The sequence below is a fragment of the Copadichromis virginalis genome, unplaced genomic scaffold, assembly GCF_057382275.1.
Source record: "Copadichromis virginalis isolate Kocher_CV1m ecotype Utaka unplaced genomic scaffold, C_Virginalis_male_GT1.1 unmapped_scaffold_1, whole genome shotgun sequence".
NCBI lineage: Eukaryota > Metazoa > Chordata > Actinopteri > Cichliformes > Cichlidae > Copadichromis > Copadichromis virginalis.
Genome location: NW_028188589.1, coordinates 8,740,561 through 8,812,649, shown reverse-complemented (window position 1 = coordinate 8,812,649; position 72,089 = coordinate 8,740,561). Strand labels below are relative to the sequence as shown.

General features: G+C 42.9%; 2 protein-coding genes across 2 annotated transcripts; both read right to left on the bottom strand.

Moving 5' to 3' along the window:
• Window positions 1-14,074: 14,074 nt before the first annotated feature.
• On the bottom strand, window positions 14,075-16,434 carry LOC146679767 (stonustoxin subunit beta-like; the record flags this gene model as incomplete). The annotated part of the gene is made up of 2 exons (XM_085450163.1): window positions 14,075-16,213; window positions 16,362-16,434. Coding segments are annotated over 2 exons (612 nt in total), but the record flags the coding sequence as incomplete, so codon positions are not given.
• Window positions 16,435-31,982: 15,548 nt separating this feature from the next.
• LOC146679766 (protein NLRC3-like) lies at window positions 31,983-55,554 on the bottom strand. Its single transcript, XM_085450174.1, has 8 exons — window positions 55,495-55,554; window positions 54,540-54,665; window positions 54,357-54,455; window positions 54,174-54,287; window positions 51,863-51,941; window positions 49,677-49,881; window positions 47,731-49,525; window positions 31,983-32,160 (listed from the first exon to the last, which is right to left on the bottom strand). Exons 2-8 carry the CDS (start codon window positions 54,626-54,628, stop codon window positions 31,983-31,985), a joined length of 2,559 nt encoding a protein of 852 aa, XP_085306300.1. The 5' UTR covers window positions 54,629-54,665; window positions 55,495-55,554.
• Window positions 55,555-72,089: the final 16,535 nt, after the last annotated feature.

The following is a 72,089-nucleotide window of genomic DNA, read 5'->3' as shown; positions in this document are numbered from 1 at the left end:
TGAACTCATTCACACGAGCACTTTCTGCTCGAGTGCTTCCTCTGTTCACAGCCACACTCACGGATGCGCTGGAGAACAGCTCGGGTAAGAAGTGTGAACAACATGCTGGCATTTCATTCTACCTGCAGTGGTCAAATCAAGGCAGTGGTCAAATCTAGCTTCTTTCAGCTCAGGCAGCTGCAAAAACAAAGCCAATTCTTTCACGGCAGCACTTTGATCCAGGCCTTTGTCAGCACTCGGCTGCATTACTGTGATGACCTTCATGTTGGGGTCAGCCATCATATATTAGTCAAAATGCTGCAGCTCGTCTTTTAACTGGCACTCGAAAGTTTGAGCACATTTCCCCTGTTTTAGCTTCACGTCACTGGCTGCCCATTTCTTTTAGGATTCATTTTAAAATTCTTTTATTTACTTTTAAAGCTCTCCATGGCCTCGCCCCATCTCATCTCTCTGAGCTGCGACAGCCTCATACAGGCCAGCTGATCAGCTGCTCCTGCATGTACCCAGGACTGGGCGTAAACTTAGAGGAGATCCTGCTTTTGCTGTAGCAGCTGCAAACTGTGGAGCGAGCTTCCTTTGGAGATCAGACAGGCCTCTTCTTTACCTGTTTTTAAGTCTTGAAAACCCGCCTCTTTACCCTGAGCTTTGACACCACGTGAGATGTTGGTTTTTATTTCAGTTGTTTTTAGGTGATTCGATGCTGTTTTATCTTGTTTTGTTTTCATTTGATGTTTTATGTGTTTTATTTATTTATTTTGCTGTTTTCTGTTGTTCTATTGTTTTAACTTATTTTCCGTGCAGCACTTTGTTCCTGTGCTGGCTATTTTAAAGTGCTTTATAAATAAGATTGGATTGGATTGGACTGCCACCAACAGCTCTGTAACACACTGTGCACACAATGCTATCATTGTCTTTTCTTTTTAGCTGCTTTTACATTTTAGTTGCTGACTTCTGATAAACTGAATAAAACAGGAGAACACACAACCTGGAAATCTTCAACCACACACAAAATACATACGTTTCCCTGGTAAAGTACACAACCTCTGCAGTACCGCTGAGTTTTCTACAAGCGCACAAAGCTGCTACCAGCTCTGCTGCTGTGACCTGTGTTACCTGTGTTAGGCTCTTACATCCATACGATGGTTGAAGGACCGGCCGTGTCCCGTCTTCCTTCTGTGCATAATCGTGGCCCCTGCTGAAAGCTGACCCCGTTCTCCCACAGTGTTGCTGAAATGGTGAAACTGGAGCACGAATCGATCTGGGAGCTTTGATGAGAGATCAGCTGAAGTTTGACTGCAGCCTGATTCACTTTAGGACAACCAGTTTGCTTTTAATGTTTTTCTGCCTGATTCATTCTGATACACAAACACAGGCTGAACGGTGTCTGTGCTCCCACATCCTCAGTGTCCGTCTCAACACCTCTGCATCCTTCACTCACTTCTTAGCATGCAGGACGTGTGTGTGTGTGTGTGTGTGTGTGTGTGTGTGTGTGTGTGTGTGTGGGGCACAGGGGAATGCAAGGTGTGCAGTAACAGGTCTGAACAAACCAGCAGCAAATAACTTCCAGTCTCCACAGGTTCAGTGCAGCTGGTGTAACAAACGTTTGGTTACAACATATTAATGTTCGCACACTGCTGTAAAAACAGTTTTATTAAAATGAACGTGCACTTTTGTAGAAGCTCGTGGTGAACGCTCCACTGCCTTTGTTTTATTGTTACTATTATGTTGTGATGGGTTGAACAGGATGACTTGAGACGTGTGCGATGTGACAGAATAGACAGATGGAAGCCTTCATGTTGGATCAGAACGACGTCGGGCTTGTTGGTCTGCTGTGGTTTGATCAGAAGACTTCCTCAGATCAGCACCGTGGCCCTCCTCTTCCTCTCCCCCATCTGCTTCTTCTAGCAGCTTCCAACACACTGAGGTCTCTGACAGTGAGAGTGACTCCAGTGTTCCTGTAACTTTGAAGCAGAGGTTCAAGACAGATTTGATCTTTCCTTCTGTTTGGGATTGAAGTGATGTAATATCAGGGGGGGCAGGGGGGGCTATGATGTCCTGTCATTCTCATGTAAATCTGTGTTGGGAACATTAATGTTTAATCTGTGTGGGTCTGTGTGGATCTGTGTGGGTCTGTGTGTGTCTGTGTGGGTCTGTGTGGGTCCGTGAAATCATCCTGATTTCTTTAGCTCATGAACACAGTGTGGGGTCAGTGTTAACAACATGGTGCAGAAAGGAAACACAAGCGTGGAGTCGGTGGGATTGTGCAAACGGTGGCTCGTGCATCAATCAGCTCCAGCTGTGATGCATCTCTTTGATTAGTGGGAGCAGCAAACTCCATCCAGACAGCTTCCTTTGTTTTTTTCACTTGACTGATCAATCAGCGCACAGCTCCGTTTAGCACACACGCCATCTTTAACGACGGCGTGGAGTCTGTGCCCTGTTCCTCCCACACACGAGTGTTCGTTCATGTTCGGCCTTGTGTCTGAGCGTTTCCTCTCGGTGTGTCTGTAACGAGGAAGCCACGGGCAGGTCGCACACAAACGTGTGGCTGCCGAGTGTGCGAGTGTGGCAACGTGTGGCAACTATTCTGGTTTGCCAGCGACGTTTCCAGATAAACACTGGTGGCAGCTGCTGCCATGGCAACACCATTGTGCTCCCTCCCTCCCTCGCTCGTCTCCCCTCCCTCTCCCCAACCACTCCTCTCTCTCATGCTCCGCCGGCTCAGAGAGCGAGGACCAGAGAGGAGAGAGGTCAGCTCGATTCAGAGGACAGAAAGAAGAGAGGAATAACCCGGCGTGGACGGGGACAGGATGAGCGAGGACAGCCACTCCCACTACAGGCTGGACCCCAGCGATCGCCTCAACGGGCTGGGACAGAGGAGGAAGAGACCCAAGAAGGTAAACGAATAGATGGAGAGCCACGTGGTGCAAAGTGTGTAAGGATGGAGCACCCCACCCTGCAAAAAGAGAAAGGAGGTGGGGTTAGGTGAGGTTTGTTTATGTGCAGACGAGCGTCCACATGATGTTAGGAGCACCGAACCATCCGAACTCTCACCCCGTCGTCTCCTGTGGAGTGTGTGGCTGCTCCCCCACAGCAGTTGTATCCTCTCTCGTATCCTCCGTCTCCTGGTGTTGTGTTGCTCCACAGTGAGTCGTAGTAGGAGGCTCACATGCTGTCAGGGTGGGTCCCTGCTCGCTCTTTGTGTGCCTGTCGTTGGGGGTTTTGGTGTTTGCAGCTATCAGGAGGTTTGTGTTGTAGCCTGATGTGAGAAGTGTTGTTATTATCATCATTTTTAACATTTCTGCACCGCTACAATAAACAGACACACACCCATCAGCCTGTTTACAGATCTATACGCCCATAAAGACGTGAAACACACATTGCACAAATCTACTATAACGTGTTCATATGTGTTATAAAATAAAGAGGTAAAGTATTAGCTGTTCAGGTTGATTCATAAATATGACCTCAGCACGTGAAATCCTTCTGCTGACATCCCTAAAAGCTCGTCAGACCAACGAAGCCGTACAACACAAATAACCAGACCAAACCAGGGTTGTGCGTCTGTTGTTGAGAACATTGTCAGTAAACCACAGTGACGTCCTACAGAGGACTCGTGTTGTCATTATTTTTGTGTATGTCGTGTGAGCTGAGAGCTGTAACCAAAGGTAGTGAGCGCGTCGGCCTTTAACGTCGCGGCTGGTTGTGCGATCGCGTCGCCGCTGAACTCGTGAGAGTTTGTCTCAGGGATCTTTACATTTGAAGTCAGGTGAACATCCAGTGAACTAACAGAACATTCAGGAGCATTTACTCTCATGAATGTCAGACAAACTGAGGTTTGTGTGTCAGTTAGATTCTTTAAGTCATTAAAGTGTCTCTGTTAGGAAAAGCATCTGTTTCCTCCACTTCTGCAGAACTGCGTGACCCGTAGCATCATTGCAGGAAGTATCCTGTGACAATGAGTGACTGCACATCATCATTATCAACACATAAACCTGTGGTCTGGACCTGCAGTTCTTATTTTTACTGTCTGGTTTTGTGTAAAGCAGCACTTCAGTAAGCACCTGTGAAGCACACAGTCATAGTCGAGTAAGGAAGCGATCCATATGTGAAACATATTCCACGTCTACAGGATAGTGGAGGTTACATGGGTCAACCTGGCAAACTGTACCAGCACATGTGATCACACTGATAGCAGAACACAGGTATGTGAGTCTCTACGACGAGGTCAGAAACCAGTAACAAATGTTTCATGTGATTCGTTTTTCTCCAGTTTGTCTGCAGTGAACCTTAAATACTCACTGAACCAGCTGTTTCCTGATGTGGTGACGTGTGTCGGTGATGAAGCCAACACTCTGTCCAGTGTTGGGCAAGTTACTTGAAAACAGTAATCAGTAACTAATTACTTCCCAAAAAAAGTAATCCCGTTACTTTACTGATTACTTATTTTCAAAAGTAATTAATTACTTAGTTACTTTTTAAAAACACGATTTCCAACCTGAAGAGGTGATAAAGCGATAGATCTTTCAGCCCAATTCTACTTTTTCTGCATAATCCATCATACAAAATGTAATCAAATGGAAAAGTCTCTTTTTAAAACTTGTTTTATTAGATTTAATCTTTTAACTTTATGCATCGAGCAAACATTTAATTATATGCAACATTCTCTGACTTGAATAAATTAGTTTAACATTTAAACCTATTTTCTGCACATTCCAGCACATAAAATAAAATATTTTTTGTGTTTACACTCAGTCTTTCAAATAGATGCAAGTAAAACACAGCAGAAAATAAATAAAGTCAAAGACTCAGCGGTCCTGTTGCTCTATTTTCACCTGTAAAGCAGGAGTGGGGCAGGCGGAGGTTTACTCTGGTGCAGGTGTGCCGCGGTCAGTGGAAGAATCCGCGAGTTTCTCTGTGAGTTTCCCATTACGTCGTAGCTACTCGGTGCTTGTTGGAAGTTTAGGGGTTTTTTCTCTGTAAAAAGAAGTTTTCTTCCCACGCACAGCGGACACTAATGTTTTTGTCACTTTTTATGGAATCAAACTCAAAGTAAGGTCAGTACTTCCACGCTTTAAACGCTGCACGCTCATACTCTCTCTGCACTCGATATGTGATCCATTGTTGATCTGCACACAGCTGTTGTCACTAACGTCGCACTCGCTTACGTCACTGTCGTGAGACATTCTCGCAAAAAAATCACGGTTTTAGTAACGCAGTAACGCAGCGTTCCTACGGGAAAGTAACGGTAATCTAATTACTGTTTTTGCAATAGTAATCTCTTACTTTACTCGTTACTTCAAAAAAGTAATGGGATTACGCGTTACTGGAGCGTTGTTCTCCTCTGTAACAAAGCAGTGATAAAGGAATAGATGCTGATTTTATTAACTTGTGTCTTTGTGCTGCTGGATTCAGTCTGAAGCAGGCAGCAGTGCTGAACCTACCAGTGTAAATGTGATGGTGGAAGCAGAGGCCAGCACTTGGCAGTGCTAAACACAATAAAAGACTCACAAGTTCCTGCTCAAAGGTCAGCTGCCTTCAGATCAATCATTAACCTGCAGCAGGTTGTGGCCTGATGTGTTTGTAAGAGTTTCACTTTCAGGAGGAGAAGATTTAAACGAGTCACACAAATGTGAACTACAAAGTCTGTGACACACAATTTATGCAAACTGCATGAAATCTGACCTGAAGAAATCCAGTCTTCTGCCTGTTGTGGTTGTGACAGCTGCTCGTAGGAGAGTTTGTTTGTAGGAGGTGGAGATGTTCTCAGATCAAGTGCGTAATCGTCTCTTTGTGTAGACGCTAAAAGCTGTGAGCCAAAACTCTCTGCTCTGAAACTCTTCACTCAGTCCTCACGCTGAGAGTTTAGAGGCTGAACTTCTTGTTCCTCCATAACACTTTTCATGAAACAGCAGAAATGAGCTTGTGTTTCTCAGCAGTGCGCACACAGAGAACCGATCCTCTCTGCTCAGTCTGAACAAATCAAAGTGAAACGTCAGTGAAAACACAGCTGCTGATCAAACTGTGTCAGATTAATGTCTCAATGTTTCACTGTGAGGTTAAAAAATACATAAAAATGATTTAAAGAAGTAGGAGGCAGATTTTCACAATAAGAGCACTTTGTTTTTAATTCAGTTAATGTCAAACTGTCATCAACACCTCTGTGTTGTCTCCGTCTCTGAGCAGATTCAGGCATTACTCAAATAATAAAGGCTTTTTTTCACTATTATACTTTTCATTAGTCTCCAGGTTGATGATTATAAACAGAATTATTAAAGTTTTTATCATTTCAGGCTGAAAATCAACATGAATTTGGTTCTAATCAAAGAAGCTCCTTTAATGTGTGTCATTAAAATCCTCACACAGACTTAAAAAGGCGACATTAACATTAAAATAAATGAAAGAAGCTTCAGCTGAGAGCTTCATGCAGTCATCAGCAGCAGCTCATAGCAGTCACAGCTCTTTATTACGCAGCTTTGCAGGAATTAAAGTGGCTGAAGTGTCAGAGTTTGTGTGAGAAGCTGCTTCATGGACAGCTGTACACACGTCTTTATTATTTCTTCATAAATCAAACACACAGGTTTGTCTGCAGATGATTTAAAGTGTGTCGTTGTGCAGTTAAAGCTGTTTGTGTGACGCCCTGACCTCCTGGGAATGAAACAGCCAATCAGATCCATCAGAGAGAGAGCAGGAAGTGTTGTGTGTTTGTGACAGAACAAGGAAACAGTGATGATGATGAACATAAAGGTCCTCTGATGTTTCCTGTTACAGTAACGCTTGTTCATCTGTTGCTCTCCTACACTTTCCTATAAATAAAGGAGAAAAAGTCCGTTTAGTTTCATTTCCTACAGCTCAGAGTTACACTTCACATTCCTGCTGTCACATCAAAAAGCTTCACTTTGGTCCAACATCTACATGTTAACATGAAACACAGACAGACTCAGAACATCTGGAACATCTGCACTTTGACCCAAACTGTTATAGCAGGATATTTTCTGCATATTTCTTATGTTGGACCTGTTTGAACTGTAAACGACCTGTAATCATCTGTAAATGGTGTGAGACACACTGAGGCCACCTACAGGGCAGCTGGGGAACAGCAGGGATCTGAAATCATACGAGATGTTAGTGAGTGAGAAGAACAAACGGACTTAAGATGGCTCGAAGTGATCAAAGTTGATCTAAAACAGAAGATAAATCCACTGATTCTTTGTAAAGTTCATCTGCTGCTCACATGAATCCATGAAAGATTTATTTCACTGAATGTTTCTTCAAAGCTCATTTCAACCTGTTGAAGTCATGAATGAAAGTGCAGACTGAGAGTGGATCACATGATGTTTGAGGTGTGTCATGTGACATGTTCAGTATTGTCACACATGTCTAGATTGTCCCTGATATCATAACTGCTCAAACACTGATGATTATATTTGAAGAATTATTCCTGATGGCAGCAAAGTTTGAATGGAGCTCTCTGTCTGTGCTGATTTGTCGCCCTCTGGAGGTCAAAGCACAAACCTACAGGGCAGCTGGGGAACAGCAGGGATCTGAAATCATACGAGATGTTAGTGAGAAGTTAGAACAAACGGACTTAAGATGGCTCGAAGTGATCAAAGTTGATCTAAAACAGAAGATAAATCCAAAGCAGCATCAGATGAATGTTACCATTTCCAGTTACGGCGCCCTTCATCTAATATGGAAATGTGTTGTTGTTTTTTTGCCGTGTTGTTGTTCTTCCTATTGTGTTTAGGCCAGAGATGCTCTTCAAACAGCGGACAGACATGACCACATTACAAGAACATGGTGTGAGTCCGATTTGATATTCCAGTCAACGCTGAGAGACCTTAACCAGGAAGTCAGAGGTCAGCTGATGGTGCGAGCAGGAAGCGAACCAAGGGAAAGGTCCACTCTACTCAATCTCAAAGAAAATATGCTGGTATTTGTTGATGTTGATGGTACAATAAAAATATATAATATAATAAATAATAAAATATCATGTGATGATGAGATGTGTTGTTGGTGTTTGTATTTTCTGTAAATGTCTTTTTAATGTAAATGCTTTGTTCCAGACGGACAGGGAATCAGTTGCTGTACGATGACATCATCTTGATGTTGACGAGGAGGGCGAGAAAAACTAGTTTAGTCCTGCAGATGGCGATCTTGCACCGTGTTCAGAGAGCCGACACTTTGATGGTGCTGCTCTACTCAGCTTACTTTAGCCTGGGTTGGACTCTATATGAGCAGCTTCCACTCTGGTTTCACTCTTAAACACACTTGTTTGATTTCACTTGTAAAAGTTGAAGAATAAATATTTTATTACAAAATTATTTGTTGATGCATTTTTTTAGGGTCAAATATCTTGTTTGATTTGAGGAATGAACTGTTAGGGTGGAAAAAGTGAATCAGGTTAAAATAGTGGTGCTTTATATCAGTGAAGATGTATAATGTAATTTAAAATGTTGATGATGGGTTGTAGTGGGCTTGTACTTACAAAACTGCCTCATTTTATTGGAACGATCCACAGTTGCATCCATTCACGGATGACATCTGACATCATTTGACATCTGGTCTGAACACGTTTGTACACAAGATGCCTCAGTTCTGGATGTTCCCACAGACTCCTCTGTGCACCTAAAGAAAAGGTCAAGGGTCAGCAGCACATGTAGTTGGGACAATTCTTCAGTCGCACAAACTACACAATCATTTTCCTCCAATGACGACTTTTCACTTGCAGAAATGGTCCTGTGTGATTTCCAGGCTGTGATATAAAAACTAGTTCCTAATGGCAGCGACTCACTCAGTAAACATGTGTTTCCTTCACCAACCTCACACACAGATCCAATAAGATCAGGAAGTGGGCAGTATAGTACAATATGTGTTATTCTGTGCTGCACTGCCCAAACTAAAGATCTGCTGAAGTGTTGGAAATGATCCAGATGTTTATTTTGGACGATACAGCAGAAGATCAGACATGAAAGTGGAGATAACACAGAAGACCTGCAGCAAAGGTCAGAGGTCAGACTGGCCCCTGGATTCAACAATGAGCCAATGATCATCAAGCAGTGACTAAAGCAGAGCCCTGACGTTCTGACATTCATCACACAGTCAGAACAAATGTCTGCTGATGACTTCATCTCATGAAACGACTGATAGATGTCAGTTCATTGATCAGCTGAGCTGCTGATCTTCATCGTCACAGAAACATTCAGCTTGTTTCAATCAGTAAATAACTCCCACTACTCCCAGTTTGAACTGTTCCCACTCAAAATGCTGTGAGAACAATGATCATTGTAGAACTTCACAAACATCACGTGTTGTTTTCCACATGTAAGATCAGCAAACACACAGAAACTTCCTGTTGCCACACACGGCCTCTAAAATCTCTTCCACGCTTTCTGTCTGAAGTCCACTCTCTGTGTCGGATCCACAGGAAACAACAAGATCTTATTAACATGGTTTTCAATGTGTCTCCTTCCAAAAAGTCCAACCAATGAACAAATGTGTGTATTTGTGGAGGCCGAACAAAAGCATGACACATTTCTCTGTTTCTATAAACTGGAGTCAAACACAAACATGAAGAGTTTCACTGACAGACTCCAAAATGCCCCCACAGTGGATCAAAGGGAAATCCTACAGTGTGGCCAGAGACTCTTAATGGCTCCAACATCAACACATCCACAATGTTGGATCCAGTTCTGCCTCACAGAGTTACTAAGACACACCCTCTGCCAGCATCACAACAGCTCCACCTGCTTCACCTGCCTCCTCAGCATCTGTACACCTGAAGAGAAAAGAAAGGCTCCAACAGCTCAAATCTACAAAGGATTCATGAAGTTTCATCCAACAATAACATGTTTGCCTTCCACAGTGTGCTGTTAGACACCACTGTACCTCTGCCATTTCAAAAAGAGCAGCTTGGGAACATTTTGGCTCCAAACACTTTGTGTTTAAGTTCTTTGTTTTCTTTGTGAAGCCGACAACATCTGGAGCTTTGTGACTCATAGAAACATCATTTTGTTCTTTAGATGACAGCAGATTGGGACTGACTAATCAATCACTATCAAACCAATAAAGACAAACATGCTGATTTTACAGGAACTTTGTTGGAGAAGCTGCAAAGACATCAAACTGGTGGAGATCCCAAACCAGTTGATAGTGCTGGTTATTCCAAATAAAGCTGTTTCCCTTTGAGATGAAATGACTTTGTGTCCTGATATATAATAAAGATGTTGTTGTTTTTGAGCCCCTGTATTAAAAGTAGTTTAAAGTCAGCTTGAGTTTGATGTCTTTATGTCAAAGCTGCTCATGATGTTGAGCTGCTGATGGAATAAAAACAATATAAAAGCATGTAGTCCAGACTTAAATGTAGCCTGTTGTTAGCTGAGGTCCACACACAGTGTTTGACAGTGTAAAGTGTGTGAAAGGGCTGCTGGTGGAGCTCACTAGGATGAGCAGGTGACCACGAGGTGGAGAGCAGCTGGCCTGGCTTTGACCCGGGCCACGCCCCCTTTCTCTCTGCTTTGCTGTCACTTATCTTCACTGCTCTGTCCAATAAAGCTGAAAAAGGCCCCGAATCAAAGAAATCTGCTGCAGCCTCTGAAATGTCTTCTGTTTCCTTCCCGACGGCTTTTTCACCGTCAGCCCATCAGACGGTCCAGCAGCATTTATGATGATGTCATGATGTTGAAGAGGCTGCTACGGTGGCCTCCCATGACCCCCAGCCTCATCACAGCTGAGATGCAGACATTTGAAAACATTCAGCAGACAACTGAATAACAGTCCAACACAACAGTCTGTGTGCAGACACACACTGACCTTTCATAGAGTCAAACACAGCTGGTTGAGTCATTTCTCTGTGAGTCTAAAGTGAATCTAGTATTTGAAAGTCCACTTCCTGTATTTGTTGTTGAAGACTTCTTCAGCTTCTTCTCAAGGACATCAGCTGCTTGTTTGGCAGCAGAGGCAGTTAAGAAGCTTCCTGAAAAACACTGAACAGTGAGTTCACTGTGGCATATGACAGATTCAGCTTTCTGTGTGCAAATGTGTCTGTGTCGACCTTTCAAATGCTGTTGAATCCAAAACATCAGCGGCTCCTCGGCTGCTCACTTCATGCACTTCTGTCTGTGTGACAGTCCAATGACATCACAGCTGTTTCCAGCCCCAGTGTCTCAGGACTGGACACCTTTAAACATGTCGAGGATCAAACAGCGTCCAGCTAAACACACATGAAACTATCAGAGCTGACAATCATTCCAATAACATCTAATGGTTCATGTATGTAGACACAGGACTACAAGGAAATGGCTCTCAGCATCTGGCTGTGGGAACACATGAGTCCCTGTTTGTGTTCAGATTGTGTGCATGTTTTAGACGTGTGTCACATGTAGAAACACAACAATCCCACAATGACACACAGATGTGTTTGACACAGCTGTGCAGCTGTAAGTTGTTTCTAATGATTCATTGAAGCTCTTCTAACATTCTGGAGACGATCAGTACATGAATCTGTTCAACACGACAACAATTTGACTTCAGTGTGAACGTTTGCATTAAATAACCTTCTTCATCCAGCTGACAGCATCTTCATCCTATGATGTGAACAGTTCCTCCTGTTGATGACAAACCTCTGACAGGATCTGCTTGAGGAGCTTTTTCATGTGCAGCTCTCTGAGCTCAGGGCTGAGCTGCTGTTTCATCTTTAAGAGCTGCTGCCTCCTCGCCGGACTTGTTCTCCTCTTCTTCTCCTAATGACACCATTTCTGCTTCATATAAAATTCAATAAAGATGCTGACATGTATCTGTAGCAGCAACATCATTGAATCTAGAACAACTGGAGCCAAACCAGTGGCTCTGCTGGGATCACTGGTGAGCCAACACTTCCTTGTTGATGCAGATTTCAGGGCTTCCTTTTGCTCCTCCGTTATAACTGTTCTCTCTTCTCAACACATGATGACACAAAGGAATCAGCAGTGACAAAGATGATGCTGAAGAGAAGCACACACTTCACACATATAACAGACCAGTGCAGTTACACACACCTCTGCTCGACATCAGGCCTCAAACAAAGACACAAAACACTAACTTGACTCTAAACAGAAGAAACGAGCAGCTGTTTCTGTTCTGTGCTTATTTATATTTGACACACATGCTTCTCTTTGTGCAAACACACATCGCACTATAAGGGTAACCTCGCACACAATGATTGGACAGCACAGTGATGATGCTGGGAGATCCTATACGCAGCAACACAGAAACACTGAGAACTTTAAACAATGATGGAAAGTGTTATAAATGACTTGTTGGCCTCTGATCTGTCACAAACAGCTGAAACGTGTCTCTCATGAGTCACATGAAGGTTTTTGACAGAAAGGACAAAAAGTAGCTGCAGTCAGTTTGTGTCATTTTTATATTTATTCATCTGGGAGAAAAATCTGAGGGACATTAAAATGTGTTTTCAACAGAGACAAGAACATGAATATAACAGAACAGGTAAATGAACATGTTTCAAGTAAACAGCTGGACTGATCAGGTCCAAACACAGAGTGATAAACTTGTCAAACAGCTGTCATATCTTTATATAGAAGCTCTTTATAAATGCTGCTCACTGCAGTCTGTTTACTAATAATGTCAAAGTGTTAGAAACACAGAAACATCAGAATGGTCTTTGTTCACAGAAACCTGTCTGGGATCCTTTGTTGTTCTTTTGATGCAGAGTTACATTATAAATATAAAGAGTTATTTCAGAGTCTCATCAGTTTTCCTGCATGTCTTTATTTAACACATCAGCAGGGCTGAAGCTCTCATGTTAAACACACACTGATCTATGGACACGTTCATGTGTTTCTAACAGAACCAGGCTGTTATCAGCCTGCACTAACATTATGTCACACACACTGAATGTAACAGTGACAGTTTACATCATCACACAATCAGCTGTGATTGTTTCACTGTCATCAAACGAGTCAACAGGAAGTAGAATCAATAGAAACCAATCATTTACTGACAGCATGTCTGATGGAAATAAGTGCAGATTATGTATGAAGTCTAACTGCACACAGTAACTGTGTTACAATAAGGACTTAACAGCGCCCTCTGCTGGAGTGTTTCAGTACTGCGTTAACTAGAATACACCACCTCCTCCTCACACCACCTGCTACAGCTCTACTCTTCTATGACTACAGTCATCCACAGCACTGATGTGAGGTCACATGGTTCATATGTAAGGAGCACAGCTGACCTCAGGTCAGTTTAATGACTGTGAGCAGCAGCTGTGTTATTGTCACTGTGACAGGGAGACACTCTCAGACACAGCGCTCATGTCAGCTTGTTCTCATGCAGGAGGATCAGGAGCTCCATGTTTGTCTTTCTGTTTGAATCATGATGTGTTTGTGCCATCAGAGTCTGTCATGAGTACTCAGGGTTTCACAGCAGCTCTTCTGGATGCTGACGAGGACTCCAACCTCATGTTTCACCTCTCTGAGCTTCTGATGTCTGTGAACACTCGTGTTTCTTCTCTGGGCTCATCTGGACAAAAACACCTTTCTGTGTTTGGCTGCAGCCTCATTCTGACTGACAGGAAGTGTGTTATCCATGAGCTGCACTTCTGTGAGGAAGTTTCCTGCTGTGTTTCCTGTCTGTGGACAAACACGAGTGTTCCAGCTGAGGACTTGGTTCCTTCCACCTGTCCATACAGGACATCACGCTGTCTGCAGCTCTGTAAATGCAGCTCCAGGTCCTTCCACGTGCTGCTCTGTATTTGTGCAGTTTGTAGTGTGTCCTGGGAAACGTAGCACACATGGTGTTCTTCTGCTGTTTCCTCCTTTCACTGAGTGTGAAACACTGACGCTGTGCTGTTGTTCACAGAGGGGAGCTGATTCTAGCTGCAGCTGGACTCTGTCATCTAACTGAATGTGTTGGTGCTGATCACGGGGCTCTGAGGGGGGAGCAGCAGGAGGACTCTGGATGCTGACGTCAGTGTATCTGTGGAAGCTCCCACAGCGTGTCTGTCATTCAATATTGTGCTGTATATTGTATCTATGCAAAGATGAACAGACTGTGTGTTCACTGGTCTCTGTGCTGCAGCTCTGATGTCATCATCACTCCCTCCTCCACCCTCAGCAGTCCCAGCATGCTGCTGTGGTGCACCCCACCCTCACTCTACACCTGAGCCACAGACCACACCCTCCACCTCAATATACACCACAGTTTTCTCTGCTGTGGAAATGAGATCAGGAGGAAATCATCATTATTATTATTTAATAAACGCTCACATTAATGTGGGCTTATTTGTTTCATATTAGAAACATTAGTTGAGTGTTTTTAGTATAAAATGGTCAAAGTCCCTCTTTTTGCTCCTCCCCTCACCTGTGGATGGACGGTGCTGTTACCGTGGTGACAGCTTGGATGTGTTTCAGTCCTGCCTGGTTATCACTGCAGGAATCTTTCACATTTATTACAGGTAATAACTCTGATTTTTCTGTGTATTATGAGCCAAATGTATCCTGATACACACAGAGATGGATGAGCAGAGGTTGTTTTTGCAGTTTATGTAGTTACTATGGACTTAATGCATACATATTATTAAAATTAGGGCTATAACAGTTGTATTGATGTATAGCAACTTGAAATGCTCCCACAAATGGCTCCACAGCATGTAAAAATATAACAAAAGCTCTGGCGGACTTGGTTCTGTGGTCAGTCTTAAAGGGTGAAGTTAAACTCTGTAATCTTCACTGTGTCACAGAGTTCAGTGAGTCCCGTTATTCACAGTATCAATCAGATCATCAGAGAACAGCTGATCAGCAATCAGTGGTGCCAACAGCGCCTCCTGTGGTGAGAGGATGCAATAATGCAATGTAGCATTTTTCCACTCAACACTTGCAGTCATGGAAACTGTCTGTTGGATCTGTGTGACGTTGCTTTCTTGGTTAGAGTTCCTCACAAATGTCCAGATGATTCTTCTAATGAGGTGTCGACCATGTTTGCAGCTCTTTGGAAGAAAACGTCGCCCTTTGCCATCCTTACTTTTCTTTGACTTCTTCAAATGCAGCTGAACTCCAGCTGGTATTTTCTTGGACTTTGCAGCTGTTTCTGGTCATCAGTTCATTCCTGCAAACCTCTGAAGCTGAACAACAATGATGCTGCATTGCTGGCTGATCCCAAAAGGTTGATTCTGTTCATCTGGACGTTTTCAGAAACGTTTGCTCACTGATCAGGTGACTTCTTCAGTCTCAGCTGACTGCAGCTTTACAAGCTTACAAACAGCACATTTGCACAATGACTGAAAGCAGCAGCACCTGATATATATGATACTAATATAATACATATACATATATAATCCATACTAATGATGAAGGAACTGAGCTCACAGTCCATTGTTCATTCAGTGAACTACTCAGTTTATTTTGGGCCTCAGAAATGCTCACTCTGTTTGTACATCACTGTCAGCAATAGACTCATTCTGCTGTGTGGACAGGAACACATGTGACATCACTTCCTGTTTGTTTGTGACTGAAGAAGTTTACAAGGAATCATTTAGAAGAGTTTCAAACATCAACTGATTGAATCCATGAATCTGAAAACGTGTTTGTGAGTGAAAGAGACAGACATGTACAGACTGAACTATCTGTTCAACAGTCAGAGTGTTTCTGTAACAGGAGACACTCTTTACACTCCACTCAGCACAGGGACACTGAGTCACCAGGAGAGCAGACCATAAACCCAGGATAAAGAGTTTGAGTGAATGTGGTGTTGAAGGTGTGGAGGTGGATCAGAGTGTCAGAGGAGACTCTGTAGAAGGACAGAGTGCCAGCAGGACAGTCCACATACACTGCTGCTCTGTTAGAGACAGAGGAGGAGGAGGAGGAGGAGGAGATGGATGTTAGTCTGTTATTGTGCCTGACAGAATAACCAAGAGCATCAGAGCACCACAGACTCCAGGACTGATCATTCCGTCCAAACACACAGTCATCACTGTATCCTTTCCTTCTGATGCTTCTGTAACTCACTGATATAAAAACTCTTCCTCTCCACTCGACCTCCCAGTAACAGCGACCAGTCAGACCATTTCTACACAGCAGCTGATAAACATCATCAAATCTGTCTGGATGATCAGGATATGACTGAACCTCCTCCACACGTGTCACCTTCCTGTTGTTGTCAGACAGTTGGAGGTTTGTGTGCACTGTGTTTGTGTCGATTGTGAGTTGACAGGAATCTGATGGAGAGAACAAACACAATCCAGCTGCAGTTATTGATCCATCATCTGTTCATTGATTGACACTTTGATGATGACTCCTGACATGATGAAGATGGTTGAATGTGTGCTGCTTTGTTTTCATGAATCCCATTAAAAACACACTTACACTTCCTCAGACCTGGTCTCAACCATCGGACTCCAGCAGGCTCCACCCTGAAAGGAGGAGGGGGGTCAGAGCAGCACAGTCAGCATGCACACATGGACATTACATGGCTCTCACACACACACTGTTACACACTGAGCTCAAAGCTCGGCTCCACTGTTTTATTCAAAGAAATCTACATTTATTTATCAGCACATTTAAAAACAGCTTGAGCCAAAGTGCTGCACAGAGTAGAGAGAAAATAGGAAACATACACAGTAATGACTATAAAGACTGGTCAGGATTGAAAGCTACAGAGTACAAATGTGTTTCCAACCGGCTTTTAAAAATGTCCAGTGTTGGTGACGACCTGATGTGAAGGGCGACTGTTCCAGAGTTTGGCTGCAGCCATCGATAAAGCTCACCTCTGTTTTTACGTCTAGTTCTGGTCAGAAGCTGCTTATCTGCAGACCTGAGGGCTCCACTTGGATTCTTTTGTTAAAGAGAGATAAGATGGAGCCAATCCATTCACAGATTTAAAGACAACCAGATCTGGAAGTGGATTCTACCACGTACTGGTAACCAGTGGAAAAAGCTGGTGATGGGTCGTCTAGCACAGACCCACCGCTGGAACCAGACAATTGATGAGGGAGAGAACTGTGACAGCGCCGTTCCTTCACTTGACCTCAGTCGCTCTCGTCTGCTCCCTCGTAACACTGCTCTTTATTGAGCTTACATGAATATGCACAAGTTCATTATGACGTCTTACACAGGTATGAACAAAGAGTACCAGTCTGTGCATAGTGTGTGTGTGTGTGTGTGTGTGTGTGTGTCTGTGTGTGTGTGTGTCTGTCTGTGTGTGTGTGTGTCTGTGTGTGTCTGTGTGTGTGTGTGTGTGTGTCTGTGTGTGTGTGTGTGTGTGTGTTCCAGATGTGACCCTGTGACCCCAAAGCTGGTGCTAAGAGTCCAGCGGTCCCCCTAACAAAGGGCTCTTATACTTAACCAGACACAGAGTAGGTGTCCTCCTACACCAGGGGTCTCAAACTCGTGGCCCGCGGGCCAATTGCGGCCCGCAGGACGATAGTTTTTGGCTCCACCTTAATATGAAAATGTAATGTTAGTTTGATAATGTATGACACTTTACAGTGTTGTGGGCGGAGCTGAATTAACCCACCAATCAGGGTGGGATATGGATCTCAGGGGACACCAGCCGGGCTTGATGCAAGCAGGGAAACATTTCTCAATGAGTCAAAGTTCCAGCAGCGTTGCCCTGGAGTGTTTCTTTCTTTCCTGTGCCTGGCTGGCTTCCTCCTTTCTATTGGGCAAACGCCGACATTCGCCCCAGCGCGCTGCGTTCACAACACTTCAAAAAAAGTTGTTTTTTTAAGTTGCTGCCCAGCGGGACATTATACGTATATAGATTTATACACACGTCAGTGGGATTTAAAGTTATTTTTCCACAGAGAGAGATCTCATATTAACTCTCACAGTGATGCGTAGGCGGCGGGATAAAAGAAAAGTCATGAACTCAATGCAGCCCAATTTAGTCTGCAGTCACATAGCGACACCTGTTCATCGGCAACAACAGTCCCCGGTAACCCGGACTAATTATAGGGTCGCACCGTAATTTGTGGCTCGATGTTTTTATTTGCATCACTGCGTTTGCATTGCAGCAAACATGAACATTACATATATTTCAATATAATGTAAAAGCAGTCAAAACAACTAACATCAGAAACAGCTGATGTTATTTGTTATATGTCACGGTGTCATTTCCGCTTCTTTCTCCTGTAACAACAGCCCGGCGCCGTGAGCAGTCGCCTTTTTTGCGCTCGCTATCCCTGCACTTTCTACCATCTGCAAACGCCACGGTGTTCGTGTCGTCATGAAAGACATGAACATCGAGCGTAAAAACAAAGGAGACTGCTACCGGCTTTTTATCTGCCGATCGCCGTGCTACGGTTGCAAGAAAAAGAAGCAGAAATGACGTTCTCTACGCGTTGAGACGTTCCCCGTCCGTCGGCTAAACGCTTGATTGAAACTTCAATGCGACAGTGACACCAAGTAGAATTATAAATGTCACATAGCCCCAAACATGTCTTTTTCAAAGCCTGCGGTGAAGAGAAAGGTTGGTGATGAGCACCGACAATTTCAGGAAAAGTGGGAAATGCAATATTTCTTTGTTGAGCACAGGGGCACCCCGACCTGTCTTATTTGCACAGAGAAAGTTGCGCTGCACAAGGAATACAATTTGAAACGTCATTACACAACTAGACATGCTGAGCTGGATGCAAAATACCAGGGAGACGAGAGAGCGAACCGGGTTGCCAGTCTTAAAACAGATCTACTGAGGCAGCAAGATTTCTCCAAGAAAGCAACCAAAGAGAATAATGCAGCAGTCGGAGCCACGTGGTTAGTGAGATGATTGCTAAAGCAGGGAAGCCATTCACAGAAGGTGCATTTGTCTAAAAGTGCATATTGCAGGCTGCAAATATAGTCTGTCCGGGAAAGAAAGGTCAGTTTAGCAACATCAGCCTTTCTGCCAACACCGCAGCAGATCGCATTTCTGACCTGTCAAGTGACATTTATGACCAACTGTGTGAGAAAGCCAAATGTTTCAGTGTATACTCAGTCGCTCTTGATGAGACCACAGACATCACCGACACTGCCCAGCTCCCAATGTATGTCCGTGGTGTTGATGACAGTTTTGAAGTGATGGAGGAGCTGCTCACAGTAATTCCAATGCATGGCCAGACCACCGCTCAGCAGATATTTACAAGCTGTGTTATGCCAATGAGAATGTTGGTTTGCCATGGAAGAGGTTTGTTGGAATAACAACAGATGGAGCGCCATCAATGACAGGGAGGAAACATGGACTGGTGGCACAAAACAAACTGGAAGAGGAAGGCGTGGAGGAGGCCATTGCTCTGCACTGCATCATCCATCAGCAGGTCCTTTGCAGCAAATGCCTGAAGTTTGACAATGTGATGTCTATTGTTGTGAAATGCATCAACCAAATCAGATCCAGGGGCTTAAAGCACCGAAGGTTCTGTGCTTTTTTAGAGGAAATGGAGTCAGAATATGGGGATGTGCTCGACTTCACTGAGGTACGTTGGCTCAGCAGGGGAAATGTATTAAAGAGACTTTTTGAGTTGAGAGTAGAAGTGAAGCCTTCATGGAGAAGGATGGAGTTAGTGTTCCTGTGCTAACTGATCCCAAATGGCTCATGGACTCAGCTTTTCTTGTTGATATGACACATGAGCTTAATGTACTGAACAAGACGTTACAAGGCCAGGGGCAACTTGTCAGTGCTGCCTATGACAACGTGAGAGCATTCTCCACAAAACTGGCGCTCTGGAAAGCTCAGCTCTCTCAGACAAACCTTTGCCATTTCCCAGCATGCAAGGCACTCGTGGATGCAGGCACACCATTCAGTGCTGACAAGTATGTTGATGTCATTTTGAGGCTACAGGAGGAATTTGATCACAGATTTGCTGACTTCAAGACACACAGAGCCACCTTTCACATTTTTGCGGACCCCTTCTCCTTTGATGTGCAAGATGCTCCTTCTGTGCTTCAAATGGAGCTCATTGAGCTGCAGTGCAACTCTGAACTCAAAGCAAAGTTCAGGGAGGTGAGTGGAAAAGCAGACAAGCTTGGACAATTTTTGAGAGAATTGAGCCCTAGTTTCCCTCGGCTTTCCCGAATGTTCAAGCGGACCATGTGCCTTTTTGGTAGCACATACTTGTGCCAAAAGCTCTTCTCCACTTTGAACTTCAATAAGTCCAAGTACAGGTCCAGACTTACGGATGATCATCTTCAAGACATACTGAGGGTCGCAACTGCTTCCTCCCTCAGGCCAAATCTGGCTCGGCTATGCGAGAGGAAACGCTGCCAGGTCTCTAGCAGCAAGGAGTAGGCAAGAGAAGCCATGTTCAGAAGAACAGTTCATTTTCTACAGTGTTCCATTCATGTTCAGAAGAAGGTTATAGAACTGTTAATACAGACATTTCAATCTAAATACAGCAGATATAGAAGACTGAGAAAAACACACAAGTTCACTGACTAAAAATATCTTATTATTTTATTTATGTATTACAGATTGATTTATTTTCTTTTTAATTCTTAATTTGTTTATTTATTTTTTCATATTTTGTGTTAAAAAAATAAAAATAAAGAGATTTGAGAAGATTGGAATTTTTTAACCATGCCTTTCTTGTGGAAAACCTAATGCGGCCCAGCCTCACCCAGACTCTGCCTGCAGCGGCCCCCAGCTAAATTGAGTTTGAGACCCCTGTCCTACACCATAAATCAGTAAGAGAGGGTACGACCTCTCTCATGGCCCCAAGTGGTGTGTGCATGCCAGAGCACTCTGGAAGGCACACAGAGTCTTTACAGACTACTAAGGATCAAACCTCTATCATCATGCAATCGATTATAAAACTCTAAGCATATATGAGTAAATATTTCTAAGCATAAATGACAGTCAACAATATAAACCTTACAGCTGGTTTTAATAACAGAATTCATTTGTTTCTCAAATGAGAAAGAGCTATCGAGAAACACTCCTAAATCTTTAGTTCTGAACTTTTCCAGTGGGCCAAGGTCAACATTATTAGATAATGCTAATTCTTTTCCCTTACATTATAACAATGTGAGGAGTTAATGCTAAGTATACTGCCATTAGTGGCTAATTCTAATTAGGGGTGAATAATTATTAGTAGCTAATGCTAATATCGTTTTCTCTTACCTTTTAACAATGTGAACAGCTAGTGCTAGGTAGGTTGATGCTTGCAGCTAATGCTAATTTGACGTGAATTAGCATAATATTAGTGAGGAGTTAATGCTAACTAGGTTGCCATTAGGGGCTAACTCTAATTAGGTGAATAATTATTAGCAGCTAATGCTAATATTGTTTTCCCTTCCCTTTTAACAATGTGAGCAGCTAATGCTAATTTGATGTGAATTAGCATTATATTAGTGAGCAGTTAATGCTAAGTAGGCTGCCATTATTAACTAATGCTACTTTGACGTGAATTAGCATTATGTGCTAATACTAATACCGTTTTCCCTTACTTTTTAACAATGTGAGCGGCTAATTCTAAGTACGCTCTTGTAAATAGCTAATTCTAATTTAGTGTGAATTAGCATTATTCAATAATGCTAACACTGTTTTCTCTTACTTATTAAAAATGATAGTAGCTAATACTACTCTTTTCCGTTGGGTAACAACGATGTGAGGAGTTAATGCTAAGTAGGCTGCTTTTAGAGGCTTATTCTAATTAGGGGTGAATAATTATTAGTAGCTAATGCTAATACCGTTTTCTCTTTCCTTATAACAATATGAGCACCTAATGCTAATTTGATGTGAATTAGCATTATATGAGTGAGGAGTTAATGCTAAGTAGGCTACCATTAGCAGCTAAAGCTAATTTGATGTGAATAAGCATTAGTAGCTTATGCTAATACCCTTTTCTCTTGTGTTATAATTAGGGATGGGTACCAGTATCCGGTGCCATGATGGCACCGGTTCTGACATAAACGGTAGTAACCAGACCGAAAAGCAGCGCACATTTCGGTGCTTTGTTTTCCTGAGCTGTGACACACTTTAGATTCTAGCCAATCATTTTACGTTTCCGAGGATAGTAGGCGGGTCCAGGTACATACGTTCTTTTAGAGCAAAGCTACAGATTAAAAATGCCCAAGGCAAAGCGGTCAAAAGTCTGGCTGTACTTCACAGCAAAATATGCAAACTCAGCAGCCTGCAACAAGTGCTTTAAGCTGATACTGTGATACTGTCAAAGGAGGTAACACCTCGAATCTGATGAAACACCTGGCGACGCATAGCGTTTTTTTTAAAAGCCGAGAAATGCGCCGTATTTGATAGCTTGCTGCGAGACCTCACACCGAGCACATCTACTGCTGGTGGGTTGCCTGTTATCGGACCCGGAGTTAGCAACATTTCCCCAAAAGACACGAAGAGTAGAGTCCCTGCCCCTAGCCCTGCCAGTGTAGCAGAAATGATGACGGATGATGATGCAGCAGCAGCCGTTCTTCTCTGCGTGAGTAGCTTAATGTTGTTCTTGTGTAATTTACATTGAGTAGGCTAACCACGTTATTACATTAATGCATGTAAGGTGAACTAGCAAACATCATCACAGATACATGCGGCTGTCTTCTTGTTTGATGGCAGATACTTCCTTCACCGTGGCCAAAAAGGCTAAAATGAGCAAAGAAAAAGTGGAAAACAGTTAAACATGAGAGGTTTTTGGACAAAGTTTGTGTTTTTTCATTGGTTAAGCACTGCTTCCAGCCAAGAGTGATACCATATATGCCCCATAGTTGCAGAAAAGGCTAACACTGTTATCTTTTTACAAAAAAAAGAGCTGAACATGAGAGGTTTTTGGACCAATTTTGTGTTCTCCATTCTTTAAGCACCGGTTTGAGCACCGTTTAAGCACCGGCACCGTTTCAAAAGTACCGGTTTGGCACCGGTATCGGATCAAACCTAAACGATACCCATCCCTAGTTATAATGATGTGAGACGTTAATGCTAAATAGGCTTCCATGAGTGACTCCTTTCCCTTGCATTATAAAGATGTGAAGAGTTTATGCTAAGTAAGCTGCCATTAGCAGCTAATGCTAATACTGTTTTCCCTTTCTTTATACAACTTGAGCAGCTATTGCTAAGTAGGCCACTTTTCTCTGCTAAGGGTTTGTGTGACCATGATGGAAACTCTGATAAGCTAATGCTGCTAAGCTAATGCTGTTTATGGGCCCTGTTAGAATCAATATTTCATTCTCATTCTGTTGTTTGACAACAATAACAGAAAAATGTGCACTTGAGAACAAATTTATTGTGAATTCAGCTGTGAATGTACAGTTTGTCATTATTTAAGCTTCCATTTCCAAATGTTAGCTGACACTTTATTAGGTACACTGGCATCTATATCAGGTACACCTGTGACCTAAATGTTCCTGCAAACAGACTCCTTGGAGACCCCTACATAAATATCCATGAACTATCCAGCTAGACTAGTGTGTCTGTCCCTGAAAATATTCCTGCATGTGTGATTGTTCATGTTTCATCTGCAGGAAACAAACAGGATGTGAGTGAAAGACACAGGAAATGTTTCCAGCTCTTCCTCCTCTATCAGATTTTCTCTCCATACCTGAGAGTGTCCAGTCTCCAGCCTGGATCCTTCAGTCCAGCCGAAAGCAGCTTCATTCCCGAGTGACCTGGATGATTGTAGCTCAGGTCCAGCTCTCTCAGATGGGAGGGGTTGGAGCTCAGAGCTGAGGCCAGAGAAGTACAGCGTTCCTCTGTGATCAGACAGCCTGACAGACTGCAGACACACAAAACAACAATCTGTCAACAGTTGTTTTCTCTTTGTCACAATAACATCTATCCATCCATTGTAACTTTATTTATAAGTGACAATACCCAACAGACAACAACAGTCATCTGAAGCTATTTAACAGTGTAAGGTAACCGCCTCCACTGTGAGCAGCACTTGGTGATGGTGGGAAGAAGAACTCCCTTTGACACAAAGATCCTCCCAGTGAAAACAGGCTCCAGGAGGAGCATCTACCATGACTGGTTGCAGGGTGAGGGGAAAGAGAAGAGATGAGCTCAGAGAGACAAGAACAAAACAGAGAGACAAAAGTTAAGGACATGCAGTAGTGACATATAAAAGCATCAGGAGTGAAAAGAGGGGAGAAGAAAGCAGAGCATCATGGGAAGTCCACCAACAGCCTGAGCCTATAGCAGCATAACTAAGGGATGGTTCAGGGTCACCTGATCCAGCTCGAACTATAAGCTTTATCAAAAAGGAAAGTTTGAAGCTGATCTTCAAAGTAGAGAGGGTGTCTGTCTCCTGAACTCAAACTGGGAGCTGCTTCCACACCCAGTCCAACATAGCCAGGCTTTCTTTGCTGCTTTGACAAAACCTCAAATCCCAGTCAGAGATGATGAGCATCATCACAGTGATGATCATTTCTCTGTAACCCAGGCTTTCTGCTTCAGGATCTGTGCACGCTCACAGAACAAGGAGACCTTTAAACATCATTTCACTAACTGGATGGACTGAGCTCAGCCTACAGATGAACTGGTGCCAGAGATCATAAAGAACATCAAACAGTCAAATTCAACACTTTTAATGGAAATATGAGATTAATGCTGCAGACAATCATGAACCTGCTGAATTCATGAACATCAAGAATGCAGCAAGTGGTAAAATAAAGATTTGACCTCAGTGTGCTCAGTGTTCCTGTCTATTCCTAACATATTCCTAACATGATAGCTGCACTTTAGAGCTCTAAAACTGGAACTGACACATGTTTAAACTCTACATGTTACTCAGTACATTCAGTTCTGACACTCGCCCACAGTCCAACAAAGGAAACATGGAGATCACATCAGTTTGTCACCAAAGTCTAATTATTAGGGCAACTTAACCTGTTATAATCTCGTTAACTCATTAACTGATTAACGTCAGCAATTATTTTAATCACAGTTTTTAAAATCATGATTATTGTGAAAGTGCTCACTGGCTCTGAATATAAAAGCCATGGGTCACAGGAGGGATGTTGATCAGTGCTGGCTTGAAATGGGCGTCATTATGCGTCTCAGCCAATGGGAGCATTGAGGGTGGGCCTAATACTACTGCAGCGCTCACATGACCCAGGACAGAAAGAAAGGGGCGGGGACAGAAACATGGAGACAGGTACAGATCTTTGACATGTTCATTTTAAACTGTTCCAGGAGGTAGTGTTGATACAACTAAAGTTATCTGGAAGCAAAGTTGAGTTTTTTTATCACCGGAGTGCTTCATGTCTGAAGTATCACTTAAATGCCTTACACTCTGTTGATGGCAGCAAACAAACCACCCAAACAAACAGAGGTGGGAGGCTTGGGCAGACTACGTAGATTCAGCTGGTGGGAGGAGTCTAGATAAACCAAAGAAAGACAAGCTAACAAACGCCACAGTGAAGTGAGTAGCTACAAACTGCAGGCTGATTAATGTTGTTGAAGAAGTCGGTCTGAGGAACGTTCTTAGGATCAACAAATGACGGCATGTATGAGCCTCAAGACGCAGCATCACAAGAAGAACACATGAGCTGTAGAAAAAGGAGAGGCTAGGAAAGCCACAGTGTTACAACATGAACCAGCTGTTGGTTTCTCTGGAGACTACTGGGCGTGGCTGTGTAACCATGGTTACCTGGGAGTTACAGAAACGTGCAGAACATGAACATGCTGCACCAAGGCTGATCAGCAAGCACTCCAGCGGGTGGTGAAAGAAGCTGGCAGAATTATTGGAACAAGTCTGCCAGAGAATATACTGGCAGAATATCTGCCAGTAATATCTTCCCCACTCGCTGTCTGAGGAGGGTGCACAGTATCCTGCGGGACCAACATCACCCTGCGTGCCACCTTTTCCATCTGCTGCCCTCAGGGAGAAGGTACAGGTCTATACAGGCCAGAACATCCAGACTGGCCAACAGCCTGTATCCACAGGCTGTGAGGCTCCTGAACTCTCTGCCCCCCTCTCACGGACAATAACCATATCCAACTTCTTAATAGCAATGAACTGGTCTGCATTGGTGCATCATATCTTTATTCTCTTTCCCCCTCCTGCCCCCCCCCCCCTGTTTCTTAAATAGATAACTATCATATCATATATCACATCATATCATATAACACGTCCCTGCATCGCGCACAACACCAAGGTTGCCATGGCAATCACAGCTGACAGGGACAAAGCGCACAGCTGGAAGCCTGCAGGTATATTAAACATGATGTATTTCTCAGTGTCCTGTCTGTGTGTGAGAGACAAACAGCCTCTGTATGTGTGTGTAAATACAGCATGAATATGTAGAGGACATGTTTGTGGATATAAGTAAATGAAAGCTCTGCGTCATTTGAATCTTTGACTCTTGTTTCTGTTGCAGGTCTGTGACTGAACTTCTGGGAGGAGAAACGTTGGTTTCATGCTCTGTGATTCTGTGTTTTGTCATCTCTCTCAGGTGATGGAGAGCTCAGATGATGACCCCGCCTACGTGGTCAAATTCAAGTCTACATTCAGAACAGACCTGGAGACACGCAAGCAAAAATGCCAACATTGTATATGTGAAAACTGGTGCTGGAGCCAGATTCAAGGAGCTCAAGTGTTTACCCAGATCTTACTGAACTTACTGAAGGAACAGAGGGTTGTTGGAGGGAAACCTGTGGAAGCAACAACATCCGAGCCACCAGAGAAGAAGTTGGCCCTGTTGGTGCTTCATCAGAGTGTGAATGTCACAGGGTGGAGAGGGACAAGTTACCTAAGATATTTTTATTGTGCATGTTTGGTTTTGTTTTTACTTTCTTTAATATTTTAATATTGTATAGTGTTTTATTCTTGGTTTTATTGCATGTTTTATGGTATTCATCGGTGACTTGTCCTGGAAAGTCTCTGCCCCTCCTTGATTATGAACCCGACACACCTGTGAGGTCCCGGAGGCCAATAAGAGTGATGGGAGACGAGAGAGAAGAGACTGATGGTGGAGTGAGGACTGAGAGAGTGAACGGTATCAGGCGGTGGCGGTGCCACAAGCCCAGACGGGCTGGTGCCGGTTGGTGTGCCACAGGAAAGCGGTGGCAACCGGAACAGAAACATCGATAGGGCGGCGAGACGCCGCCGGGTTTTCCCTTCTTCTAAGGCAGCTAGAGTTGGCTAATGCAGGCACCAGCGCGCAGAGAGCAACAGTACCAGTGCAGAGAGCAGCAGTACCAGCGCAGAGAGCAGCAGTACCAGCGCAGAGAGCAACAGTACCAGCGCAGAGAGCAGCAGTACCAGCGGAGACAGCACCAGCGGAAGCCACGAGACGGCTGTGCCGATTTCCAGTTTTAAAGAAGCGGCGGGCGGAGTTGAGAGCTCTGCCCACCCGGGCATATCGGGGCGTGAGTGCGAGAGGGAGGCGAGGACTCCGCTGGTTCCTTTGGTTATACCACCTGCTGGATTTCTTAGCTCCCTGGGACTTTTAGGTCGTAGCGCAGGCCACAGGACTTTTAATGTTATGCTTTATTGATTTTTACTGTGTTACCCCTTGGCCAAGGTTGTTTTAATTCATTTTACATTTTTAACTATTTAAATATAATAAATTATATTTTTAATCATACAGTTTTAATTTGTGTGCTTTCCCTTGGCGGCTCCACTGCTCTACCCGTTTGAGGAAGGTTTCCTTCCTTTAAAAAACACAAAACACCTTGGAAATAAAATCAGCCTTCCGCATCCGTTACATGAACAGGAGGAAGACTCAGCTGAGAACAGTGTGGTGGATACAGAGCAGAGCCCACCATCAGTACAGAGGCCTGTCCATTAGAGTGCTGCTCCAACATGCAGCACATGTACTTGGCCACAGCTGCAACATCTGTACCTGTGAAAGCTTCTTCTCTGTTGCTGCTCATATTGTGCAGAAGAAGAGAGTTTCTTTATCATCAGAAAATGTCAATGAGCTTGTGAGTCTTAGCAGCTGGCTCGGTGCAGAGGAGGAAGAACTTGTCAAGTCAGAGGAAGATAAATGCAGTTCATGTTGTCAACTCAACCTGGACTGTTGAAAGAGTTTTTCTTTGTCTGGTTTCTGACTGAGATTCTCCAAAGGAAATCCAGCACAAACACACACTTCACACACTCAAAGTCCTGCACAGTAAATGAGCTGATGAGCGTTTGTGCTGCTGCCTGATAACAGAACAATAGTTCTGCTGCTTCCTGTTCTGCAAACACACATTTATAAATGTTCACTTGCTGTTGATCAAAGGTATGTTGGTGGCTCTGGACGCTGAGGGAACTTTGTAAAAAACTAGATCAAATGTTAACGTCCTGGCAGAGGCAAAGAACTTTGATTTGATATTTGATTAGATTCATGTTTCAGCTCAGACTGACAGAAATATTTGAACTGCTGCTGTGTTAAAGGGAACACTGCTGTTAGAAAGCACCTGATCTGTTTCTGCACACTGAATGTTGCACTTCTCATACTGCAGTACTATTAAAATAAGTACACAATGCACTACTTTTGAACTCATGATTGAATGTTGCTGTAACAAAGCCATTAATGTGATTCAAAGTGTTCATGGTTTCCCAGCACAACAAATGATTGCACAAGTGTGACTGATCCACTTTCTAATGTGTGTGTAGCCCACACTGTGTGTCACTGTGTCACAGGTGAGTCTGTGTGTCCAGGTTCTATGAGGACAACAGGATATAGTGACTGAGTCCAGCAGCTTAAAGTCTGACTCCATCCTCCATTTAAATAACTCACAGCAACAACTGAATAGCTTTGCCTTTGTGTAGCTGACACTTCATTTTAATGTCCTTCTATTCTGGTTCATCTGGTCTCAGTTTCTATAAGCACACAGGTTTCATCAGGGACTCTATGACCTCAGTAATCTTTGCTGGGCCTTAATGCTCTGAACAAAGCTGCACATCACAAGACTAAATAGAAATGAATCAGTCTTTCATTCTCACTGCTGTTTGACTTCAGCTCTCAATGTCCCACCATAACCCATGGAAAGAATTACTGTCCATCCAGGCTGCTGAACATGAAGCTGAAGAAGGTGGAGTATTGTGAGGGCTGATGGAGATGATGATGAGGAATCCAGGAGCAGTGGGTGGATGGCAGCATCAGCATGAAGGATCAGTGTGAGAACACATCATCATCCACAAAGGAAACCAGTCTGAGTGTCTGACGCTCTTGTTAGAAAGACGCAGTCCCAGCAGTTAGCTTGTCTGCTAGTTAGCTGAGAGCTAGCTCACTTGTACATTGAATACCAAACTGTGTAAACCAGGGGTGTCAAACATATGGCCCGTGGGCCAAATCCAGCCCTTGAGATAATTTCATATGTCAAATATTGATGAATTTTCAGGCTTGCTGATAATCAATGTGAGCACGGCTGAGATTTTATTCTGATGAGCAAACCATGTGGCCAAACACTTTAAGAGACAGACTGGGATCATACCATTATGTGAAAGAGGACGGAAATGTCCCATAGACAGCAAGGGTAGTGGTAGAGACCAGTACACAGAGAAATGGGAGCTGTACTGAAATGCAAGCGTGTCAGGAAAGAGTGAAAAGGCAAAATGAGCAGCATCTGGCTGCATTTCAGTGATATTGGAGACCACAAAGCTGAGTGCAACATTTATACAGGAGATATACAGGAGACGCTGAGAATAGAACTGATAAAATTAGGAGCTGGCTAAAGACAGACCCATTTTTATTTCCACCCATTTTCCATTGTGGAGGACAAAAGGTTTCAAACTGGTCCAGGTCTTAAACCTCACGTGTTCTTCCTAATAGCAGTAAATGGATAAAAATAAGGCTTTTATGAAAACACTGAATAAAACTTGCTGCCTTTAAAAAGACTAAATGTACAGTTCAGTATTGAATACTACATAAAATAAACTATATATAAAGTGTGTCTGAATGGCAGAGATGCAGAAATATGTGCATGTAGCACAGAGCCACGGCTCAGTGTCTGAATGAGTCTCACAGACCTGAATGTGCTGTTGAAGCCATTTATAATTATAACGTACTTCTTTACTCGTTTGATCTGCTCCTTACCACAAGCCACCAGACGTAGAAGGTTTTGGACTTTTAACTATATTTTCTGAAGTTTTACAACTTTTCTTACTGTTAAAAACCTCGTTATGGCCATTCATGCTGTACAAAGTAATTAGACATGTGTGGTATCTACAGAAACGTCAGAATCTCAGCTAAAAGTTCACAAAAACATCTCAACAACCACCAAACAGCTGAAACAGCAGGTGAACAGATCACACAAAAAAGATGTAAACACAAATCCCCCTGATCATCTGTTTTTTAAACATGAAGTGTAGTTTTGGACGTTCATTTACTGCTGGTTCAGTGAATTTTGGTTGGACAGTAATGAAACCTGCAGCCTCAGAATCTGTGAGAAGTCTGCTTTCAGCACGCAACAGCATTGTTGTGTTGTGTTGTGTGGATCCACCTCTGCAAACTCATCACTGTTTCACCATCATGTTTCCACTTAGACAATAACAAAGGAAGCAGTTCCCAGGAACTACTTCCTGTCTTGTTAACATAAGAGTATGTTGCCCTTCAAAACACCTCCACTTCTCTTTTATTAGAGGACTGCCTTATTATCAATAGGGCTCTAGACTAACTTTTTGCCATGGGCGTACCGGTATGCCAAACTTTCAAAAGTTAGGCGTACCAGCACAAAAGTTAAGCGCACACAAATTTTATAATAATTTATATAATATAATGTGTTTTTCTGGATACACTGTGCTTTTTCAGCATTCAAAGACTGATGACACCGTGTCAGAGCACTGGCTATGAATTTCAGAAGGATCAGGCCTTAACTTAACAGAAAAGTTAGCAATAGTTCTTTTCCTATTACAGCTACATCCACTTCTGTCGTGCCTAGGCTGCTCACTAGGGCTGGGTATCATCACTGATTTCTATAATCCATTCGATTCCGGTTTTCAAAGTCCCGATTCGATTCAACTTAGCCTCAGACAGTCAGAAATATTATAATTCTGATCATTTATCAGCACTGACTTCCTCAGAATTGTGAACATCACAGCAGATGCCTTTGTGTGAAAGTAACTGAGAATAAAACACAGAAAAACATGAAGGAGATTTTCCTGGTCTGGCTTTTTATAGCAGATAACCTTAAAAATATTCTACAATGTTCTGCATATAAAGTTTAAATTTCTTCAGTATTGAACAACAGAAAAAACAGGCTTTCTTGTCCGAGGTCATTTAAGTGAAGAAAAGAAAAAGACAGCAGCCACAGCGCTGTAAACAACGGTAGACTGGTGGGTAATAAGCGAATGAATAATACAGAAAACAGAGATTGGAGACGGGAAACTGTTCTTGAAGTACAGAGAGAGATAGAGAGAGCTAGCTGTGCATGAAGTGCGATTTTAATAGTCGTGGAAACAAAACAGCAAAATTCAGCTCGGTGAATTTTGGTTGGAGAGACAAAACCTGCAGCTCAGAATCAGCACAAAAAGACGTGAACACAGCGCGGACCGGACGCATCGGATTCGCTAAGCTCCGACAGCGTGTCCGTCTACGGGCCGTCGGGTGAGAAAGCCGAGAAAGACAAAGCTGATTCTGACGCGTCGGGTCTGTGTTTACGTCTTTGTGTGGAGTCCGTGTACCTAATTTGCTACCTCATTTGCTGTTTGGTTGTTGTTGAACTGGTTTTGTGAGCTTTAATCTGAGAATCTGGCATTTCTGGCAAAACACAGTTATATTTAAAAGTCGATTCAGGATTTAATGAATTGATATCGCTTTATTCAAGCTACTCACCTCCCACTTCCACCTGCACTTTCAACTGGACCACAGCCAATCAGAGAGGTCCCGCCCCTGAGTATCTCTGATTGGTTTAGTCCACGATAGGGGCAAAATGTGTGTCTGTTGTTGACCACAGGGAAGGTTGCAGATTTTTTTTTTTTTTTTTTTGCTACCCAAACAGTTGGTTGCACAGGTGCAACCAAATATATTTTTTTTAGTCGCACCACTGAAAAATTTGGTCGCATTTGCGACCAAATTGGTCGCACTCTAGAGCCCTGATTAATCTGCTAATTCTGTCAGTTGATGAAAGAAAAATGCTTGATCTCACCTGAGAGTTTCCAGTGTACAGTGTGGACTCTTCAGTCCTTCAGACAGAAGCTTCACGCCTGAATCCTTCAGGTTAATGTTACTCAGGTCCAGCTGTCTCAGATTAGAGGTCTGAGAGCTGAGACCTGAGGCCAGAGCTTCACAGCTTCTCTCTGACAGGTCACAGTGACTCAGTCTGAAAAATAACAGATAAACAATTACAAAAATAAAACACTTATGTTGAAGTGTAATGAGATACTATTATATTTAGCAATATTTCATCTTGTTTTGTCAGGAAACTGAGCACTGATGCAGAGCAACATGTGGAGAGAATCAGAGGAGAAGAAGTGAAGAGAGAACAGCAGTAAAACAACACTGAATTGTTCAGTGTGCTTTTGATATCAACAGAATGTGTCAGATTTCTTTATTTTGTATTTTGTTACGTTTCGGTGTTGTCAGTGTTTTGTTTTTTGCGTGACTGTTATGTGTTTCCTGTTTTACTTTGAAAGTCTGTGTTATTTTAGTGTGTTCAATTTACGTTTCCCTGTTCTCGTCAGTTCTGCGTTGCCCCAGCTGTGTTTCCCTCTTGTTGTCCATTTTCCTGATTGCTCCCCCTAGGTATTTAAACCCTGTGTTTCAGTGTGTCAAGGTCGCGATCTTCCCCCCCGTTGTAAATAGTTTGGCGCCTTGTGTTGTGATGTAAATAAATATCGTATTTTGCTTTAAAGAAAATAGTTGTTGATACTTTCGTTTTGGGATTATTTTTGTGGAAGCCCGTATTAGTCTTTTTTATGAGTTCGCCCTCCTTAAGAGCAGTGAGCTTGGGGGCCCTTTTTCCCTTATTTCTATTTTTCCTGAGTTGCATGCCGGTTGCCTAGGCCGGGGTGTAACAATTTGTTTTAGTAGAATTGATGATTATCACTTAGATAACAACCACAGGCCAGGTCTAAATTGCACTTTGGTGACAGTTACACCCAGAAATATTTCAGAAATGTGGACAATTTGTGCTCCAATGTATCCAGTATTGAACAAACTGAGTACCGATGACCACTTAATATTTTTGATATTTTATTTGAGTTGTTCCCACCTGATCTGTGTTAACAAGAATAAACATTTAAAAACTAAAGCTATGATCACATAATTACTTACAGAGCTTTGTTGGAGGCTTTGACCACTGGCAGCAGCCTCAGAAGAGCCTTTTTAAAGGCTCATGTTCTCACTTGGATCATTTATTTCTACTTACATTTCTTTCTGGGAAAAATGGGAATTACTTTGGAAACAGGAAGTATTTTCCCCAATAAGCAGCCCTGGATTAGTAAATCACTCCAACATGTTCTCAGTCAGAAGAAGCTGTCTTGTTATGAGGGAGAGAAGAAAAAGATTGAGGCACAGAAACTTGTCAAAAGAGAGATAAAGCAGCTAAAATCAGGTGTAAAAGTAAAGCAGAGGATGAGTTGAATAAAGGACAGTCAAGGCTGGCTTGGAAAGGAATGAAGTCCATGGTGGGGATGCAGAACAAGGAGCAAAGTTGAATGTGATGCTGAATCAGCAGAAGACTTGGACTCATATAATTCCAGCTTTGATATCATTGATTTCAATGAAGAGCTTTGTGATTGTAGCAAAGGGCTGGTAGCTCTGAGAGTCCCACTGATGAGGCGTTTGTGAAGGTTCGCAGTTATCTAAAGAGCTTAGAAAAAAAGGCATCTGGACTTCTTTAAGTTTTTTGAAGACGTTTCGCCTTTCACCTCTCATCCAAGAAGCTTCTTTATTTCTAGGGTCAAATGGTGGAGAGTCCCAGATTAGCCTGTGTACAAACAGACTTCAGCCATATGAGAGTGAGTGTGAGTGAATGAGAGCACACACAGGACACTCTGATCTCTGAATGTGTGTGACGCAGTGAAAAAAAAGGATTGTACTGGATATACTGTGACTGACAAACAGAGTTTAAAGAGAAAGGTGTTTGGATTAAAATGGATTATGCTAAAGTGAACGTGCTAATGAAATCTGAACTGACTGAAATGTGAAGTGAAGATAATTCAGATGTAAAAGAGAGAAACTGATAATAAGGTGGGGCTGGAGATCAGTGAAGGGCATGTAAACACCTGATTGGTTGAGTAGATATCAGATCGACAGTTTCACAGTTTTCCCTGTGGATTATAACTTTAAGAAGATGTGACATTCATCAAGGAATCCTGCTCTCTGGATTATTTCCATGAACACTGAGCTGGATCACATCTACAGTGCTGGAAGTGCCCGTCTCACCACCAACCTCTCTGTGCACATTCACTTTTCAACCCCTTGTGAGACAATAAAGATGTAAATCTGAGTATTAATCTATGTTATGGGGCAGGGATAGCTCAGTAGGTAAAGTGGTCACCCCATGATCGGAAGGTCGGGGGTTCGAATCCACTTAACTGCTACCCTGAGGTACCCTACACACTGCTCCCCGGGCGCCTGCTTAGTGGCTGCCCACTGCTTCACTGAGTGAATGGGTCAAATGAAGAGAAAAACAAGTAGTTTCCCCATGGGGATCAATAAAGTATCCATTATTATTATTATTATTATTATTATTAGTAGTAGTATTATTATTATTATTATTAGTATTATTATTATTAGTGCAAACACCTCTAATAGGTTGCTTTGGCCTTTCCAAGTCATAACTTCCCTTAGATCTGCGGTCCAGGCTCCTAAAATCATCCTAGTTTAACAAGCACTACAATCTAGAGGAGAGCTGCACTAACAGGTGTGACTGATGAGATCTGACCTGCAAGGATACTCATGTTTATGTATATCAGGACAAGCAGGGAAGACCTGGACATCAACTCTGTCAGGCTGCCTGAGTCCTCTCACCCACATCAGCTCAGAACTCTGCATTATCTACTGAGTCAGACTCAGAGGATCAGGGATCAGAAGTTCTACAAAGAGTAGAACCAGACTTCCTGTATAGAGGTGTGTGGGCCTACTGATCCACAGTGTCAGCACAACTTTCACATCATATTCATCTCAGCACAACTAAAACATGTGACTGACCTCAGAGTTTCAAATCGACATCGTGGATTCTCCAGAAGAACACACAGCTGCTTCACTCCTGAATCCTGCAGGTTGTTGTAGGTTCCACTCAGGTCCAGCACTCTGGGATACGAGGGGTTGGACTTCAGCGCTGCTGCCAGATAATCACAGCTGATCTCTGACAAACCACAGCCAAACAATCTGTATGAAGAATGAAAGATGTAAGTTTATTAGACAAAGTGTGAGCTTGAAATCATTCAGTGTTTCATCATCTGTTCAGAGCTGAAGAAGGTTCAGAATGTAGAAGTTTAGAAAATGGAAACTCCAAACAGCTGAAGCCAACAGGAAGCAGCTTCAAACAAACACAACAAGAGAAAAAACTCTGAATGTTTCACATTAAAGTCATACATTTATCATAAAAACAGGAAAAAGACTTGAAAAAGTCGTGTTTTTCCTTCCAGGAACCACAAGGCTTCACTTTTAAAGGTAAAGTGTGAAAGAAATGGACATATTTGAAGTCACCTTTTTTCCAGTCACATTATTAAAGCAGACAAACTACAAGATCATTTTCATTCCAACGAGTGATCTTCTGACCCTTTATTATTATTGTTATTATTCAATATTTATGGAGGATGTTTTTAAATTGGGCTCGAATATGTGACAGACATTTCATCCCATGTTAGTTTGGCCTCATCCTGGGCCGGATTATCCAGCACACACTCTGACCACAGGCCCAGGGTCCACGCACAGCTGGGCTCCATCCAAGAGACAGGAAACAAACCAACACAATAATAAAAAGCACCATGTGATCTTCTTACATCTTCAAGACAAACATAGTAAAAACATGAGCATATTTGTTTCCTGATAAAATGATGTGACAGGTAGAACAGAGTAAAGTGGTGGTGTTACAGCCTTTCTCCCCTCTGCTGCCGAGTCTCCACTAACAGATTTCCACTCATGAAAAAGCTCTGGCTGCTTCATTTCTCATCTCATATCAGAGACTTTAAGGCTTCAGTGAAGCTGTACTGTGATGCTTCCTTTCCATATTCAGCCCTATGTGCTCTGTATTGTTTTATGCAGGTCATCTAAACAGGTATGAGCTGCTCATTTCAATATAAAAGGTTGGAACTGTAAAGAAAACAAACAGAGCTCATAAACTGAAACTGATTTCATTTTTTCAGCTGGAACATTTTAGTTGTTCCTTTTTAAATACTTACATAATTATATTTACAGTAAGTCTTATCAATCCCCTTTTCCCTGCCAGTCACCGCCAATGTTCCCTCTAATGTTTCATGTGTCTGAGCGAACACACAAACTCCCTGAGCGTCCCTTGGACCACTGTGAGCAACAGCAGACGTGTGCACTGTGGTCACGCCAGCATCCAAGTTACATGTTTATTAAAGTAATCAAATTACAGCATTTACATTTATGTTAGACTACTGTTAATTAACTGCTTTAGCCCACTTACAATGAAAATTAAAAACAACCTTGTTCATGACCTGTAGCATGTTAACACTATTGGAAGTAAAAATAACTTCAACTCCAATTTTGAAAACACAACTTTATTTTTTCTATTTTTATAAAGCTCTGACTTGTATTATGAGTCTGTGGTCTGGGAGAGAGTCTGTAACTCTGTCTGCAAAATACAGTAAATAATGACCAATGTTGGACAATTAATTATATAGTTACTTCTTCAAAAAAGTTACTGAGTTTTGCAAACAACAAAGTTTGTTGCAATAAATACTGAATACTATCGTTGTTATAAACAACAATACTATTCAGGAAGAAAACCAAACATTGCAGATATTTTATCATAACTCTGGTTTTACGTGGCCGATCAACACAATTTAAAAACTGGTATAAAGTCCACACTTTTTCCCTCAGTTGCTCCGTCTGTCCTGCTCACATCTCCAATGGTTGTACACGTTGTCATTAACGTGGCTTCACCTCATCATCAGCCACTTTGCTCGCTATAACACCGGTGTTGGCACATAAGGACGCTGTCATAGCCTGTCAGCGACGTTGATTAGCTGCGTATATACGAATGTGAATCGCGTGATTGGCTGGACTATGGGATAAGGTGGCATCGTTCTAATCCCATATGGGAGCAGCCAGTCACTGACTAACACTGCAAAACAGAATTGTTGAAGATTTAACTTTAATTTCAATTGAGATTTGATTTTTTTTTGTGTGCAACACAGATTTTCTGTGCGCAGAGACCGTGCCAGCAGCGCGCAGTTGCACGAGCGCAGCTTAGAGGGAACATTGGGCACCACCACAGTTCACTTCAACAAAACTTTACTTCAGATTTGTTTTCATGTTTTGATCCAGTGATGAGAGCCGTTTCCCCCATGTCCAGTCCTTGTACTAAGCTAGGCTAAACATGTCCAGGGCCTGTCTCTGTGCAGCTTTTAATCTGATGTTAATAAGGTAGAAATGGAGGAAGAAGAAAATGACTTCATCAATCAACGTGCAGCTACCAACCCAAATGGTGAGGTGGTGGTTAGTTATTGCTGTTGTTTATGATCCCCTACATTATCCTACATTCAAATATATTCTCCAGCTACAATAGTGTTTGTGTTCCTAAAAGGATTTCATGAATGTGTTATTGTTCATGTCACATCTGTATGAAACAAAGAGGAAGTGAGGTTTATCCTTCATGATCACAAACTGTTCCAGCATGTAAACCTGAGATCTGTGTGGAGCAGCTGACCTGCACAATGTGCTCAACACAAACATTATTTACCATCAGTTACTGTGTGACTGAACCACGTGGGTGTATGAAACATCGCTTTTAGCTTTAATAGCACATGGCAACATTCAGACGTGAATCTATACAGTAACACTTTGATTTGTTACAGTGAGGAGACTGTTGAAGGGAACAATGAGGGGAAACTGTAACAGCAGCAACAGAAACCAGGAGACAAAGCTGAGGTCTGGGTTCCTCTATGCTACACACAGCCTCCTGCTCCTGGACTTTAGTAAATACATAAATATCTCCAAGTACACTTACTTCAGAAACTCTATTAAACTCATTACAAGTTTACTTCAGCTTTAAATTACTCACAACATCAGCACACATGAGTAAACAAAGTAACTCACAGCTACTGTTCAAGTTTAGTCATCTTTAATACAAATATACCTCATTATTATGAATCTCACAGCTACCTGCTCATTGAACTGAACAATAATTCTGTTTGACCATTAAAACAAAATATGTGACTGTAAAAAAATCTTCAGACAGTAATTAAGAATCTCCTAAGCAATCCAAAGATAAAGAAAAGTTCACCTGCCAATTCTATAAAGCTTGGTTGTTTATACAATGATATCATTTAATGATATGTTTGGATCCTGACCTGAGAGTTTCCAGTGTACAATGTGGACTCTGCAGTGCAGCAGACAGAAGCTTCACTCCTGAATCCTGCAGGTCATTGTTACTCAGGTCCAGCTCTTTCAGACTAGAGGACTGGGAGTTGAGAACTGAGGACAGAGCATCACAGCTTCTCTCTGAGAGGTTACAGCCACTCAGTCTGGAAGAAAACAAACAAACAATTAAATCAGTCAAATGAAACATTTTTAATGCCAGCATGCAATACAATTATTGGTTAACTAAATAGCTTCATTAAAACACAACTCTTCTTCTATAGCAGCACTTACTCCTTGTAACCTCCACCTGCTCCACCTTCTGAGTCAGAAGACATGAAAACAAACTAAATCTAGTAGAAACATGATTGGAAATCTTCTCAGATCCATTTGTACATTTAGAGCCTGATCCTGAAATATAGCAGCACGGACATTCACAGCAGCAAAGGGTTCTTGAAGATCTGAGCTGGCTTGGCCCTGGCTTATTGAAGATTAAAGAAAGCGGAATCAGCTGTTCAAACCCCCACAAGGCTGCCCGCTGTGACTGAAACAATGGGACGGGTCGTGACTTCTCAAAATGGGCTCATTGAACGCAGCACGGATAAGATCTTGAAGCAGCTCATGGCGGTCGTGAGTTCTCAGACTTTGCTCTTTGAGCGCAAAACCGATAACCTCTCGGAGAAGCTCGTGGCTCTCCAACGGGAGATTGAGAGACGAGTGATGGACTGTTAGATCAGCTGTGAAATTGACATGCACTTGTTTGCACCAAAGAAAACGACCATCATTTCAGGCGGCTAACATACCGGCGCCAGCTGTGGTCTCAAGGCTGGAGCTGAACATAACGAATCTCACCCTGATAACAGACGGTGTTTAGACTGTTCCTTCCCATCCTAAGCATGCTTATCCCCTCCCGGTGCAGACGGTGGGTCGAGGGGACCAGCGCAAATGCTGCAGGCCCGGATGCGCTGTCTACACCGGCTGTCTCTCACCTTTTACCCATCCCTGCTGCTTGTCATGTGTTTCTATGGCGTATTAAGAGTTGCTCTGCGCTAAGGTCATTTTTTTTGTCTGTTCTCAAACTGATCTCCCTGTTGGAGCTCAGTCTGGGAGGAGTTCTTTTTTCTCCTCATCCTTCCTGATGTTGTGCATTTTCTGCTGTTCGGTTCCGGGTCCCTGCTCTAGCGGCTGACCGGCCAGCTACCTAGCCTGACCCGTCTCCCCAATGTGATGTTTGTGTATTGTATGTACGGTTGGCAAGGTCAGTATGTTAATTGCCCCTTGAAAATAAATACAGTGTTCTGAATCTGAATCTGAAAAGATTACAGAAGACGACTCTGTTCAGTAAATATTACGCTCATGCTGTCACGTAATATACCAAAGGTATGTAAAACTCTGGTTGTTGCAGCCATCCAGTATGACATGCTTTGTACTGTCCTGCTGCAGTTTGTGACACCTGGTTGATGAGTTGTGAAGGATGATGAAACAAACACTTCACTCAATGTTTGTCTTCTAAACTGGATGTAATTTGGGCAGCCGATAGTTTTTCTTAATCTATCCCAGCTGCAAATAGGAACACAACAAATAAATAACTTTACCCACTTGGATCCTTATCATTCAAGATTCTGAAAAGATTCACTACTCAGAGAATACTGGTGATTTTAGATGAGAGAGATGATTTGGAAGATGATGAAGGGGAAGAGTTTTCACAACTTGAGGCCTTTTGTCTTCACTGTATAGGACAGAGAATACAGGAAGGGAGGGAGAATATACTCACTGCCGTGTATATCCCCCCCGACGCTAATGCTAGGTTGGCCATGAAAGAACTTTCTGCAGCCATTAACAAACACCAGAATAAACACCCCGAGGCTGCTTTTGTTGTTGCTGGCGACTTCAACCACACCAACTTAAAGACAGTCCTCCCCAGATTCCACCAACATGTCTCCTGCCACACCAGAGGAGACAAGACTTTAGACCATGTGTATTCCAACCTGGCTGGAGCCTACAAAGCCACACCCCTCCCCCACATTGGACAATCGGACCATCTCTCCCTGTTCCTCACACCTAGGTATTCACCACTCATCCAACGTGTGAAACCGGCTGTGAGGACAATTAAAGTGTGGCCAGAGGGGACAGACGCAGTGCTCCAGGACAGATTTAAAAACACAGAGTGGAATATGTTCACCCACACAGACCTGGACCAGTATGCCTCATCTGTACTGGATTACATCTCCGAAACCACAGACAGTGTCACCACCCAGAAACGGATCACCTTGTACCCCAACCAGAAGCCTTGGATGAACCGGGATGTTCGTCTCCTCCTGAAGGCCCGCAACACTGCCTTTAGGTCAGGAGATGCACACGCCTACAGCACAGCCAGGGCTAATCTAAAGAAGGGCATCAAAAAAGCCAAACACCATTACAAAAAGAAGGTAGAAGAACACTTCTCCAACTCCAACCCCCGACGCATGTGGCAAGGACTCCAGACCATTACAGACTACAGGACCACCAAACCCTCCCCCGCATCCTCTGATGTCTCATTCCTCAATGAGCTCAACAACTTTTATGCTCATTTTGAGCGAGGGAACCCCACAACCACAACCAAAGTAGACGTGACGCCAGACCACCAACCTCTGACTCTCTCCCCCACCGATGTAGGATCAATGTCCACAAGGCTGCAGGTCGGATGGCATCCCCGGGCGTCTTCTCAGAGCGTGTTCTAGGGAGCTTGCAGGAGTGCTGACAGACATATTCAACCTGTCCTTGGCCCACGCTGTGGTACCGGCCTGCTTCAAATCCACCTCCATCGTCCCGATACCCAAAAACTCCAACCCATCTTTCCTCAATGACTACCGCCCAGTAGCACTCACCCCCATCATCACTAAGTGCTTAGACAATGTCGGACTCTGTAGTTTTCTCTGGTCCCCTCCCCAATCAGACCAGGAGTGACATGTTTAGCCGCATGTTCTCCTTAAATTGCTGGCTGTCTGAGTGGTGTCCCAGAAACGATGTGGGCTTCATAGATAATTGGCAAACCTTCTGGAGGAAACCTGGTCTTGTTAGGAGAGACGGCATCCATCCCACTTTGGATGGAGCAGCTCTCATTTCTAGAAATATGGACAAATTTATTAAACCCCCCAAAATATGACTATCCAGAGTTGGGACCAGGAAGCAGAGTTGCAGTCTTACACGCCTCTCTGCAGCTTCTCTCCTCCTGCTACCCCCCCAAAAACCCATCTCCATAGAGACTGTGTCAGCTTCCAAAAAGACAAAAAACAAACTAAAAACCAGCAACAAACAACTTAAACATAAACAATCACAAAGAAAGAACAATACAGTATCCACATCTGAACCAAAGAGTAAAACAGTGAAATGTGGATTATTAAATATTAGGTCTCTCTCCTCCAAGTCTCTGTTAGTACATGACTTAATAATTGATCAACAAATTGATTTACTCTGCCTTACAGAAACCTGGTTGCAGCAGGATGATTATGTTAGTTTAAATGAATCAACACCCCCGAGTCATTCTAACTACCAGAAATCTCGAAGCACAGGCCGAGGGGGCGGTGTGGCAGCAATTTTTCACACCAGCCTATTAATCAATGAAAGACCAAGACAGACTTTTAATTCATTCGAAAGCCTGATGCTTAACATTGTCCACCCCAGCTGTGAAACTCAGAAACCAGTCTTACTTGTTATCATCTATCGTCCACCTGGGCCTTACACAGAGTTTCTGTCTGATTTCTCAGACTTTATATCTAATTTAGTTCTGAGCTCAGATAAAATAATTATTGTGGGTGATTTTAACATCCATGTAGATGCTAAAAATTACAGCCTCAACATGGCATTTAATCTGTTATTAGACTCAATTGGTTTCTCTCAAAATGTAAAAGAACCCACCCACCACTTTAATCACACTCTAGATCTTGTTTTAACATATGGCATCGAACCTGAACATTTAACAGTGTTTCCTGAAAACCCTCTCCTGTCTGATCATTTCCTGATAACATTTACATTTACAATAATTGATTACACAGCGGTGAAGAGTAGACTTTATCAAAGTAGATGTCTTTCTGAAAGCACTGTAACTAAGTTTAAGAATATAATCCACCCACTGTTATCATCTCCAATGCCCTGTACCAACACAGAGCAGAGCAGCTATCTGAACGCTACCCCAACAGAGGTCGATTTTCTTGTTAATAATTTCACCTCCTCACTACGTACGACTCTGGATACTGTAGCTCCTGTGAAAACTAAGGCCTCAAATCAGAAGTACCTGACTCCGTGGTATAATTCTCAAACACGTACCCTAAAGCAGATGACTCGTAATCTGGAGAGGAAATGGCGTGTCACAAATCTAGAGGATCATCATTTAGCCTGGAGAAATAGTTTGCTGCTTTATAAGAAAGCCCTCCGCAAAGCCAGAACATCTTACTATTCATCACTGATTGAAGAAAATAAGAACAACCCTAGGTTTCTCTTCAGCACTGTAGCCAGGCTGACAAAAAGTCAGAGCTCTTTTGAGCCAACCATCCCTTTAACGTTAACTAGTAATGACTTCATGAACTTCTTCACAAATAAAATTTTTATCATTAGAGAAAAAATTACCAATAATCATCCCACAGATGTAATATTATCTACAGTTACTCTTAGTACCATTGATGTTAAGTTAGACTCTTTTTCTCCAATTGATCTTTCTGAGTTAACTTCAATAATTACTTCCTCCAAACCATCAACGTGTCTTTTAGACCCCATTCCTACAAAACTGCTCAAAGAAGTCCTGCCATTAATTAATTCTTCGATCTTAAATATGATCAACCTATCTCTAATGATCGGCTATGTACCACAGGCCTTCAAGCTGGCTGTAGTTAAACCTTTACTCAAAAAGCCATCTCTAGACCCAGCAGTCTTAGCTAATTATAGGCCAATCTCCAACCTTCCTTTCATATCAAAAATCCTTGAAAGAGTAGTTGTCAAACAGCTAACAGATCATCTGCAGAGGAATGGTTTATTTGAAGAGTTTCAGTCAGGTTTCAGAGCTCAGCACAGCACAGAAACAGCTTTAGTGAAGGTTACAAATGATCTTCTTATGGCCTCTGACAGTGGACTCATCTCTGTGCTTGTCCTGCTAGACCTCAGTGCAGCGTTCGATACTGTTGACCATAATATCCTATTAGAGCGATTAGAACATGCTGTAGGTATTACAAGTACTGCGCTGCAGTGGTTTGTATCATATCTATCTAATAGACTCCAATTCGTGCATGTAAATGGAGAGTCCTCTTCACACACTGAGGTTAATTATGGAGTTCCACAGGGTTCAGTGCTAGGACCAATTCTGTTTACATTATACATGCTTCCCTTAGGCAGTATCATTAGAAGACATAGCATACATTTTCACTGCTATGCTGATGACACCCAGCTCTATCTGTCCATGAAGCCAGATAACACACACCAATGAGTTAAACTGCAGGAATGTCTTAAAGACATAAAGACCTGGATGGCCGCTAACTTTCTGCTTCTCAATTCAGATCAAACTGAGGTTATTGTACTCGGCCCTGAAAATCTTAGAAATATGGTATCTAACCAGATTCTTACTCTGGATGGCATTACCTTGGCCTCCAGTAACGCGGTGAGGAACCTTGGAGTCATTTTTGACCAGGACATGTCCTTCAACGCACATATTAAACAAATATGTAAGACTGCTTTCTTCCATTTGCGCAACATCTCTAAAATTAGAAATATCCTGTCTCAGAGTGACGCTGAAAAACTAGTTCATGCATTTATTATTTCCAGGCTGGACTACTGTAATTCATTATTATGTCCAAAAAACTCACTGAAAAGCCTTCAGCTAATCCAAAATGCTCCAGCAAGAGTCCTGACAGGGACTAGAAAGAGAGAGCATATTTCTCCTGTTTTGGCTTCCCTTCATTGGCTTCCTGTTAAATCCAGAATTGAATTCAAAATCCTGCTCCTCACATACAAGGTCTTAAATAATCAGGCCCCATCTTATCTTAATGACCTTGTAGTACCATATCACCCTATTAGAGCGCTCCGCTCTCGCTCTGCAGGCCTACTTGTTGTTCCTAGAGTATTTAAAAGTAGAATGGGAGGGAGAGCTTTCAGTTTTCAGGCCCCTCTTCTGTGGAACCAGCTTCCAGTTTGGATTCGGGAGACAGACACTATCTCTACTTTTAAGATTAGGCTTAAAACTTTCCTTTTTGCTAAAGCATATAGTTAGGGCTGGACCAGGTGACCCTGGATCCTCCCTTAGTTATGCTACAATAGATGTAGGCTGCCGGGGGATTCCCATGATGCATTGAGTTTTTCCTTTCCAGTCACCTTTCTCACTCACTATGTATTAACAAACCTCTCTGCATTGAATCATATCTGTTATTAACCTCTGTCTCTCTTCCACAGCATGTCTTTATCCTGTCTTCCTTCTCTCACCCCAACCGGTCGCAGCAGATGGCCGCCCCTCCCTGAGCCTGGTTCTGCCGGAGGTTTCTTCCTGTTAAAAGGGAGTTTTTCCTTCCCACTGTTGCCAAAGTGCTTGCTCATAGGGGGTCATATGATTGTTGGGTTTTTCTCTGTATCTATGAAGCGTCTTGAGGCGACTTTTGTTGTGATTTGGCGCTATATAAATAAAATTGAATTGAATTAAATAGAGCAGCTGGTCCTAGCACACTTCAAATCCTGTCTCCCCCCCACCCTGGACCCCCACCAATTCGCATACTGCAAGAACAGGGGCACAGAGGATGCAGTCTCCATCGCACTGTCCTCTCACACCTGGACAACAACAACACCTACGCCAGAATGCTGTTTATAGACTTCAGTTCAGCATTCAATACAATCCACCCCTCACAACTCATCAGGAAACTGACAGACCTGGGCATCAGCTCCCTCATCTGCAAATGGTTACTGGACTTCCTGACCAACCGCCCCCAACATGTCCGGCTGGATAACCACTGCTCATCTACAATCACGATGAACACCGGTGTACCACAAGGCTGTGTGATGAGCCCTTTCCTCTACTCCCTCTTCACCCACGACTGCAGACCTGCTGATGGTTCCAACACCATCATTAAGTTTGCAGATGACACCACGGTGATTGGCCTCATCAGTGACAACGATGAGGCCGCCTACAGGGAGGAGGTGGATCGTCTGGCTGAGTGGTGTGACACAAACAACCTGCTGCTTAACACCGAGAAGACCAAGGAGCTCATCGTGGACTACAGGAGGAATGCTGATCCACATCCACCCATCCACATTAAGGGGACGGCTGTGGAGCGTGTGAGCAGCTTCAAGTTCCTGGGAGTCCACATCTCCGAGGATCTCACCTGGACGACCAACTGCTCCAAGCTGGTCAAGAAGGCTCACCAGCGCCTCTTCTTCTTGAGGACTCTGAGGAAGAACCACCTGTCCTCAGACATCCTGGTGAACTTCTATCGTTGCACCATCGAGAGCATCCTGACCAACTGTATAACAGTCTGGTACGGGAACTGCTCTGCCTCGGACCGGAAGGCGTTGCAGAGGGTCGTGAAAACTGCCCAGCGAATCGCCGGAGCACCACTTCCTGCCATAAAAGACATCTACAGGAAGCGGTGTCTGAAAAGGGCTGGGAAAATCATCAAAGACCCCAGTCACCCATCACATGGACTCTTCACCCTCCTGCCCTCTGGGAGGCGCCACAGGAGCCTCCGGACTAAGACCACCAGGTACCGGAACAGCTTCTTCCCCACAGCTGTCAGACTCCTGAACTCTGCCTCCTGACATCTGACCCACGTTAACACATGGACTGGACATACACACACCCACAATGGACAACCGTACCCTCAAACACACAATAATAACATGGACTGAACCACCACTCACAACCACTAGCACTTTATATAGCCTCTGTAGGAATTATATCTCACTTATTTTAACTGCACTACTGTATAGCTCTGTGTAAATAATCATTCTGTACATTCGATAATTTTTAATCCTACAACTGTTTACAACTTGCATGGTTCCCATTTCTGTATAGCTGTATATCTCAGATTCTGTAAAGTTATTTATTTCATATTCATATCCTGTACATAGCTTGTACTCACTACAGCCTGTACATACTTATAGTTATAGAATATTTACAACATACTTCATACCGTGTACATTATAACATAATAGACCCATTTCTGTAATATACTTACATATCTATATTTTTGCTAATATATATTGTAATATATCTATATCACTAAAGCACTTCTGGATGGATGCAAACTGCATTTCGTTGCCCTGTACCTGTGCATGTGCAATGACAATAAAGTTGAATTCTAATTCTAATTCTAATTCTAGAAGTGAGGAGAATAACACACAGGAAATGGTCTTGGGCAGACTCAATCCAGGCCCTGGAGTCACGACTCTAACCTTCAATGTGGTGCAACAAAGGCCATCATAGAGTACAGGCCATCCAAGCTGATTTTTAACTTTTCGTCCCAGATACCACCTTTAAAATCATCTAGATTAGGATATGTTGGCTGATCTGAATTGTGTTCTAGATCCAATAACAACAAACAGAGAGCTGTTGTGTGTCCAAGGTGAACAGGAAGAATATATACATGCATAGAGTCAATAAAGTCAGAAGGTTTGCTTTAGACTGTGCTGCAGTTTATCATCAAACAGGCACCATGCTGCCAATAAATGGCATCAAGTCTGACGTTAGTTTACTTTTTTTTGTTCTTTTTTTAAAATCAAGATTACATTTTATAGCAACCACAGCAGAGATGACCAGGGAAGGTGTGCTTGAGGGGATATAGCTACAACAGCTGGTTTCAGACTGAAGATGAACTGAGGTGCTGCACCCAAGTCTGCAGGTTCAGGGAGGGACAAACATCTGCTGCAACCAGATTGGAGTGAGAGGAGAGAGCAGGCCAACAACAACAAAGAAACAACAAACACACTGTGGAAGACCGAAGCAGAGTTTAGTTTAAAGTGGAACTAAGGATGTTTCTCTGGCTGCCAGGATTCACTGAGTAATTCAAATGCTTTCTTTAATGCAGGACCCACCATGCATGTAAAAGCAAGTGTTTCACCAACATTTGTGACTAAAAATAGACCTGCAGTAGAAATGTATCTAGGAGCATGCATGTGAAGATAAAGTATCACAACATCAGGCACATGCAGCCTAAGTGTTTAAACAAAGACTGATAACATAACAGCAGCAGTGATGATCAGAGTTTATGGTGAATTCAGCGTCTCGAGTACACCGAGTTCTGGAGGCATCAAAGAGGTTACAGTTGTATTGGAGAAATCCCCAAACTTTAGGATACAAATTCATACAAAGACAGAAAACCTGGTGAAATAAATTACTGACACAGTTGGATGTTAAAAGTAAAGACATGAGTACAAATGTACTCACAGAGCTTTGTTGGAGGCTTTGACCACTGGCAGCAGCCTCAGAAGAGCCTCCTCTGAAGCAGAGTATTTCTTCAGGTCAAACACATCCAGATCTTCTTCTGATGACAGTAAGATGAAGACCAGAGCTGACCACTGAGCAGGAGACAGTTCATCTGTGGAGAGACTTCCTGATCTCAGGGACTGTTGGATCTCCTCCACTAGAGAACGATCATTCAGTTCATTCAGACAGTGGAACAGATTGATGCTTTTCTCTGCAGACAGATTCTCACTGAGCTTCTTCTTGATGTACTGGACTGTTTCCTGATTGGTCAGTGAGCTACTTCCTGTCTGTGTCAGCAGACCTCGTAGGAGAGTCTGATTGGTCTGCAGTGAAAGACCCAGGAGGAAGCGGAGGAACAAGTCCAGGTGTCCATTTGGACTCTGTAAGGCCTTGTTCACAGCACTCTGGTGAAGAGACTCTTTTTTTCTAAAAATAACAGACCGCTTGGAGGTTGTTTGTTTTTGTTCCAGCAGATTGAGTCCAGAGTTGCTGAAGGTCAGATGGACATGAAGAGCAGCCAGAAACTCCTGAACACTCAGATGGATGAAGCAGAACACCTTGTCCTGGTACAGTCCTCTCTCCTCTTTAAAGATCTGTGTGAACACTCCTGAGTACACTGAGGCTGCTCTGATATCGATGCCACACTCTGTCAGGTCTGATTCATAGAAGATCAGGTTTCCTTTCTGCAGCTGATCAAAAGCCAGTTTTCCCAGAGACTCCATCATTTTCCTGCTCTCTGGACTCCAGTGTGGATCTGTCTCAGCTCCTCCATCATACTTGACCTTCTTCACTTTGGCCTGAACCACCAGGAAGTGGATGTACATCTCAGTCAGGGTGTTGGGCAGCTCTCCTCCCTCTCTGGTTTCCAGCACATCCTCCAGAACTGTAGCAGTGATCCAGCAGAAGACTGGGATGTGACACATGATGTGGAGGCTTCGAGCTTTCTTGATGTGGGAGTTGATCCTGCTGACCTGCTCCTCATCTCTGAATCTCTTCCTGAAGTACTCGTCCTTCTGTGGGTCAGTGAACCCTCTGACCTCTGTCACCATGCCAACACAGTCAGGAGGGATCTGATTGGCTGCTGCAGGTCGTGTGGTTATCCAGAGGCGAGCAGAGGGAAGCAGTTTCCCCCTGATGAGGTTTATCAGCAGCACATCCACTGAGGTGGACTTTCTAGGGTCAGTTAGGATTGTAGTTTTGTGGAAGTCCAGAGGAAGTCGACACTCATCCAGACCATCAAAGATGAACACAACCTGGAAGTCTTCAAAGCTGCAGATTCCTGCTTCTTTGGTTTCAGTAAAGAAGTGATGAACAAGTCCCACCAAGCTGAACTTTTCCTCTTTCAGCACATTCAGCTCTCTGAAAGTGAATGGAAATATGAACTGGATGTCCTGGTTGGCTTTGTCTTCAGCCCAGTCCAGGCTGTATTTCTGTGTTAAGACTGTTTTCCCAATGCCAGCCACTCCCTTTGTCAGCACTGTTCTGATTGGTTCATCTCTTCCAGGTGAGGCTTTAAAGATGTCTTCTTGTCTGATTGTTGTTTCTGGTCTGTCTGGTTTCCTGGATGCTGTTTCAATCTGTCTGACCTCATGTTCATCATTGACCTCTGCAGTCCCTCCCTCTGTGATGTAGAGCTCTGTGTAGATCTGATTCAGGAGGGTTGGGTTTCCTGCTTTAGCGATACCCTCAAACACACACTGGAACTTCTTCTTCAGCTTAGACTTAAGGTTACGATGACAAACAGCAGCTGGAAGTTCTGAATAATAATAATAAAAATACAACTTTAACAATCATATTTTACAAAATGCTGATGACAATTTCTGACCCACTGAGAAATGACTGAACACACTGGTGTCACAAGTGTCTCATTTATCCAGCAGCTTAAATCTTTAGATAAATCCTCTTACGTCTCTGCAGACGGTCAGCCAGCTCCTCCTGCTTCATTCTCCTCAGGAAGTCCACTGTGATCTTCACAAATGCCTCTCTGCTGTTTCTCCTCTGCTCATCATCCTCCCTCTGAAACCCCAAGCACTGGGGCTTATTTGGATTCAGAGCCTTCTGGATCTTCTTCAGCTCGTTCTTCACAAAAGTGATGATGTTGTCCTCCAGCAGCTGGAACAGAATACTTTATGAATGACCCACCACTCTGAACTTTAGTCCACACAACGTCCACTTCTTTACGATCAAGGGGCATATCATCCGCGACCTCTTCACCAATTATAGGTTTGACTTTATCTGATTAACTGAGACTTTGTCCACAACTCCATGATCCCAAAACGTTGATGCTGTTCATATGAATGCAGCGATTTCAGTGGGAGAAACATTTCACTGGTGTTCAGAGCTGAACTACCAACAGGTTGATGATCAAAGCCAGAAACTTGGAGATGTTTCAGGTGACTGAGTTGATCGTACAGACAACTGGTCTTAAAGGTTCACTCTGTTTACACATACAGATCAGTATTTAAGGTTTGACTCTCATCATCCACTGGGGCACAAACTGGGCGTCATCAGGACACTACAACACAGAACAAACACCATCCCCACAGACACAGCAGCCAGCGAAGCAGAAGAACTTCACATCAAGAAGGTCCTGAGTAAATGTGAACGCTGGTTTGAGGGCGGAGTCAAGGAGGCCATTTATGTGAAAAGGAAAGACCATCTCTGAATGGAGGAGGGGCCTAAGGGTACAACTGTCACCATCTTACATGCTGTGATTGCAGCCATTCCCCAGCTCTCTGTGAACTGGACTCATGACCATTGATCAACAACCATTGATCAATGGTCCTGACAATATGCGTACCAATGATCAATGAACTGACCTCCCAGCCCATTGTTCCTTCAGTGGGCTGGTTTCAGTCATACAAATGTCCTGTTTATAAGATTGAAACCTGCAGTCAGCTGAGACTGAAGAAGTCACCTGATGATGATGAAACGTTTCTCCCTCTGAAAACATCCAGATGAACAGAATCAAGCTTTTTGGGATTTACGTACCTGGATGATTGAGCATCAAGACACAACTCTGTGACTTTTCTCAGATGAATCAATCCTCTCCTCCAGCTTTGTTTACATCTACCAGCCCTGTGGCGCTGCCCAGGGACAATAATCTATGTGAGAGGTGGAAAGTCATACAGGTGTCTGCTCCTGCCTTCAGTTATTTTATCTACTGTGTGTCAACTGGCTGAACCTCCTCCAACTGTCTACTGTCTCCCTAAACTCAACAATGACTTAGTGATCTATCCATTCTCTGACCAAAGACATCCTGCTGCAGGAGGTTAACATAGCAGCCAATGATGATCCCACTCACTGTGAACAACACATTTGGACCTGATTTGCTGCTCTGGTTTACACGTGAACTTCCACTGCTGCTGTCACCAACTTGAGAGGCTCTACAGAAAAACTGGACTTGTCCATAAAAATCATAAACTACATTATAAGGACAGCATTGCTCAATCAACTCTAATTACTACTGACATGTTATCTCTTCTAACTAAGGTACAGACACTCAAACTTGCTGCTTTCAGTGAGAAGTCAAATGTCTGAATATGAGCTGGAAGCTGCTGAGAGTCCTCCTCCTTCCCGTGGGGTTTACTTTCTCTACTACTTTCACTATAAACACGCCCCTTTCATGCACCTGCAGAGGGCCACCAGCAGATGGAGCTGTCTTAAACAAATCCACTTGGATAGTTAGCTGTAGATGACTTTATCAGTATGATTGTAGGACTTTGAGTTATTCTTCAGATTTATTTAAACTCCTATATTGTGCACAAGTGTTGAGCGACCCATAATTTCTCTGTACTTTTCATAAGAGCAGCCAGACTTTCAGCTAGTTTTTGTTTTTTTAAGAGCTCAAAGATATTGAAGAAACAGTTATTCAGCTTCATTCCCACTGATCTCGACTACAAACTGTTTCACTTTGGTTTCTGTTTAAAGCCTCGATGTTTAAAACGTTTCCCTGTGATCATATTTGCACCGTCTGATTTCAAAGTTTGTTTCTTTTGGTCATTTAGTCCACAGAGTCCTTGGTGTTCTGAAAGGGACCTATAAATAAATGCATTATTATTAATAATAAAGTAGTTGTTGTACATGTACAGACCATAAATATGGAGTCCAGCTGTGTTTGATGCTGCTGGGCAGACTGACCACTGGGAACCTCTGAGCTCTGCTGGTCCACTCTGTGGAAGAACCATGAAGGATCAGATCAACACAGGATAAAGATCCAGGAGTTTCTGCTCAAATAACTTCATCTGAATCAAGTCTGTCAAGTTTTAGACTCTCAGATTCTGAAGATATATTTTCTGTTTTCTATGAACTTTCTTTCATCAGTGATGGAAGTGATGATGCTGCAGAAGCTCAGAGGAAACTTTGAGAAAACTGTGATGAACCATCAACTAATGCTCTCAGGAGGCCACAGGTCCCTGAATGTAACTGTGCAGTAGATTCATCGAGTGTTTGAAACCTGACCACTTCCATATGTTTTCATTCTAACATTAGAGGTCCTTTTCTCATTGCTTTGATTTGAGTTTTCATTTGAGTTTTCTGAGTCTCGTATTTGGAGTCGAGTCTAATCAATGATCTGACAGAAGAACATTAAAAAGGATTTACCAGTGCTGTCAAAATTAACATGTAGGGTTAGGGGTTCATCTGTTATCATGATTAACATGATAAAAACCTTTAACACGACACATCTGGAGAGCAGAACGACTCAAAATCCCTGAAATGTTTCTATCAACGCACTTCGAGCAGTTTGTCCGAGTAGAGTTACCTTTGCACACGTGCAGATGTGCAGCACATCTGTTAGTGATGGAAGCTGAACCAATCAGCTCAATATGGAAGATGACAAACACACACTGACCTCCCGATGGAAAGTTTGAGTATTAAAAAAATAACAAGACGGACCAGCCGACCAACATGAAGGATTCTGCACATCGTGACAGAAGGAATTTTCTTTTCACCGAAGCACTTCCAGCTTAAAATATCACAACGATGCAAAGCACTGATGACACAACTGCCAAGTGGACAAACTGCAGACCTGTTAGTGTTGTTAATGACATAGTTTTGGTTCCTCGTGTCAAAGACTTGAAGAAGAGTGACAGAGAGTGTTAGACTGCTGCAGGATCAGTGCCACCTCCACAGACCTGTGAAGAAAATGATTGTTTGACAGATGGGCTCAGATTCAGGATCAGCTGAGGAGTTTGTGGCTGACAGAATCCTGCAGGTACAGAGCAGAGCCCATCATTAGCATGCAGGACTGTCCCTGGGGGGGTCGGCTCATTCAGGAGGTTTATCAATGTTTACATGTTCAATAAACATGTTAAGTGTGTAAATTTGCCCTTTTCTCTCGAGTCTGTTTGCTCATGAAATGAACTTTGATTCGTTTACATTAAAAATGATGTTTAATGGTGATTAATCCAAATTAATCCACAGTAACCCTGTGATGAGTCTGATTAAACATTTTCATTAACAGCAGTAATATAGATTATATATTATTATATATTAGTGCACACTTAGCTTTTAGTATATATGTTTGTTACAAAGTTGTATTTACAGCAGAGAAGCTGAGTTAAAGACTGAAAACTATTCAAAGTCTCTTTGAATTGAAGCGTTTAACATTCTTTGTGTTTATTCTGCATTGACTTCATTATATGGTGTAAACGTCTGTTACAGGCTTAAATATAAAGTTGGAAAAATGTAACTGCAGCTATTGATCAAGTAATTGTGATTAATCAGGATTAATGACAGAAGATTGTGTCATTAATTAGTCATGTTTTAATCTACTGACAGCACTAGTGTTCACTCTGGTGCCTCCAACTGTTTTACGCCCTTTCAACACCTTCGTGGTCAAAAGTGTACACGCACAAAATCTACAATAAAACCCTCACGCAGCAATAGGACAGACACACAATCCATTTATCTCTGTGTCTCAAACACACACACGTGTATTCAAAGCCTCGATTTGTTCATATTTCATCTGTTGTGTTTTTATCTTCAGCGTTTTCAGTGTTGCTGCATTTACACCAAAAATGTTTCCATTGATGAATCAGATTGATTTGAATGTGTTTCATCCATACAAATCCCTCCCTGGTGGTCACATGACTCTATAACATAACAGGAGTCATGTGACAAGAGTTTCATGCTGTAAAATGTCAAAATGGTTGAATGTGGTGGAGTAAAAATGTGAGATATCAACTACTTTTCTTCAATATGAAATGTTTGCAGGGCCTGACAGGAAGTGGACGGACGCTCTGATCACTTCCTGTTTGCTGAAGTGGGTTTTCAGTTGTTTAGAAACCAAAGGCTTGTTTTAAAAGACAGTTTAAATGGGACTGAGGGAACGACGTGTTTGTAGTTTATATCCAACAACATCAAGCAGTTTAATCAAAGAGTTCATGTTGCTAACAGCTCACCTCTCTGCAGCAGACACAGGCTGGACTTTAAAATCAATGGGATGACCTTTAGACCCGTCACTCTGTAAGGACACAGAGCTGGGTCGAGGTCCAGCTTTGAGTCTCTGATGGATCCTGAAAAAGTTATAAATCTTCAGTAAAATTCTCATCACATATCAGCTGATATTATTGGTGTTAGCTTACCTTTTCTCAGCTGACTGTCTTTGCTCAAATCTCTTAATGGCATCTTTGACTGAGTTACTTTCACAGGACACAGAGCTGGGTGGAGGTCCAGGCTGGTTCCTGTGAATAATGATGCAGCAGTGATGTGAGTGCTGAGCTGTGACATGGAGAAGAGTCATGGACAGTTAGAGATGGTCATCTCACCTCTGAGCTTTGGTCTGGCTCTCATGTTCCCCACACAGAGTGCTTTTAGAGGGAGGGGCTCCCTCCTCTCTGTCCTCACACTGATCCATGCTGCTCAATTCACATCAGCTCACACACACTTTCTACCTGCAGAGGAAACACAAATCATTCATGTGCACATCAGCTGAAATCCTCCTTTCATCATGTGTGCTGTCCAAATATCAGCTGCTTCTTTCCTGCTTCATCTCAGTGTCAGCTGGATGCAGTCAGACAGCAGTGTGAGGCAGAGGAAGCTGCCATCAGCCGCTCTGCTATCAGTCCACTAGATGGAGCCTGAAGCACACACGATGCATTCACTGACACACACTGATTCACTGCTAATGAGAAGCTTCTTCCATCCAGTAATTCATCATCCATCAGCTCTGCTGCTGCTCTCAGTCCTGGACTCTGATCACAAACTAAAAGCAGCTTTTTAACTCGTGTCTGTAAGAACTCTTAGCGTTAGCTTAGTGTTAGCTTAGCGTTAGCTTAGTGTTAGCTTAGTGTTAGCATGCTGTGTGCTAGCTTAGCGTCAGAGCTCTGCAGGTGTCTCGTGTGTAAATATTAATCACAGTGACAGTAAAGGAGGTAAAGGGCTGTGACGTCATCACGTACGCTGTGTCCTCTGTGGGCTCTGAGTGAACTCAAAGTACAAACTACAAGTACACAAACACGAACGTAGCTCAGAGTGGCGGACACACTCGGCCTCGTTGGTCCAGCTGTGAGTCCGTTACCGTGAACTATGGAGCGGCAGATTTGTGCTGAACTAAGCTGCACACAGCTGATGTTAGCCAGGAAACATTACACACTGACTTTAATGGAGAGACCGGAAATACAAACACACACAGTTTGTTGTGTGAAGAAATCAAACACGAGCTGAACAAACAGTAAAGTTCCTAAAGACAAACTGTTAAAGGAGGAAACAAAGCAAACTTACAGTTTCTTCACACACCAACAACAAGCTCCACTCCACACCTGGACACTAAACACGGACACACAGGTGAGCTGCTTCCTGGAAGGAGGCGGGGCTCCACCTGAAACTCAGCACAGGTGGGAGGGGCTCAGCTCTGTGTGTGCTGATGTGTTAACTTTAAAAATATGCCGTCTGACTGCTCAGACTGAGTCAGAGTAAAGTTCACATGCTGACGTGTGGAGACATGAAACCTTGTTGTAGCTGCAGGTGTGAACACACTGATCCCAGATCAGCTCTGCTGTATTTGTAACATGAACATTTCTGCTGCAAAGCTTCAAATGTTCAGCATGTTTCTCTGTTTCCAGTCTATAGATCCAGTCACACTTTCTACCTTCACCTGTGCAGTAAAGACTGAGAGCAGAGCTGAAAGCAAGCGTCCAATCAGGGAGCAGCATCAACACCTGAGCTTCATTCAGACTCTGTTATTGAAGATGTTGTTGGTACAAAGTTCATCTGCTGCTCACATGAATCCATGAAAGATTTATTTCACTGAATGTTTCTTCAAAGCTCATTTCAACCTGTTGAAGTCATGAATGAAAGTGCAGACTGAGAGTGGATCACATGATGTTTGAGGTGTGTCATGTGACATGTTCAGTATTGTCACACATGTCTAGATTGTCCCTGATATCATAACTGCTCAAACACTGATGATTATATTTGAAGAATTATTCCTGATGGCAGCAAAGTTTGAATGGAGCTCTCTGTCTGTGCTGATTTGTCGCCCTCTGGAGGTCAAAGCACAAACTGCATGATGTCACTGTAACCACCACAGTGACAGGAAGTGTTTTTATGACTGAAACACTGAAATGATGCTAACGGCTGTCGTTAGGCTCACTGACAGCAGTGCTGATGTGTTCATGTCAAACACTGGCTCAGGTCAGACTCCTTCATCCTTCTCCAGCGTGAGGCCGCCCTCAGACCCACAGGAGCTCTGACCTTTGACCTCCTGACCCTAACCATTTTAGTCTTGTTGCATCTTTAAATGCAAATCCTGTGAAATGGTCAGGGGCGGCTCTAGAGAAATTTTCTTAGGGTGGCAAAATCAAAGCCTTTTTCCTCCAAACACATATGCAGGTGGTTACATGTGGTTAAAATGATTCAAATGCAGTAAGTATGCACGTTTTTCATATAAATATAGTCTATAACTTAATTATTGTCTGTACCCACATGATTACACACTTTAGTTACATGAAACATGTGAGTTTTGATGTTATGTACTGTACAGCCTGTATATTAAATACATATGTAGCCCAATAAGTATAAACTCCAGAAAGCTACACAACATGGGGCGCTTCATTTACAAACACAAGTCTAACTTAAGTTTCACTGTTTTTGTTAGAAAACTGTCACATTGTTACAGCTTAAATGACACAAAATGTCAGAAATCTGCACTGTCATGAACAAACATGTAAACCTCATTTTTCATGATTTGTTGGATTCACCCTCTGAGGTCTGAAACACAACCGGACATTTGTGACTCCTTTGAGTTTACGTTTGTATTTCACCCTCAGATTGTTTCATTTTATTTTTTCCTCCTCTTGCTTTGTTTGGTATCTTTTCAGCTCAACTGAATTTAGTTGTTTTTTCACTGACATACTGCATTAGTATTACTATTACTATTAATGTAACTATTACTGATCTGAAATCACACAAAGAACCTAAAATCCTAGCAGTATTTTTTACTGTAAAAAAACCACAGACGTGTTGGGTAAATGTTTATAACTTGAAATGCAAATATAAATTGTACATTTTGTAAACAGATACAACTATTTATCTAAAAATGCAGCCAATACACCTGCTGTTTTTTCATTTTCTACAACCATTTAAAATAGCACTCACCTTCCTTCATTTCCACAGTGTAACATCCACCCACCTGTGTAACATCCGAAATTCCCATGGTGTTGTTCAAAATGTGCTCTGGCACAATCATAAGCATCACTTGCTGCTGAAAACAAGAAGAAAGCCGTCCTGCTATGGGCTGAACCATTTGTTAATGTGGAGGGGGGGACACTATGGAATATATCCAGTTCTAGCATTTATATTCACTGCTGACTGTAACTACGCTCAAACTGTTAAACTTATTTTAATAAACAACACTGTCATATGCAAAACTGGGGTGGCACTTGGGGTGGCAAGGGATCATTTTAGGGTGGCACTTGCCACCCCATGCCACCCTTCTACATCCGCCCCTGCTGATGAAGCCAACAGGTTCGCTTCATTTGCAAAAAGCAGATATGAGTTTCTGAGGCCACAGTCTTCTGTGGCAGAAGGGGAATCAGGGGAAGCCCTGGAGGAGTCCACCACCCACCAGAAACAGGTCTGAGCTCTCACTGCAGTTGTAAAGGGGCTACACAGCCCACATGAGGCTGAGGGATGCAGCCTTCTGTCAGACTGTCACTAACACAGAGAAACACCCGTGTACACTCATACTCATGGGCACATACACCAATCAACCTAACCCCACTAACTGCTCGTCTTTGGACTGTGGGAGCCAGAGAACCCAGAGAGGACCCAGACATGGGGAGAGCATGCAAACAGCTTAGATGTTGGATTTGAACCCAGAACCTTCTTGCTGTCAGGAAACAGTGCCAACCACTTTTCCACTGTGCTGCCTGTTTGACTCTGATACACCCATTTTTGAGCTCTTAAAAACAGCCCTCCACACAACAGAGACAAACCATAAAGGACTTTGTGGCTTGTAGCAACCAAAGAAAGTTTAAGGTGCAAAATAAAGAGGTTGAAAGGAAAGTAATAAAGGAAACATGTAATTATAACAGTAATGTTGGCTGTGTATCACGTGTGGCATGTCATTGTGGGGCTGGCCTCTGCTGGGATTGAGAATATGTGATGGCGGGGGCAGGGTTGGTTACTGGGGTTTATCCTGATCTCCTGTTTAGTGGAACTGTGCTCCTTTGAATCCACAGCACTAACCTGGCACACACACATAAAATGCATCATTGCTACAGAGCACAGCAGGACTCATTATGAGTGGTGGGGCAGGCTGGATGGTGTTGAGGAGTCGTATCGCAGTGACATTGGCTCCCCTGCTTCACTCTCTCCTGCCCCACTAATGCAACTCACTAATCCCTCTGTCCCCTTTAGGTGGGGCTCACGCTGACAAGATAAAATAAGCTGCAGGACTGGTGGGTGGGGGCTGTGCTGTCAGCCCCCCTGGGTCTGCTCCTCTGTGATCCTCAGTGGGCCAGTATGCCTCTCCTGGTAGCTCCATGGGGGATGGTGTGGTGGGTTGGTGGGTGCCATGGCGACTATGTGCGGACTTCACATTTTTGTCTGCTGTGACAGCTCCTTGATCTGGGCGGGGCCAGTGGGGTGTGGGGGCTGGTAGGTCCTTTGTGGGGCTTTGGATGTTGCCTGCAGGCACGTGCAGAGGGGGGGGGCTAGAGGGGCTTGAGCACCCGCCCCTTTCCTGATGGGTGCCCAAGGTGCCCTTTTGTTGAGGCAACTTAAAAAAAAAAAAAAAGATTATTATTTTTTTTTAATGTGTGTGTGCGTGCGGAGTCCTGTCTGTGCCCCTCAACAATAATATTTAACTATTAATCACAGTTTTGCTAAATAAAAGGATCTGGCTTGCATCAGTCACATGATCACATCTAACCAATGATCGCCCTTGACGGCAGAACGCGCTGGTTACGAGCCGGGAACGAGCTCACAAAGAGCACGCGCATTTTTAGCGGTCCGGAGCTGTAGGAGAAACACAAGTTAACTCAGAGACACAGACTGATGCGACAAAACCAGTAAGTAGGTGTACAGCGCACACTGTAGTGTGTAGCACCCAGGAGTATTAGCTTATTACGTACACGTTGGTAAGCTGTCTTGTTGCTACTGACGAACTGAAACAAACGAGCGTGCTGTGTGTGCAACAGCGCGACAAACATTACCTGTCCTTTTATTAACTGCACAGGTAGTGCTGGTCACAGCTGCTGGCTACCTGTGTAAGGCTGTCATGGGTCTGTAGCTCTGTCACCGTTTTAGGGAACATATTTAGTTTTAAAGTATTTAGAAACATATTTAGTTTTAAAGTAAGTTTCCGGGCTTTTCCTGCCTTTCTGGAGGGATTATATTTCACTAAAAATGATCTAATATGCATGTCCACATAATAATGCATTATTATAATTATAATATATTAAAAAACACAAGCTGTATTTTAAAGAACATACATTAAGAAGCAGATTATATTAGATTTATATTTTAAATATGACAAAAGTTGGATTTTACAGCAGTAAAATGATTGTATCTCTACAGTTTAAACATGTAATAAGCTTTGCCTCTGCACAGAGTGGATAGTGAAACAAATGGAATCATCATAAATACATTATTTCATATTTATTACTTCCCCCTCCTCATTGCTTTATTATTGTAGCTCTAGTAATAAATAATAATGTAAGGATTCTGGATCAGCACCATGATGCCCATAGTATATACAGTATTCTGAAGAAGGTCTAAAGTGTCACTGTGTGCGTGCATGTGTGTGTTTTATTTAGATGGATTTTTTAAAAAAAGTATTACTCATGATATAACATTGTGCAGACATGGCTGGTAAGGACATGAGGAGGAAACAGCAGGAGCTGTGTGAGGCTACTAAAGGCAGGGCTATAATCATTTTATTATAGATTAAGTGTAAGAGTTGTTAGGTGTGGATAATTAGATTATAGTTTATTGCAATAGCAAGTTGTGCCTTGTTCTCAGATAGACAGCAAGTGCAGAGTGATATATGAAATGATGGGATGGAAGGAAGAAGAGAAGCAAAGAGTGATTCACAGGCAGAGCCTAAATTATTTCTCACAGTTTTTTGTTGCCTTATGGTTCCAAGCGCTGTCACCAGTCTTTGCATTTTGTTATTATCTCATGACACTTGTTTAATCAGCTACCATCTCTCCTGTGGACTTTTTACTGTCTACAGTCTCAGACCAACACAGCCCTGCCCTCCAGCACTATCCACAGCAACCCCTCAACAGCAACATTGTACCCATCAGGTAAAGCATCGGCTACGTTTGCTTTGCCTTGTTGCCCATATTAGATTCTTGATGAATGTGTGTTGTTGTTATTCAGCCTGGTTCAATGTGCCCCTTTCTAACTTTGAGCACCCGCCCCTTTAAACCTCTCTGCACGGCCCTGGTTGCCTGAATATTGTCAGGCAGCTGGGTGCTGTGCCTCGACCCTTTCTTCCTTTGCATTTGTGGTTTGGTGCCATAAATGCACAACATAGAAGAGCCACCTCGACGGGACAACACTCAGCGGTTCATCTGTCTCTCTTCCACAGCATGTCTTTATCCTGTCTTCCTTCTCTCACCACAACCAATCACAGCAGATGGCCCCGCCCCTCCCTGAGCCTGGTCGGAGGTTTCTTCCTGTTAAAAGGGAGTTTTTCCTTCCCACTGTCGCCAAAGTGCTGCTCATAGGGGGTCATATTGTTGGGTTTTTCTCTGTATGTATTATTGTACGAGCTACCTTACAGTATAAAGCACCTTGAGACGACTGCTGTTGTGATTTGGTGCTGTGTAAATAAAACTGAATTGAATTAAGAAAGAACTCTTAGATTCCTCACATGATTCTCCTGTATTCCTACGGGACGCCAAGGTAATATAACATGGAAGTGTGTCACAGTGCCTGGTGGCCACATGTTACCCATAAACTGTCAACCTGACCGTACTGTAGCTACGTCCAAAGACTAGTTAAAGATTAAAGCTTTTTGGGGGGTTAAATCTGACATAAATAAAGAAAGAATAACATTAAAGTCGATTCTTTTGATCACTGTAGTTCTACTTTGAGGATATGATGTGTAAAAACCCTCAGTTGTGGCTGGTGGATCTCACATTCCTGGTCTTTGTAATTCCAGTTCAATGAAGCCTCATTTTCACCTTTTTCCAGGTAAATTTTCCCAACTGTTCTAATGTCCATGCTGTGGCATTGACCCATCATTTGTATTTCCTGTTAATGGATTTTTAATATGGTCTGGGAAATTACTATATATGAGTAACTTCCTGTTGTATTGCAGCTTAAGGCCATTGTCACTGAAATAAAGCCCAAGTTGTAATAGTTTGCATCCAGAATGAGGAAAACGAAGAAACCCAAACACTGCTCAGTGGATGAGTCCGTCCTGGAATAAATACCAGGACAAAACTAAAAAGAAGAGCTTGTTTCCTCGAAGCAACAACAGAAAGCTCTTTGTCTCTACAGATGTTTCTGGGAAACACGTTAACAATATTTAAACATTTGTTCTTAATAAACGTTTTTACTTAATGATGCTTTATGATATTTCTATCTGACCTAATGCAGCAGCGTATCCACATGAACTCTGCAGTGTTTCTACCCAGAGGCCACCGTGGTCCTTCTTTACTAATGCTGAGGGTTTTCTCCCAGCCGTGATAGCCTTTGACAGGTAAACTGAGTCATTCCAGCCCAGTGCAAAAATAACCTCCCTGTCTGCTCTTAACTTCACGCATCGATGCTAAAACGTTGCATAACTGAACCTGCAGACTGTGATCCTGTAGCTGTCGAGGAGAGGGCTTGATGCCGTCCATCTTCTGCTCAATTAACAACGCCTGCAACCTTTTGAGCCTTGGTCCTGCTACAGTCACAAATATAACATCATCACTCTTTATTTGATCCACTACACTGCTGTCATTTCTCTGTTATGGCCCCACAAGGTCACTGAATTCTGTCATTCTTCTCCAATCCATGGTTTTCAGTCACTGGTGGGCAACATTACTCTACCACGACTGCAAACAGTGGACAGTTGGTAGGTAGTCCTGCAGGACGCCTGTCTCGAGCCAAGGCTACTTGGAACATCTCTCCATGGAGGAACAATGAAGACATGAAGAGAAACTATAAATCTTTGGGACTTGTGCTCCAACAGCTTTGTTTAAAGGCCTGAAAGTGGCGACGTCTCTCCCAGAGCTCCAGCTCAGTGACATCTATGTGTGCCTTGTATGCTTCAGCTGACGCTGCTGCCAGGATGAAAGCTGTCAAACCGAGCACAGCTACATGTTCCACCTGGATGGGTAAATAATGTGTTTGAGGTGAGAACAATCAGGAAAGCTCGCCAGCGGCTTTACTTCCTGAGGAGGCTGAGGAAGTTTGGCATGAACGCCAACATCACCTCAAATTTCTACAGGTGTGCAGTCGAGAGCTTGCTGACGAGCTGCATCACAGTTTGGTACGAAGCTGCTCTGCCAGCAGCCGTAAATCACTACAGAGGGTGAAGGCAGCAGAGCACATCACTGGCACGAGGCTTCCTGCCATTCAGGACATTTATCTCCAGCGGTGCCTCCATAAAGCACACAGCATCATCAAGGACCACAGCCACCCAGCACATCAGCTGTTCTCCTTGTTACCATCGTTACAGGAGTCTGTCTGCTCGGACTACAAGACTCAAAAACTGTTTCTACCACCAAGCCATACGACACCTCAACCACAACACTTAAACACACACAACACAGCACTCAGAAGCTACCTGCAGCTTCACAAGTACTCTGTTTAATCTGCACTGGTCACTCCACTTTATTGTCATTGATATTTATATTTAAAAGTGCAATACTGAAATTTTCTGCTGCTCATTCCTGTGCAATGTCCCATCTGCCCTCCCGTCATATTTCTCTTCAAGATTTTCTTATTTAATCACTAGTGTACATATATTTATAGATACAAATATATTTAGTCATCTTTTCTCTTTTACCATGTCTCTCTAATATTTGCTCCTTACTATTTTTCTATTTTCTTTATTATTTTATTTTATTATATTTTCTCCTACTGTATCATGCTGCCGAGTGACTGCTGCTCGTCAAACACATTTCATTGCAATGTTGACCCTGTGCTAACTTGCATATGACAAATAAAACTGAAAACTGAAAAGAAGAAACTGGTCGTTGTTAAAGGAAAGGTAATCTCCACATAAGCAGCTTAGATGACCTTCCACGTGTAAATCTTACAATGTGTTGACTTGGACATGAACAGTGTAGGACCAGAAAAGTCCCAGCAGTGTTAATTTGTCACATTAATGTAAAATGAAGTATTTTTCTGATGTTGGGTTAATCGTTCCTACAGTTTAAATGAGCCGTCACTGATGTTCACATGTGGCAGCCATACTCTACGGCTTCTGTAAATAAACACTGATTACTGAATCCAGTTTTGGCTACATTAAACTCAAAGACGTTCAAAGGATGGCTGGAAAGCTACAGACTGCAGTACTGTTTGGCACCAGTAGCAAAGTATGTCTGTTGTGGAGTTGTAGACATGTAACTTGAACATGTTTGTAACTTTTTACTAGCATTTTGTTTACTATGTTTCAGATCTATGGCACTAAATGGGGGACTGACCACGTTTTTGACCTTGACTGGACTTACTGGGTCCAGTAAAGATATCATAGCCAAAGGTGGCTCTGCTTCCAGTTCTGGCTTATAGGAAGATCTCTGAAGGTTGGGTGTAATCCTCTCCTGACTTTGGATCACTCTCTTAGATCTAAACCTCCAGCTCTGGACTCGCCATCCTCAAAGACTGCTCCATAAGAACACAGGCATGTGTGAACAGCCCACTCCTCCTTTGGTCAATGGCACACACTTTTAGACGATGTGTATTCAGCATCTGGCAAGAGTGGAATCAACTGGGGCTCTTTCTAAATTGGCGTCACCATTGATTGTGGTGGTGGCAGCAGCTCATTCTGCTGGCTCTGTGTAACAGGGTCATAAATCACATTGTTATAATGTGTTCTAAACCCCCAAACTGCTCCTTTTATACCTGACTTTTAGGACCTCCAAGCCTGTAGTTGTGTTCATTATCAGTTAGAGCCCCTCCTCGTTCTTTTCTTCTTCTTCGGTGCAATCCTATAAATACGGTGTACCCCTTTTGCCTCTCCCCTTTTCTACAATCCCCCTGTGGGAGAGGTGGGTGTCATTTCTTTCCAACACTTTAAAACACACATATAATGCATATTTAGCCACCTGGATGTTTCTGGTTGCAATTTTAGTTCGATTATTGTCATTATTAAGCCTGTTTTTGTTAGATGTTATAAGTGTGTCGTATGTGTGTATCATAAATGTGTTTTAGGCGCCATAAATGCTAGCATGAATATATACTCCTTGCTAGCTTGGGAGCTGTGGTGGGTTGAACTAACCCTCTTCCCCACTGTTTGTATTTGGTCGTAGGAGCTGGAGTGGGCAAAGTATTTACTGGGAGGTCTTTCTTTCTTTTACCTTTTTTATCAGACACAACGCAGAATCACACCGGTTACATCTGCAGCTCATCCATCACCTGTTCTTCCCATCACTTAATGTTTTTGCTGCAAGACGTTGGAGTGAGTGCCATCTATTTTGCTGTTGTTTGGAGGCATTTTAGTTCAGTGAGAGACAGGAGGTCACGCAACAAACTGCTCAAACGAGTGGAAGCCGCTGCCCTCTGCTCGTCAGCTGGGAAACCTGGATCTCCCTTGTTGTGTTAACAGACCTCTCTGCATTGAATCATACCTGTTATTAACCTCTGTCTCTCTTCCACAGCATGTCTTTATCCTGTTTTTCTTCTCTCACCCCAACCAATCACAGCAGATGGCCCCGCCCCTCCCTGAGCCTGGTTCTGTCGGAGGTTTCTTCCTGTTAAAAGGGAGTTTTTCCTTCCCACTGTCGCCAAAGTGCTGCTCATAGGGGGTCATATGATTGTTGGGTTTTTCTCTGTATCTATGAAGCGCCTTGAGGCGACTTTTGTTGTGATTTGGCGCTATATAAATAAAATTGAATTGTCAGGGTCAAAGTTCAGAGGTAAGTTTGTTTAGCAAATGAATGACAATAAATCATACATGTTTGCTGATTCACAGGTTAACAGCCTGGAGGAACAGGGCTGTGTCATTCCTGTGATGTGATTCAGCTTTATTTTAGTATTCATTTATTTTATTAGCTTTATTTCAGCCACTCAAACAAAACAACATTATATTATATTTAATATATATTAAATATGTGCCAACTGATTCAGTACGTTTCATGTAGAAATATCTGTGGCAACCTTTTGTTGCAGCAATGATCTCAAAACACGGGCGGGGGGGGGGTGGGGGGGCTAAGATGAATGTCTGCTGTGAGGACAGGGGGTGTGCGTGTGTGCTCAAGTCACGTGACACGTCATTTACGCAACATTTGGTCGATTTAAAAGTTACAGTGAGATAAAATCATGTTATGGATTGCACTCAGTATATTGTGCCGACATGGTGAGATTGTGTCTGTCGAGCCGAGGAGAGCGTCGCAGTGCCAAAAGCTGTAAAATGAACTATCAGGCTGGAGTGTGCTGCCACAGCACAGAGCAGTCACAGAGTCCTGCAGGCAGAAGAGGAGTGATCGTGTTAGCCACCTTACAAAACAAAAAGACATGAAGTGAAAAGCAGAGCGCAGAGTGAGGCAGAAGAAGACAGACTGGGCCAAGTCCTGCATGTGCGAGAGCGAGCGAGACCCGGGACAACGTCATCCGCCTCGCCTGGACTAGTCCGCCGGCCGGAGGAGGGACAGTGGCTGCACTGTGCAGCCGAAGACTCACTTTGATCGCGCACAGTAGGAGCGGCGCTTAGTGAGAGGTGATGTCGGGGGGACATGGCTTCTTCTCCGGTCACCCCAGCATCGCTTGAAGGAGAAACACCTTCACCCACCGGGAACGAGGAGCCCGCGACCACCCGACAGGTACGACACGCCTCCGAGACCCTCTGCGCGCCCGGTAACGTTGTAACGTTTTACCGAAGTTCATTCGCAAACACACCAGTTTAAGATGGACCCGAGAATCAGCACACGGGAGCACTGGTGTCTGACTCAGCAGAAACGGCGTGACGTGCGTGTAATGCTTCGTATTTGATAACGATGGAATAATTCTTTAAAATAAGCACACAGATAAACACTGGTGGGTGGAAAAGTTCGTGTTTTGCTGAAATGAGTCCCGCCTAGTCCGGTCTACACCTCATTCAGCAAACATCTGAGTCACCCTGAGACGCCAGTGCGCGTCCTTCTGATGCAAAAAGCCGTAAGTGACACGCTGTTTACACGCAGGAGCAGTTTAACACATGCAGGTTGGGCCAGTAGGCGTTTCCTTCAATGTGACACCAAACGTGTAAATCAGTGCTGGGAGCGGATGTTGGACCTGATCAGTCTTAATCTGACAAACTGTAGTTCCTGCTCTGTTTCTAATTCAGCCCCATGACAGACAACCAGCATGTCCTCCTGTCACGTGTTATTGACACGCACATATTTAGTCCGTGTGTGGGATGTTAAAGGTGAGTTTGTTCAGGGCACGATCAGACTGAGGCCATTTCAACAGGTGCAAGGAAGTGTTAGTGTGGTTACTACGGCAGCACTGATGCCCTGATGAGTGCACATGGCTGGAATGAAAAGTCAATGCTATGTATAGCATGAACTACTTGTTGTCTAAGGCGGTGCAGAGAGTGAGCAGGAAATATCTGAGGTTGGATATTTCAGTACATACAGAGCTGTGCAGAGACATTAGGATCTTAAACTATTGTCTGTATCTGGCAAAGCGAGAATCTGAGCCTTGTGTACAAACTGTCTGGTGTTTGTTCTGGCAGGAATATGAAACTACTGTGCACAGCATGCTTATTAAGATGGCCCAGGACCAGGTCATCTTGCAGGATGGTAGTGTTACATCGAGAAGGTTCCTCTTTAATTGTTGGATTTCTGTGTGAGTTTTCTCCCTGTGCCTCTGTGGCCTCTCCCCACAGTATCTGTGTTTGTGTTTAAAGTGTTTAAAGTACAGCACTAGATGATCGTATGGGTGAATGTGACTTGTTGTAAAGCACTTTGAGTTGTTGTCTATATAAAGTCTAAATGGAAATCCACTTATGTGCAGAGGACCAGAAGATCCAGCGCATCGAAATAAAAAGTTCTTTGCTTAAACAATGAATTGTGCGATAAAATATTAATTTACAAATTCATTTTTAAGTTATTTTATTTATTCAATACAAAAGTAATTTATTATCTAGTAATTTAATTGAAAAGAAAAAAATTTATAAATCAGTATTTGAAAATAAATTATTATTCCATTAATAAATACTTCAAATCAGAAAAAAAAGAAATAAAATCTCAATAAAAACCTCACATCAAAAATCCTTTTCCTGTGTCGTCTCATGTCCAACATCTGTGTAGGCAGAGTGTAAACACAGAGGCTGAATGGCCTTTGGTATAGGTGCAAAGCTAAGACTGTCTAACCAATGACAGAGCTCCTTACCTCGCACCGGCTAATTTGCATTGCTCCGGGATTTCGGAAATTTATCCATTTATTCATTATGATGTGGTTCAGCATCATAATGCTGAACCACAGAAACACACACACACACACACACACACACACACACACATATATATATATATATATATATATATATATATATATATATATATATATATATATATATATATATATATATATATATTAGGGGTGCAATGATACTCATATCGATATTGAACCGTTCGATACAGTGCTTTCGGTTCGGTACGCATGTGTATCGAACAATACAAAATTTTTAATTTATTTTATCAACTTTCCTTCTGCAGATGCTGTCTGTGTTGAGCGCTCAGTGGATCTGTGTTCGACTACTCCGCCTAGGCTGCACTGTCGAGCACAGATCCACTGAGCGCAGCGCAAGCTAGCAGACAGAAGCTAAGCTCGTTGCAACATGGCAAACTGAACCTCCCCCACTAGTGATGGCCAAATGAAGCTTTCCGAAGCACTGAAGCTTGTATTGAAAAACGGTTCATTACTCGAAGCTTTTCAACACAGTCCTCTCCGGTGACATCTGGTGGTGAAAACTTTGAAGAGCAGCTTGAATCTGCAAAATAAAACGGACTGCTCAATCATCGCTGCTCACTCAAGAGTGGAGTTCTCTCTCATATTGGGCCACCGTTCCGTTGCTTTGAACATGTAATTGGTTTTGTTTTCTCGATTGGGGGGCTGAAAAAATGTAATGCGTATTTGCGTAATACATTTTGATCAATAAACTTTCCCTATTTAAACATGCACTATGGTGTGGCCTTTCTTTGCTCATAACTCCTTGATGTTGGTAAATACAATAAGTGAGCAATATATATAATATACATATGATAACACACAGCACATTATGGAGTATGCCCCTGCTGTGGAGTCCTGCCTCCATCTACTTGTCGTTTAATCACTGGACAGCTGGACAGGTTCATACAAAATATTAGATGAGGCCGATTGTCCTATACATATTTTTGACCTAGGGGTGGGATTGATTGTGAACTGGAAAGGGAAAATGCTTAGGAAGCTGAGTACGGCTGCATCGTCACTGATTTGTAGAATCATTTTGATTCGATACAGGATCCGATTCAATTTGATTGGAATCTGGAAAGTTTTGCCTCAGTCAGAAATATTACAATTCTGATCATTTAACAGTATATATCCATAATTTCGTATCTATTAAAAGAAAGCTGACACACGTGAGACTTAATTAGAGATGTAAACAGAGAGTTATGAAACCTGCAGCTGCAGAAGCCAGCGAAAAAAAAAGAGGCAAACACAGCGCGGACCCGAAGACACATCAAAATCTGATTCTGACACGTCTGTGTTCACGTTTGTATGCAGAATCCGTAAACCTGCTCCCAGTTACTGTTTTAGCTGCATGGTGTTTGACGACATGTTGTGAGGTTTAACCTGAGATGCTGGCGTTTCAGGCATAATAACGTTAATTTACAAATCGACACCGGATTGTAATGAATCAATATCACTTTATTCAATTTAGCATGGATTGTAATCAGAAAAGCGATAGTCAAAACCCACCCCTAATCAAGAACTTGCAAAGTAAAAACATGATCTATGTAAGGTAGCCCTTTTGTTATTTACATTTAAAAAGAGGATTAGTGTTACTGTGCGCTGGCTGAGTCTGTTTCTTTTCTTAGAAATAGTTTCTCCTGCTCTGGAGAAAATCCACTTGCATGGAACAGAAGAGGCTGTGGAGTGCAGGAACTACACTGCAAGCTGGTAGATATGCAGGTATTCCTGGGTCCTGCAGACTATCACCTAAAAACAATAAACAAAATGATTTTCTAAACTGTGTAGCAATGTAATGTACGTATAGTGTCAAATACATTTTTGTAGTCTTCATCAGCTTTAATTCACATGGAAGTGTTCCTGAAGTCATATGCTGTAATGATATTTACATTATGAAAACATGATTTTGGACATTTCAGGTTTTTCACTTCGGCAGATAAAATGAATTGAGCAAAATCAACTCAAAATATTCCCACACGCCAGAACGTCCTCTCTTCCTCGCTGGCTCCATATCTGTCAGTGGAATGATCACCTCTTCGCTCTCTGTCACCATCAACACACTCCACGAATCCCGTGGATGATTCACTTCCTTATATCCGTTTGAATCAGGTACCAAAGCAGTTACGTGCTTCGGACGTCACTGGTCACGTGACTTTTGCCAAACGAAGCAAGCCTCGACACAGTGCTTCTGAACCAGTGTGTTGTTTTTTTCGACACATGCTCCGGAGCGTCAGCTTCAAGCGGGCCATCACTATCCCCCACCCTCATTCAGATGTGGCCTTTGGAACTATTTTGGTCTTCATGTGACGTATGACCCTGAAGGTAAGCGCGTCATGGACTAAAGTAAAACAGTATGTTGGATGTGCCACGCAATGCTCAATTACATGGGTGGGAACTAGTGTGTTAGCGCAGTTAGCTCGTTAACGTGTTGGCCGTCTAGCCCCACGCACGGGGCGATCCGCGGTCGCTCGTTAACGGAGATTTGCCGTGTTGTGGCGTTAACGTCATTTCAGATTAACGCTGACAGCACTAGTGGGAACACAACGAATATGACTGCACATTTACTCCGACATCATCCTAGTGCAAAGACAAGTGGAAGCAGACAAAACAACAAGCACCATGCTACAAACTTTACCCGAGTCATTTAGACAGCTGTTAGCACAGGATTCTCCTTATGGGGACCTGATATGTTTAATATGCTGCTGAGAATATAGCCCAGAAGAAGCGTATAGTAGAGCTTTTATTTTGAAAGACACATTTCTCTGTAATAAACTCTCTTTTCCAAAGATGGGTGATTTCTCCATCAGATAGATTTTTTTATTATTATTTTGTTGTTTCAGCAACATTAAATTTAAAAACTGTACTTTTGAGTTAAAATATATATTTATAATTTTAATAACTGACAAATTAAAAAGGCATGAACATTTTTTTTGTATCGAAAAAATATCGAACCGTGACACCAAAGTATCGAACCGAACCGAACCGTGAATTTTGTTTGTCGTTGCACCCCTAATATATGTGTGTGTGTGTATTTATACATCAATCCATTTTCTTGCTTATGGAGTTCCGGGCCTGGGACCTACTCCATGTCAGCTTTCAGTGTTTATGAACATGAACATTATGAACTCATGACTCCCTTGGGAAGCCTATGGTTTTTCATAGGCAGGGGATATTTGTTTTATCACAGTTCATTACCAAACAGAGCAGGGTTCTAATTGATTTGTGGCTTTTAGGATATTATGTACAGGTGTGTAAAAGTGGAGTGAATATAATTACAAACAGCAATGCTAGTGGAGTGATGACAGACAGGGCGGTTGGGGGGTGGTGAACAGTTTGCCAACAGTTCTGCCCTGTAGAGAAGGACATCTGCCATTTCTTTTTCCTTTTAGTCAAACAATTCAGGTAGTGATGAAAGAAAATCAGACTGTGGCAGTGCTTGCAGCAGGTAACGGAGTGATAATGCAGAGTTTTTACTGCAGTGGACAGTCCCTAGTGTGACCATCGCTGGAACCAACCAGCTGATTTACACCATGGCAGCAGTCATCAGTGAAGTTCTTGGCTGCAACATGAACAATCTCAAGTAGCAATGCTACTGAACTTGCTGGAGAACTTTTAGTTCAGGCCACTTGATGAGTTTCACACAGTACTGCATATTATTTTATTAGGTTGGCACAAATGTAGGATTGTGTTTGTGATATCACGATGTGTCTGTTTCCTTTTCATATTACACTAAAGAGATCATCGCCTACAAGCCTCCATAAACGAACAGCATGTCTATAAAAGCCCATTCATCATCCGGCCCTCCTGCTCAAACACAACCATGTAGCGCTCATCCCTCCACCCGTCTCATTCAGCATCCACACACATGTTGCAGGGAACGGGAAATAGAGTAGAGCAGCAAAGCTTGATTTTCTTTAGGATTGGTTAAACTAAAAGACGTTGACAAGGAATTTTAAGGGTTTTAGGAAGCATAAAACCGAAATCAGTTGTATTGGATACGAGTATAAATGAGTGCTTAGGCTCATGCAAGAAAAAACATCTTAGACAGGATATGACAAAACGTACTGTGATACAATTCTTCATTACTACAGCTCTTTGAGTGCTTTTGTAAAAAGTCAAATCTGTGTGCTCCATTAAACCCTGTAGAAGTTGTTTCGAATGCTGACAGTGGACAAACAAAGTTGTCATTTAGCTTAAACATTAACAGTAGAAAAGGCCCGATAGGAATCTAACATCCTTGGAATCAAGCTGTGGGAGTGAGTTTTGAAACCTTTCTG

What these genes read in the sequence shown, in the direction of transcription:
- LOC146679766 (XM_085450174.1), bottom strand. Translation starts at nt 54,628, where the DNA reads ATGGATCAGTGTGAGGACAGAGAGGAGGGAGCCCCTCCCTCTAAAAGC. An exon ending in AGCCAGACCAAAGCTCAGAG is followed by an intron (nt 54,456 to 54,539) that starts GTGAGATGACCA and finishes CATTATTCACAG; the next exon opens with GAACCAGCCTGGACCTCCAC. An exon ending in AGCTGGACTCCATATTTATG is followed by an intron (nt 49,882 to 51,862) that starts GTCTGTACATGT and finishes ATTCTGTTCCAG; the next exon opens with CTGCTGGAGGACAACATCAT.